At 39.5% G+C, this 72,089-nt stretch overlaps 1 protein-coding gene across 1 annotated transcript; it reads left to right on the top strand.

The window, feature by feature from the left end:
* The first annotated feature begins 18,871 nt into the window (after nt 1-18,871).
* Nucleotides 18,872-26,703, top strand: GINS3 (GINS complex subunit 3). Its single transcript, XM_031949941.1, has 3 exons — nt 18,872-19,149; nt 22,496-22,729; nt 25,959-26,703. Exons 1-3 carry the CDS (start codon nt 18,961-18,963, stop codon nt 26,187-26,189), a joined length of 654 nt encoding a protein of 217 aa, XP_031805801.1. The 5' UTR covers nt 18,872-18,960; the 3' UTR covers nt 26,190-26,703.
* The last annotated feature ends 45,386 nt before the right edge of the window (nt 26,704-72,089 follow it).

Below are 72,089 nucleotides of genomic sequence, written 5' to 3' on the forward strand. Positions count from 1 at the left end.
ACCAAAAAACATCTCTTTTCATCCACTGAGCAAGAAGAGCCAATAGCCCAGTGTGTTATTTTTTAAAAAAGGAGTAGCTCTATTCTGCCTTTCTGTTAGCAGCATTCCAGGTAGCATTATGTAGGTCTGAAGCTTCCTGGGAAGGATATGGTCCATCTCCACCTCAGCAGCTGTTCCCATATGTCACCTAGAATGGCAGAGGTGGGGAGGGCTCAGCTAGGTGAGCTACTTCTTTTGCTTTAGGTTATTTTGCCCCATTCGAGGTGATAAGCCTTGAGATGGATGTGTCAGAGTTTGGAGGTGACCTCATGAGTTTAAGGGGTACAGAGATCCTGGGTCCAGTGGGAGTGATGGCCGCCCTTTTGAAGGAATACGGGGCAGTTACTCCAGTACCCAGAGAAGATGTCCGTTGGCCAGAAGATGAGTCCCACCCTCTGAGCCGGCTTGCCAGAAGATGTCTACTTTGAGGAGAACATTACAGAACCGAAGGTTGCTCCAATATGCCTCGACAGCTGTCCTAGAAGATGCTTTGTTTGGATGGTTTAAAGTCTCAGCTTCTCAGCAGAATGCAGTAGTGTTATTAATACTACTTGTTTAGCTTGTTCAGGCTTTTTTTTCCATTTGTCAATGAGCGATTGGAAAGTCCTTTTGCATGAAGCATTTCTTTTGTGCGTAGAGGAAATAAATACCTGTTGTCCACTGAATACTTTTCCACCACTTTCTTTGATGACTACCCTAAATTGGACCAAGCCCCAGTTGGTTATTGTTTGGGCCCTGAATGGCTCAAAGTGAATGTAAAGAGGAATAGTTTCTGTTGGGTCAGAAAATCTGAGGGTCTTCCCCTCACAGATTGGATTTTTTTTTTTTTTTTGGACTAGGTAAAAAGGCACTTTTTGCCTCAATTCTTACCTAGCCTTAATCACTGAATGGGCATTTTCTCAGTCAAATGTAGACCTGTTAAAGACCTCAGCTTAAAACGGCCAAAGTCTCCTTGGCCATCTCTAATTATCCTGATCTATATCTGGCTACTGGACCCCGATGGCTCTGGAGGGGAAAATGAGGTAGGTGACCTCCCTTACTTATCTCCAATTCATATGTATGTTATTCTCTGATGTCAGAGAATTTAGGAGAATAAATTTTAGATAATTCTCCCCTCCAGGCACTGAGGTGGAAGTGGTAAAAAGGGGATTTAAGATTTCTTATTAGAACCCAGCTGGCCCCAGATTGATCACTCTCTGACCCCATGCATGGGTCCAGAGCAGAAAAGGGTAAGAGGAAAGAAAACGGCAAGTCTCTTGAACCTTCCCTCATCATGTTTTATTAATTGTCAGATTTTCCCTCCCCATACATTCAGTAGATTCTGACTCATTCAAAGAACAGGGTATTTCAGTATTAAGAATTGACACCTGTCCCCTGAGAATAGCAGAAATGAAATCAAACTGGTGATGAGTGGAAACACCGACATTAAGAATCTATATCCCTGGTGTATAATAATCAAATTACCTCAACATGTTTCAGTCAAAAAAAAAAAAAAAAAAAAAAAGTGCTTCTTAACATTCAACACCTGCCCTGCTATCTCTTGAGTGTTCACAGCAATTTAAAATGAGTCATGTGTCTAGTCCTCCCTGAGCTGTTTAAGCTCTCGCCCTGAATTTGAGCGTTCCACAGCTGCTTTCTATTCCAGAACACTTTTTAAAAAACTACATGTTCCTTCAATTTGCCCTGATGAAAAAGTAACTTTCAAGGGGCACCTTGGCACTGAAAGCTCCATCTGGAATCACCTGACCCAGATTCCCATCTCATCTCAGATACTTACCAGCCAGGTGACCTGAAGCCGGTCAACTTCTTGGACCTCCCTTTCTCCCTCTGTATAAGAGAGGATGGCTTGGACAGGCTCTTCCAGCCCTAAAAGTAGTGTCCAATGATTCTCCACAAGACACAGGAACTTATCATCATCAAAATGTAAAATACATCGTTTTTTCCTCTAACCTATCAAATTTTTATAAAAGGGTGACATAATTAATAGTCTGGAAGTCCTTGGATGGACTACCACCTCTGAACATGGGCAAATCACTTAACGGTTCTGGACCTCAGACAAACGCTCTATGATGAGAAATTATTGGTTGTAATAAATGGATGGAGTGGCTCCATCAAGACCTTGACACGGCAGAATTTTGACAGTCTTTAAATTTACCCCTCAACGAAATTAGATATTATTCCATTACAAACTGAAGAACTCTGGAAGGAGACCCAACTTACACAAAGATACTCTACTGGTGGCCCCATGGGTAGAGAACACTGGAGTTCTAATCTGGCCTCAAACACTTACCAGCTTCATAATGCCGAGCAAGTTTCTTAAATCTCTGTCTACCTCAGCTTTCTCATCTGCAAAATAGGAATGAGACAGCGCCCATTTTCCTGAGTTATTGTGAGGATAAAATGAGATCATATTTGTAAAGTGATTTGTAAACTCAAAAGTGCTATATAAATGTGATCAATTATTATGGGAGATGATGAGGTAAAGTGGAGAGAACACTGTACTAGAAAAGAGGAATTCTAGTGATGGTAGTCCCCTTAATCCCTAGACTATCAACTTTTTCTGTATTAGAAAATCTGTCATCTTCAAAGCTAAACCAGCCAAGAGGACCTAAGAATATAGTTATTCTTTTTTGGAAAAAGAGAAAAAAGTCATACACTTAGCCCCAACTTAGAAACAATTTTCCCCCTACAAGTTTTCTTATAAATTGATTGTTTGGTATGCACAACAGTTTCCCAGACAAAAAAAAAATTAATAAGCAGCAGTTGGATTCTCAGCTGGGCCACAGGAGCCTGTTTAAAACATTATACTGATGAAATTAAAGTCTTAACAGTTTCTAGTTGTTCCTATGAGAAGGCCAGGCCCCAGGATCACATCTTTCTCCTCAGAAGGTCCAGCCTCTAGAAAGGGATCATCTCTTTACCCAATCTCCCCTCCTACTTCTATTTGTAGTCTTGGTAATGAAAAGGAATTACTATTTTTAGATAGAGCAGGGGTCAATCTTAGGATTTTATAAAAGCACTGAAAGGGACTGAGGAAAAGATTCATCATTTAATATACATATGTATGTATCTATCTAAGATAATCGATAGCTAGATTAGCTAGATAGCTAGATGGATGGATGGATGGATGGATGGATGGATAAATTAACATATAGAAAAACAGAAGGATAGATAGATGGGCAGATGGATATTTAAGTAGATAGATATATAAACAGATAAATAGATGGATGCATGCATGTATAGATGAATGGATAGATAGATAAATGGATGCATAGATGGATGCATGGATGGATGGACAGATGGATATATAAGTAGATACACAAAGAGTAATAAATGAATGGATAGATGGATGGATGGATAGATGTACAATAAATAAATGTATGAATGAATGGATAGACTGACAGAAAGACAGAAGGATAGATGAATGAATGAATAGATGGATGGGCGGGCAGATATATAAATATATAGACATATGGACAGATAAATGGATGGATGGATGCATGCATGGATAGATGAATGGATGCACAGACAGATAAATGGATGAAAGTATGGATGAATGGATGGATGGATGGATGGATGGATAAGCAGATGGATGTATATGTAGATACAAAAACTGATAAATGAATGGATAGCTGGATTAGATGATTGGATAAACAGAAACAGATAGATTAAATAGATAAAATAGGTAAGATCTATACCAACTACTATGCTAAGAACTAGGAATACAAACATTAGTAAAAAGTTGTCCCCTTCCCAAAGTAAAAAGTAAGTCAAGAGAAAAACCTCATCTTGAAAATATATTGTGGGTCTCTAGTTTTGTTAGCTCTGTAGAAGACTGTGGGAAGCATCTAAAACTGGCACTACCCACACATGAGGTCTCATCATGCCCATCAATTTATTTTGATCCTGAGGAAGGCGTTTTGGAGCAGAGCAAGAAACAGCTTGACTTGGAATAATATAAAGATGTATTTGGGTGATTTTTTTTTCAATCCATCAATCCTTTCCAAAACAATATTTCAAAATAGAGTGACAGGCTCTTCGCAGCTTCACTGGGCTGGGGAGAGAGCAGTGGGTGGTACACAGTAAACCGCGCACTGGGTCTGAGAACAGACGACCTGAGCGGGCACAATTCCTAATTTAATTGGAAGAGGTTCCAAAACTCCTCACACATTCCTCAGTCCAGGTTCAACATCCTCCCCACAGTGCCACCTACTGCCTAGAAGTGGCTATTTGGAACTCAGAATTCCTTTTCCCCTAGAAATTCCCCTATAGGGGAACTAAAAACCTTTAAAATATCCATATTAGTGGAACAGGAAATATAGAATTGAAATAACCTGATCTCAGGGGAAAAAAGTGAAAAAAAAATCATAAATGAATTTCAAAGAAAAAAGCCCCAAACCAATGAATTTACAAATAGGTGCTATCAAACATTCAAAGGACAGCTAATTTCAATTTTATATAAACTGTTTACAGTGATAGGAAAAGAAGCAATATTACCAGATTCTTCCTAATATACAAATGTGATCTTGATACCAAAACCAGGGAGATTCAAAATAGGGAAATAAAACTATAGACCAATTTCCCTAATGAATATTAATCTTAACACTTTAAGTAAAAATTTAGCAAAGAAGCTACAGCAACAACCAAAAAATGTGCACTATGATCAGGTAGGATTTCTATCAGGAATGCAATATTGGTTCATTATTATGCAAGCTATGATCATAATGGGATAGCTAGGGAACATAGTGGTTAGAATACAAGGCCTGAAGTCAATAGGTCTCATCAATTCTGGCCTCAGATACCAAATAGCTGTGTGACCCTGGACAAGTCATTTAACCTAGTTTGCCTCAGTTTTTTCCATCTCTAAAATGAGCTAGAGAAGGAAATGACACCCATTCCTGTCCAGTTACTTTATTTAGAAAACCCTAAGTGAGATCATAAAGAATCAGACATGACTGAAACTACTGAAACGATTGAAGTGTTATGCCACAGTTCTCTTTAACTGTTCTGACTTGGTTTCCCTGAACTAGTTTCCTTTGTCTCAGTTTCCTTAACTGTTCTGTCAAAACCCCTTAGTCGTAAAAACTCACTCTGGTCCATTAAGATTGGGAACCGTTTACTCTAAGGTTATAAATTGCTAGCAAGATAAACAAGAGAGCAGAACTCCTGACCCTCCCCTGTCCTCAAGAATTTACAATATCCCTCTAAAACATTCCAAGATACTTCACTGACATCTTTATCTCTGGGTATTCAGACATCCTGTCTTTGGGCTTTTAGGAGTTATGGTCTCCCCCCAACCTGACAGAAGTCTTCCCGCCTTTTGGGGGCCATTGTTTCTAGGTTATTTAAAGAAGGGGGCAGCTCCTATTCTTTGCTGGATTCTTTGAGATGACAGCCCTGGGACCAACATGTTTCCTTGGTCCCAGTATATCTTTATCTTTATCTGACTGGATAATTTGAGATGAGAGTCCTGTTCAGTCAATTATACTCTCCAATTAATAAACTATTGAAAAGCTCGCTAATCTCTCTCCTGCCTCAGTTTCTCCCAGCAATACAATTTGGAGATCCCACCAAGATATAAAGAGAAACTGAGTCATGGATTGGAGATTAGAGACCTTTCGGTAGGGCTGGGCTGGTGAGCGGGGCTGGCGAGCTCGGCGGTGACAAACGGGCGGTGCGGGGGCCGGGGGGGGGGGGGGGGGGGGGGGGGGGGGGGGAAGCAGCCTCAGCCGGCCTGGAGTGGACAACAGAATCGATTCGGCATTTGGGAGAGTAAGTCTGTCTGGGTACCCTTTGGGGTACCATATACTCTCCAATTAATAAAATATTGAAAACTCTCTAATTTCTCTCCTGCCTCAGTTTCTCCAGCATTACAGAAGAGCAACAAATAAACATAATAGATCTTATTAATACCATATGATTATGTCAATAAATATTTCAAAAAGTTTTTGACAATACAATACCCATTTCTGTTTTGTAAAATGCTAAAAAAAAAAAAAACCTAAAGTAAGAATGTCTTTTATTTATTATTATTTATATTATATAATTATATATTACATTATTTATTATATATTATATTACATAACAATTATTTATTTCACATAGTACTAGAATGGTAGCTATGGCAATTAGAAAAGAAAAAGAAATCAAGAGAATATGCATAAACCAAAAAAAAAAAAAATCAAATTATCACTTTTTGAAGATGATATAATGGTCTATAGGGTGCACCCTAGAGAGTTAAGTTTTTTAACAATTCTCTTTACAGCATTGTTTATAGAATTTATTTCTACAGAGCACATGAGCATCTGATTAAATGTTCATTGTCTCAATACATCAATGGATTTGTGATCTCAGAGAAGTGGGTCCTCATTGTACAATGAAATGATCTGATGTCCTCAGATGAGGGATTTATACAGGTCTCCTCTTTTTCTTTACCTTTTATTGATCTTTAACTCCTCATGATAGGCTTTTGTCTTCACTACTGAACGAGATGAGGTGAGATTTTTCAAGACAGTTGTGAAAAGATTTCATCTATTTCAAAGTTTGAATAGGCCTGAAGGACTTTAAGCATCAAGTCCAGGGAGTATTTAAGTCCCCTCCCTGCTATCCCCTAAGGGCATACTTAAGTCCCCTTGTTATTCTCCTATGACATCAGTGTCTTTCTGTTTAGGTCAAATATGGGCAACTATGTACTTATTGGTCAAGTTCAATTTCTTGGGTAGTTCCCACATTTAGAATGTAAGATCCTGGACCCTGCCCCTAAAGGTGCCTCCTCCCTTCCACTGTCTGCTCGATGGGAGGGATGCCTGATTCTTGGGAGAACATTTAATAAACTTTGCTTTGCTTCTAGATATCTCTCCAGCTTTTTTTTTTTATTAAATGCTGTCTGAACCACACACATACTTAGAGCCATAGTGCCCCTTGGAATTCTAATGCTAACAATAATGTTAAAGATTACCCAGGCCAGTCTCTTCACTTTGTTAAAAAACTGGACTTAGAGAGATGATTTGTTCAAGGTTATATAGGTTGTAATTAGAAAGTCTAAAATTCACACCCAAATCCAAAATTAATCCACTGCTAAATTATATGGTGTCTAAGTCTCCTATTTCATTGACCTCTCAAGTCTTGTGATTCCCCAGAGTGTTTTCAATAGTCTTATAAAATTCAGAAAACAATATTATTTCTCTTAAAAGTAAACATATTTCATATGCCTTTGGGGGGGGGGGAGCAAAAGATAAGTAAAAACCAAGTAAATGAGTACAAAATTAAGAATCATTAGCTTTATTTCTCTCTTTTCACTGCAGAAATGTGGTCCTATGAGTATGGAATATTGTATAAACTATCAGACATTGTCAATGTGGTTGTTTTGGTGAAATTTCTCCCCCCTCCCTTTTTCAAATCTTAGCTAAAATGAGAGGTGTTTTTGGTAGGAGAAGAGAGAAAAAATATTCAGAAATAATGTGAAATAAAAACTAAAAGGCATCAGTAAAAAAAGGATTTTTAAAAAAAGGAAAAAAAACCCAAACCAGGACATTCCCTATTTTTAAAAATAGGACTAGCACCAGTTCTGCTAACTTTAGTCAAAATGTTTTTGAAAATCATCCATAAAATTAAAAAGGAAGTCTCTTAGAAAGATAAAAAAGATTCTCTCTTTGAAACCTAGTTCCCAGTTTTATCACTCAATAGAAACAACCCTTTACAATGTTATCAACAACCTAATTGTCAAATCTAATGACTTTTTCCCCCTTGGTCATGTGTGGAAAGGTGAAAAACTTACAGATTAAGCACATATTGATCAGAGACTGTTAACTAAAGTAGCTCAGGCCTATAGGCCCCAGTCACAGGATTTTAGATGAGACCTGGGGTCTCATTCCATTGTCCAAAGAAGGAATTAAGTGGCCAAAGCTGTATATCACCTTTTTCACTGCATTTCACTGACCAAATAGGGAGATAAAGGTTTATGTAATCAATCACAACCTGTAGAGGGTGGGATTTGGGGGGGTTCTTTGTCTGAAATGTATAAAAGTTGTAAGCATCTTCAAGTGAATGACTCTCCTCCTGTGGGTATCCTTGCTGTCCTTTTGGGCCCACAGGCCAGGACGGTCCGCTTCTCGAGATTCTAATAAATTCTTTCTGTACATCATTTGGACTGACTCCTGAGTAGTCAGTTTGGGTAGGTGCAATTGCCCCAAACAGTCATTATCTTTCTTGACATTTCTACAGCATTTGATGATTTCCTTCTTTTCCTAGATAATATCATTTCCTCTCTGTGTTTTCATGATAATATTTTCTCATGATTTGTCTCCTACTTCTCTGACCAAACCTTTTCAGTCTCCTTTGTTGAAGAATCATCCATATCAGTTCCCTCACCCCTCCACAACTCCCCAGCTCCCAAGAGTTTAATTATCACTTCTATGTACATGCTTTCAAGATCTGCTTATTTAGCCCTAGTCTTTCTCCCAAGTTCTGGTTCTACATTGCCAACTGCCTTGTTGGGCATTTCAAACTGGAAGACCTACAGATATTTCAAACTCAACATATCCAAAACAGTGAATCAGATAGTCAACAAGCATTACTAATGTGCCTGCTATGTGTCAGGCATTGTGCTAATTTCTGGGGATATTGTAATGCCAAAGAAACTGAACAGGACAGAGATTAGAGACCAATTCAATAATTTATTAAATGGAGAGAAATACTGGGACCAATGAATCCATGTTGATCCCAGGTCTAGACAAGACTATCATCTCAAAGAGTCTAGCCCCTAGTATCAGGGCAGCGAGCTTTTTGTGGAATAACAAGAACAATGGCATTACTGATATTCTAATGACATCTGAAATGGATAAACCTTTATCTTGTCAAACATTAAGGATTGTCTATAAAACCTTTATCTCAAACATTAAGAGGGGACCGTTATAACCTAAGGCAAAATACCGAAATAGGACAATTGTAGGAACTGGGTCACCCTATTAAAAGGGAACTTTAGTATAACAATACAAAGTGAAAAGACAGTCCTTGCTCTCAAAAAGTTTACAATCTTTTTTTTTTTCTGAGACAATTGGGGTTAAGTGACTTGCCCAGAGTCACACAGCTAGGAAGTGTTATATATCTGAGGTCAGATTTGAACACAGGTCGTCCTGACTTCAGGGCTCATGCTCTAGCCACTGTGCTACCTAGCTGTCCCAAAAAGCTTACAATCTTATGGAGGAAATAGCAATCAAAAAATTAAATACAAACAAGATAAAAGAGAAAAGGAAGGTAACCCAAAATAGAACTCATTATTTCTCCTTGCAAAATCCACCTGTCCTCTAAACTTCAATTCAGTCTAGTTCTATTCAGTCACCTGGTTTGCAACCTCAGTATCATTTTCCACTCCTTGTTCTCACTCAACCCCACATATTTAATTAATGTCAGATTGTGTCATTTCTATCTCCACACTATCTCTTGAATACATCTCTCTTTCTATTCACACAATGTCAGCACCTCAATTCAGATCCTTCCCATTCTTACCTAGACTATTGCAATAACCTCCCCCCTGGTCTCTCTGCCTCAATTCATCCTTTACATCATAGCTGACAAAGTGAGCGAGAGATTTTCTTGAAGCATAATTATGACCATGTCACACCCTTATGCAATAAATTCTTTTAGTGGTTTCCAATTATATCGCTATGAGAAGTTTGTTCTTATAGAGTATTTAACAGGCTTACATTAAAACAAAAAAGAACTTGGACTTAGAAGAGAGATGACTATGAATCCTGCCTCTGCCATTAGCTATGAGATTACTACAGTTGTTCTGTCATATAGGACTCTACCTGACCTCATGGACCATTATAGCACACTAAGCCTCTTCTCTCCTCCACTATCTCCCAGAGTCTGTCCAAGCGCATGTTCTTTGCTTTCCATAATGCTTTATTTCTTCTGGTTACATTAATTCCCACTTTTGATTTGTCCCATCTGGCATTTTGTATGATGTACTCTGCATATAAGTTAAATAAATAAGGTGACAATATGCATTTTTGTCATATTCCTTTTCTAATCTTAATCCAATCATATATTTTATATTGATTTCTAACTGTTGCTTCTTGACTCACACATAGGTTCCTTAGGAGACAAGATGGTCCGACATTCCCATCTCTTTGAGGACTTGCCACATTTTGTAGTGATTCATGTAGTCAAAGGCTTTAGGGTAGTCAATGAAGCAGAAGTAGATGGTTGTGTTTCTTTTTCTTGAACTCTCTTGCATTCTCCATAATCCATCAAATGTTGGCAATTTGGTCACTAGTTCTTCTGCCTCTTCAAAAACCAGCTCACTCTTCTTGTAATTCTTGATTTCCATATTGCTGAAGTCTAGCTTGCAAAAACTTAAGCATAATTTCACTGGCATGTGAAATGAATGTGATTGTTCATTCATTTGAACATTTTTTGTGATCATATGTAATTATAGACAAGTCATTTAACCTGAACCTCAGTTTCCCCATCTGCAAAATGGGAATAATAATAACTTTAGTACCTAAGTCAAAGAGTTTCTGTAAGACTCAAATGAGATAATATCAGTTGAAACTCTTTGTAAATAAAGAATATGCTTGGCCCCAAAGAACAGATATGAGAAGATGCTTCACCCTACTCCTTTGCAGAGGTGTATATCAGGAATGGGGAAGGAGAGAAACATTGTGTATATTGTCAAACCCTTTTCAATGTATGAATCAGTTTTACTGATTTTTTTCTCTTCTTCCTCTTTTTCATTATTAAAAAAATAACTTGGTTGATCAATCAACAAACGAATAAACATTTATTAAGTATTTACAATGTGGCCGGCACTGTTCTAAGCCAATTGTTGGGATACAAATATAAAAGGACTCTCTGGGGAAAGGATGCAGAGGGAAATTTAAGTAGTTTAAAAAGAAAAGCTATCAATAGTACATTTTTAAAATGACTACAACTTGGGTAGTACAGTGATAGAGAAACAGCTCTGGAGTCAGGAGGACCGGAATTCAAATTTGACTTCAGATACTTGACATTTACTAACTGTGTGACTCTGGGTAAGTCACTTAATGTCAAGTGTCTTGCAAAAAGAAAATGAAACTAACTACAACTGTTTGTGAATGAAGACAGTTGATGGGTATATCTTGGTCAGAATTACCAAGGACTTGACTCAGTATGTGTTTGCCTCAGTTATACAACATTATGCCTAAATAGTACAGTTTATTGACTTACAAAAGATAGAAAACTAGCTGTTTTTTCTATAGGAAGTGGGCGTTATTGACTTTGTCAGCAAGAAGCATACTTGAATTATTTTCTCAATAGAGGGAATAATTCATATCAGGCCATCCTCCTCAAACCCTACCACTATTGTCTATATACTCTTTTTAAAAATTTTATTTTTTATAATACCTTTTTATTTTAAAAAATACATGCAAAGATAGAGTTCAACATTCACCCTTAAAAAACTTTGTGTTCCAAATTTTTCTTCCTTTCTTGCCCTCTCTCCCTTCTCCCCTAGACAACAAGTAATCCAACATAGGTTAAACATGTACAATTTTTCTAAACACATTTCCACATTTATCAATCTGCACGAGAAAAATCAGATCAAAAATGAAAAAAAAATAAGAAAGGAAAAAAAAAAACACGTAAACAACAAAAAGGTGAAAATACTATGCCTTGATCCATATTCGGTCCCCATAGTCTTCTTCCTGGATGCAAATGGCTCTCTCCATCACAAGGCCATTGGAATTGGCCTGATTCGTTGTTGAAAAGAGTCAAGTCCATCAGAACTGATCATCACATAATCTTGTTACTGTGCACAATGTTTTCTTGGCTCTATTCAGCATCAGTTCATATAAGTCTCTCCAAAACCTTTCTGAAATCATCCTGCTGATTTTTTCTTACAGAACAATAATATTCCATAACATTCAAACTGATGAACATCCACTGTTTCTAGTTTCTTGCCACTGCAAAAATAGTTGCTACAAACATTTTTGCACACGTGGATCCCTTTCTCTCCTTTAAGATCTCTTTGCGATATAGGTCCAGTAGAGACACTATTGGATCAAAAAACATGCACAATTTTATAGCCCATAGTTGGACATAGTTCTCAATTGCTCTCAAGAATGAAATCGGTTCACACAATTCCACCACCAGTTTATTAGTGTCCCAGTTTTCCCATATCCCCTCCCACATTTGTCATTACATTTTCTTATCTTAGCCAATCTGAGAGGTGTATAGTACCGCTATTGCCCACATACCGTTGAAAAATGTGCCATTCTAATCTAACAAGAATTTGTTAAATGCCTGTGGCACAGAGATATGAAAAAAAAAAGGGGGGAAAGACTTCAAGTTTACTTAATATTGGGGAGAAATTCTATCTAAACAGATAAGTGTACACATGATTTAGGGTTTTATAAGATTTTCTAACAGCATGCTGTAGGGAGATCATTTTGGCAGGGGGTGGATTAAAAAAGGGAGAGATTTAAAACCAGAAGGTCAGTTAGGAGACTTTTGCACCTGTATGAGAGGACTGGCTTGAGGAACAGTAGTAGATATGTGTGTGGAGAGATAGGGATGGAAATAAGATAAATGGAAGTAGAATGAATAAAATTTCAGGAAAGGATTAGATAGGTGGGGTAAGAGAGAGGGAGATATCGAGGAAGTCATTAGTGAGTTTTAGGTGACTAGAAAAATTCCCCTTAACAGAAACAGAGAAATTCAGAGAAAGGGTTAGATGTAGAGAGGAAAGAGTTGTTTTTTAGCTGCGTTTGACATGTCTATGGGACATCTAGATGAAACTGTCCAATAGTAGTTGATAAATCAACAACAGGACTCAAGAGAGATTAGATCCACATATATAAATATGGGATCCATAAAATGTATAGGCCTACAGGGCAGCTAGGTGGATTGAGTACTGGCTCGGGAGTAAAGAGGACCCGACTCTGGGCAAGTCAGTTAACCCTCATTGGTTTCAGGGGGGAAAAAAAAGCCCAAACCCTATAAGCACAGAGATGATAACTGAATGAAAAAAGAAGCTCATTTCAGAGCCTGGGGGAACATTCATAGAGGTCAAAACACTGATGAAAATCCAATAAAGAAGGCTGAGAAGGATTAATGAAATTGGCAAGAGAAGAATTAGGCAATAACTCCATCACTAAAATTCAGGGAGGAAAGAATAGCTAAGAAAAAGGAGAAGCCAATAATATACATTCTTGCAAAGATGTCAAGACAGGTGTCAGTTTTAACCATGAAGAGATAGCTGGTAATATTGAGAGAGCAATTTCAATTGAGTGGTGAGGTTAGAAGCTAGTTAGCAAGGGGTTGAAAAGTTAGTAGGAGGAGAGGAAGGGGAGGCAATGAGTGTAGGTAGCTTTTTCTAAGAGTAGCTGACATTTATATAAAACTTTAAAGTTTGCAAAGCTCATTTTACACACATTATAACATGAACCTCAGAAAAGTTCACATAAGTATTCAGTATGAAGTAAGTATTCAGGTATTTTTAGCCCATTTTACAGATGAAGAAACTGAGGCAGGAGAAGCAGAATCTAGATCTTGGCTCCAAGTCTAGCATCTTTTCCATTATCCTATGCTGCCTCTCTTTAGTCTGGAACATTTTTGACCCTTACAAAGTGAACTTGGGCAAATCACTTAACCTGTCTCAAAATCCTTGTCCTCATGGAAATGAAAGAAATAATAGTGCCTATCTTCAAAAGGGTTTTGTAAAATGAATGAAATAGTATGTAAAATGCTTTGCAAATCAGATAAAACTTATTTATCATTATTAATATGTGGTGCTCTAAGAACTCACTATTAATTTAGCCATTTCTAAAATCCACCCATGGACTCTTTCATGTGCCTGTTTATCACTATTTTTCATACACTGCAACTCTGATAACCTGGTGGCATAAAAGACATATTAAAGAAAAAAATACTAACAATATAGCAGATGAGACAAGGGACAACCCTTCCAAACCTTTCCAACTCTCCCCTATACACTCAAAGAAGATGAGAGAACAATTCTCACTCCCACAGATATAGCTCACTGGGGCTTAACCTAATACAGGAGAATTAGTCTTTTTTTTCTTCTTGGTATTTAAAGGTGAATAGTATATGTGAAGTTAACTGCATATTACCATAGTATGACCAATCTAGAGTGATTTTCTAGAAGCCCAGTAGGGAGGAAGAGGAAGAGGGAAGGAGAGTTATTCTGCAGGAATCATAATGGTAGTAGTTTGGGATATAAGAAAATGTAACTTATTCTCAATTAGCTACCATTTGGATAGAGAATCAGTCCAACTTATCAGTTGGATATCCAGGCTGGACAGAGAAAACATAACTCATGAAAAGAAAAAAAATGAACATTCCACCTAACCTAGGGGTCAAAGGAGAAGAAGGTTGAAGTCAGAGTGCAAATCCCAGAAATGGAACCTGTGTGATCTTGACCAAACCTTTCTCAGTTCTTTTTTTCATCTAAAAATGAGGGAATTGGACACTGTCTTCTTTAAGGTCCCTTTCCAGCTCTAAATCCTCTCTTCCTGTGATCCTTTGATCAGTCTACATCAAAGCTTCTTAAACTGTGGTTCTTGACCCCATAAAAGGTTGAATAACTGAAAGTGAGGGTCACAAAATTATGATTAATTATCAGCAAATGTTTGATTTGTATACCCATTATATATACCTACATACTGGAGTCACCTAAAAATGTCTCAAATGAAAGGGGGTCATGAATAGAAAAAATTTAAGAAGTTATGGTCTAGATAATCATGGGCTAAACAAGTTCAAAGCAGAAAGTGGCCAGAGCATCTTTGATAGTGTCCTGTCTAGTGTGCTCCTTTTACAGATGAGGCCCATAAGGCTCAGGAGTTTTGAGCCTTAGTCCTCTGATTGCAAATTCATTATGCTTTCCACTGTGACAAATTCCCAAAGAAAGGATACCAGAGAAGGATTGCTGGGAAGTCTAGAGGAGTCTAGCTGCAAATAGGGCAGCCCTAAGAGAAGCACGTTAGTCACTAGGTGCACAGGATGGGCTAAAGGGAAGTTCTTGCTCTTCTTTTATAGCTCAAGGCCCTAGATGTTCACTAGTGTGAATTCATCCCCTATTGATGCATCTCAAAATCTCACCATATCTCAGGAGACTTCATGGGTATTGATTTAGAAAAGAAAGGGGACTTAAAGGTCATCTAGTCCAACCTCCTCACTGTGCAAATGAAATCCAGAGATCAGATAGGTGGTGAGCCATAGAGTTCACTGGGTTGAACCCAGGGTCTCTTATACCAAATTTAGTATTCTTTCCACTACACAGAGAATTTAATGAGTTGGGATTAGCCAAAAAACAGTCCAGCCAACTCTCTGGTGATGATGAATATTAAAGTTAGCATTAACCTTAAGAGTACATGAAGCTCCAGCTTTGATCACTTCTTTGATCAAAAGCACTGACATTCCTCTGTTATGATTATCATTCCTTCCATCTCCATTCTTCACCCTTCTTAAACCTAATCTTTGGCTTGATCAAGATTGCCAGTCTTGCTACCTCCACAGTACTTGCTCTGGCTATTACTCCAGCTATAAATTCACATACTTCCCCTCCCACTCTCTGCCCACTGGTTTTCTAGTTCAATTTTACACTGTTCTCTCTAGAAAGCTTCACTCCCTTCTTCCTTTAATGCTTAGTTCTTGCCAAACCTCAGCCCTGACTTATTCCCAGCACCCACCTCCTCCACTCCTGCTCATATGCTGCTGAACAGAACTGGAGGAAGTTTCCTGATGGTGCTCAAAGGATTCATTCCAAATTTATTCTCTTTAACTTCTACAGGGTCCTCACTGAGGCTTAAATTGAGCTGGTAATCCTTTTATTCCTCCCTAATCAATGCCCAGTCTCACTTCCTGGAGAAATGATTCCAAATCTGCTTTCCTCAAGTCTCACTCACCAACTATTCCTATTATCTCATCTCACACTTTTCACAAAATCTGGGTCATATTTTTTGAGCTCCCCTTTCTCCTTTTTCCTTCATTTATTTTTGTTAATTCAATTTATTTTATTTCCTGTTTTAAACTCTCTCCTTTCCAACCCTTCATTAATAAGAAACATAAAAAGGATTCTCATCTCAAAACATCTTGACATCATTACCACACTTTTCCTTTCTTCCATAATGAGGTGACCCTTCTTCATGTCAAGGACAACCTTTTTCTATACACTCTTGATTATATCTTCTATCATTTCATCCAGTAGATTTTCTACCATTCTTCTTCTCCTCTCCTCCCTTCTCTTCTTCTCCCTTCCCCTCATCTTTCTTATTCTCTCCTCTCTTCTCTTCTTTCTCTTTCTGTCTCTGTCTCCCTCTGTCTCTCCACCCTCTCTTCCTTTCTTCTCTATTTGTCTCTTTCTCTCTCCTAATCTACTGGTTCCTTCCCTATAGCCTTCAAACATACCCAAATCTCCCTTTAAAAAAAAAAAAAAATCCTTTCTAATGCAACTTCCTTGACCTGTCCAAGATCACACAGTTAGTGAGGAAGCCTGGATGAGGATTCAGATCTGCTGACTCATTGTTCTAACAGGCTGAGACTTTCCAGAATCAGAAAGACTAGTTTTCAATTTGTTTGACTGGAGTCTTCCTCTATCCTTTTCCTACAGGTGATGAGATTAGATTCAGGGAACTAACTGATGAGATTAAGGTTCCTGGTGGTCAGGAAGTTAAATGTGGAGGTTAGTGGCAGGTTCTGGGTTTGGGGAACCAAATGAAGAGGTTTGGATTTTCTAAACCCCCTTGGGATTCAGCACATGTTAGTAGAATTGTGAATTAACATGACCATTTTGGAAAGGAATTTGGAATTATGGAAACAAAGAAACAAAAATGTCTATATTCTTGACCCAAAGAGGTCATCAATAAGAAGAAAGTTCCTACCTACACAAAGAGATTGATAGCAGTACTTTGTATGGCAGCAAAGAAATGGAAACAAAGTAGATGTCTATCAGTTGAGGAAAACTAAACAAACTGGTGATGCATGAATGTAACTGGATATTACTGTGCCAAAGAAATGAAGAATATGATGAATATAGAGAACTAAGGAAAGATTTTTTTCCCTGAGGCAATTGGATTTACGTGATATGCCCAGGATCACATAGCTAGGAAGTGTTAAGTGAATGAGATCTAATTTGAACTCAGGACCAAACTAAGGAAAGATCGACAAGAATTGATGCAGAGAAGTAAAGAGAGCCAAAAACAATACACAAAATGATTTTAGCATTGTTAAAGGAAAGAACAAAACAATTAAGAGTAAATATAAAACTACCAAAAAAAAATTGACCCCATAGAAGAGATGAGAAAACATCCCCATTCGTTTCCTTTGCAGAAATAGGAGGTCTATGGGTGTGATAATCACATATAATATCAGATTACTTTATATAATAATTCCCCCCTACCTTTTTATTTTTTTAAAAAAAATATTGTTTATTAAATGGGATTGCTCTTTGGGAAGGAAGATACTGAAAAAAAATTCTGTATGTTCAATTTGCATTCAGACTATCAACTCTTTTGCTGCAGATGGATAGTATTTTTCCATCATAAATCCTTTGAAACTGTCCATTGCTAAGAAGAGCTAAGTCATTCACAGTTGATCTTCCTACAATATTGCTACAATGGTTCTGCTCACTTCACTTTGCATTAATTCATGTAAGTCTATCTAGCTTTTTCTGAAATCCATCCACTCATTTCCTATAGCACAACAGGATTTATCACAATCATATACTGCAACTTGTTCAGCCAACTGATGGGCATCTCAATTTTCAATTCTTTGCCACCACAAAAAGAACTTGTATGAATATTTTTGTGTATAAAAGAGGTTTTTTTTTTCCTTTTTTAATCTCTTTGGGACAGCTTTGTTTGTCTTCGTCTCTGTCATAATGTAACGCCAAAAGAAACTGAGCAAGACAGAAATTAGAGACCAATTCAATAGTTTATTAAATGGAGAGAAATACTGGGACCAATGGATCCCAGGGCTAGAGGAGACTATCATCTCAAAGAGTCTAGCCCCGAGTATCGGGACAGCAAGCCTCTTATGGAATAACAAGAACAATGACATAATGCAGAGACCTAGGTGGGGATAGCCTCATAGATGGAGGTTACTGATATTCTAATGACATTAAGGAATATCTATAACACCTTTATCTCAACCATTAAGAGGGGACGGTCATGACCTTAAGGCAGAATTAAGAAATAGGACAAATGGAGGAACTGGTCACCCCATTAAAAGTGACCTTTGGCATTATAATTAAAACTGCCATTTTCCATCCCACGAAGCTCCCTGTCCCTTGCTTGACATAGTTTTCACGGCAAGCTGTTGCACGCTTCCTAATGTGCCCCTATCACCTTCCACATGGAAATGGGCGCTCATCTTGCCCTTATCTTGGAGTGTATAAGGCGTTGTTCTCTATTTCTGCCAAAGGCTTGGAGTTTCCCAGTTTTATGTATGTATTTATTGTATTATTTCTCAGGGAGTCTGTCCCCAAGCTTGGGTCTGACTTTATTACACATTACATCACTGCGGTCATTCACCACTACGTGTAATGTACATAATCTATTTCACTGATGCACGCTCTGTTTCTTTGCCAGTACCACAAAGTCATTGACAGAACACACGGCGACCGCATTTTGTCACTTTTAAATCTGCTGTCTCTTTTTGTTTGTTTGTTTCTCTTTCCTAAACAATTCTGCACTTGGGAAAGTTAACGGAGACGAGGTCTGGGGACCACAGGCTCCGGAGACTCGAGATGCTCTGCAGACCGATTGCTTTGGCCTTGACGAATCGATGGATTCGGTTAGATTGCTCCCGCCTGACCCGTCACTGCCGCCGGGCTGGGACGAGAAGCGGGAGTTTTGACGGGCGGGAGGCTCGGCTCCTGTCCCGTCCGCCGTCGGGCTCGCTGGGTCGGAGAAGGCCGCCATGTCCGAGGCCTACTTCCCGGTGGAGTCGGGGGCTCTGGGGCCCGAGGAGAACTTCCTCTCTCTAGACGACATCCTGATGTCGCACGAGAAGTTGCCGGCCCGAACCGAGACGGTCCTGCCCCGCCTGGGAGCCTTCTTTTCGGAGCGCAGCGGCGGCGGCGGAGAAAGCGACCACGGCATCCCTGAGGTAACGCCCCCGACCCGGGTCCTGCAAAGACTACAACTCCCAGCAGGTCGGAAGGCGCCGCGGAGGGGGCAGCTTCCGGGCTTTATGCTGCGTGGAATGCTGGGAATTGTAGTCAGCGGAGGAGGGGCGTGCGAGAGGGAGCATCGCGCGTCCTCGGTGGGGGGAGCGCGCGACTTTTGTTGCTCATGCGTACAATCGCCTCCCATCCCCTTGTTTCCTGACCCTCCGATTCCGGGGGCTCCCGGCTCCAGCTGGGCCTCTGCGACCCCCGTGGCCCCAGTCTTTCTGGGCAAAGATACAGGAGTGACTTGCCCCTTTTTTGGTGCTGATTTGACAGATGAGGAAACTGAGGCAGGCGGAGTCCGGGGACTTTCCGTGCGCGGGCACCCTGTCTCCGAACGTGACGTGTGTGAGCGAGGGTGACCCCGTTGTGTATTTTGGGGTCCCCGTCCTTCTCTAGCAAAGTCTGGGGTTTGAATCCACATCTCAGTTCTCTTGTCTGTCAGGGTGCGTTTTCTTGGCCTCCCTGGCTGCATGATCGTTGGTATTTTTTCCATCCACCTGGCCACCACAATCTGTTCCGCCCTTCCCCAGTGATAGGAAAACCTACTTTTTCCTTGACTATTAAAAAGCGTGCTCCTATAAACCCATATTTAGATTTATTCTAAACATAATTTAGAATTCTAAATTATATTTTATTCTAAATATATATTTAGAAAAAATATGTATTCTAGAATAGCATTAGAAGAGAATAGATATTCTCTCCTGTTTCCCTCTGTCTTGGACTACCCCAGAGCGCGTATGCCTGGGAGCACTGTCACCCCTGAGGATGCTTCGGTGTGGCCTCCTTCACAGGGCACAGTCCTGCCCCGTCTGCGGCAGTTCCTTCTCCATCTTCAGCCAGGTGTGGTCCGGCTTCTTCTCCCCAGCGGGCAGGAGCTCTGCTTGGGTTGCCTTGGAAAGCAGGATTTGGGCCCTGGAGAGAGTCTCCCACTGGAAGGAAGCCCCACTAGTGAGCGTCAGACTGAGGGTCCCATCCCTCCTCCCCGCTGATAATTGTGCAGCCTGAAGGAAGGCAGTGAACCTCAGTTTGTAATGGGAGGAAGCCGAATTGGACCAGCTGTGAGCACTCAGCCAACTCTGTGTTACTGGCTAGGCGAAGGAGGCCCTTCCCAGCCCCGGGCTCTGCCAACCACTGGCTATATTTCCGCTCATTGCTCCTCTCTGTGCCTCAGTGCTCCTGCAGAACTTGTATTCTAACGGGAGGGACAATGTGCAAAAAGCCATCCTTGTAAGATGTCAACAGTGGGAGTGGAGGCCCAAGCAAGAAAAGCAAAGTGGATGCGTGATGTCTGTTATCCAGACTATGCTCTTCAGTGAGATGAATATTCCAGGGAATGGGTTATCAGTACATGTACCTTAGCCAGATACAGGAGTCTTCAGTGACAGTTTCATTTTAGTAAAGCTCAGAAGTATACTAAGTAGACTTTTGAGACTCTCTCCAGATGAACTAGATAAATCAGTGAGAAGGAAGAAGAAAATTGGATTGTGTTTGGGAAATTTTTCAGTGCTTTTAATAATCCCAAATTTATCTCTGAAACCCAAACCCATCTTTTAATGCTTTCGATGGTGTAGGGCTGTATCTCAGAGGAATGGAGATTGTGGTTCACCACGAGGCCAAGCAGAGCTGTGTGGTGGCTGTGGGTAGATTGAGGCATCATTTTTTAAAGAAGAATAAAGAACATCAAAGAGATATATACCAGAGGAGGACATGGGCTAATTATAGCAATCAAAATTAACAATGTCCATCTGTTGATTGACAAATACACCTCCTAGCCCTGGAGACATGAACACAGAAAGATACAATCTGCTTTTTTAAAGGGCTTATATCCCATTAGGGGAATATAAGCAAGTACCAACAGAATAATGCAAAATATAAAGTAGATAGAAGATGGATAATATTGGAAGGCCCAGGCAGTCGTGGAGATCCAAGCTGGCTGTGGGAGTCGTCTACATAGAGATGAAAACCATGAGATTACTATGGGAAAGAATGTAACAAGGGAAAAGAATGGGGCCCAAGACAGAACTGTAGATACACTCACTGTAAGGGGATACACAAGCAAAGGAGACAGAAGAGGCAGATGCCTAGCTGGGAGGAGGACTGAAAGAAAGCCACATCACATAGAAGATCAAGTGGTCACCTGGGTCAGATCAGGCCAACAGAGCAAGGAGAACTGGGAAGAAATCATTGGGAACTTGGGAAAGCCCATTGTGAGTTGAGTAATGAGTTGTAAATGGATGAGTGAATGAAAGCTGAAGGAGTAAAGGTATCTTTTTTTTCTTTCTTTTTTTTTTTTTTTTGTTTGAGAAATGGAGGTGAGATATAGAATCATGATAGCAAAGACTGTGTTTTAGTTTTTTATTTTTAAAAAAAGATTTGGATACATTTGGAGGCAGTAGGGAAGGACCCCAGCATCTACGGAGAGACTGAAGATTTCAAGAGGGGAGATAACTGAGGGAGCAGCTCCTGGAGAAGATGGAAGGGGATGTGGTCAAAAACGCATGTAAGATCACAAAAGATCTTAAGCCTCCTAGATGTGAATTGACCCTGATCTCATTTGAGGAAACCTGAAAGGAAGACCCCCTCTCCAGTGTTTTGGATAGAAGGAATCCTTATGGTTGATTTGTGAAAAACTGTGAACAAAGCTTGGCTGTCATTGTGTATTGCTGAAGGACATGTCTGTGAATTCAAATATCCTTTAAAGTTTAAGTACTAGCTGATATATAGTGTGCATTAATATAGTTATTTAATATAATATGAATAAATAAATTTAGTGTAAGAAATAAATACAAGCCAACTCTCTTTTGTAAATTTTTTTTTTGAGTGGGAAATTGTACAATCAAACGGATGGAAGAAAACTACCAATACATGGAACTTGTTGTCAGCTTTAGGAATAAATGGCAGACAGGACATAAATAGCATATCTGGTTTTTAACATTTACACTGTTTATTAAACACAAATAGAAAGATCTATAAGAACATTTCTATGAGCTCCAAAGATGGACTTATTTTGTAGATTTGATTTATGCTGAAACTTTCCTTTATCTTCAAGTTTTGTTTTTTGCCTTTTTTGATTTGTTCATCAATTTTCTTTCTCCACTTTGTTAACTACATTATTAAAGACCCCACAGTCCACTTTTCAGAAAATGACTGCAGAATTCTCAGCTGTTGACAATCATTCAATGATAAATCACCTCAACTGATGGTTTGTTTCTCTTTCATGTTGTGTACTTTTGGCATTTGATTTGTCTGTTTCCAAATCTTTGCCTTTGTTTTCTTATCTAGGGCTCAAAATTGGAAATCCCTCTGTGGCTGGCAAAAGGACTTTATGACAACAAAAGACGGATCCTTTCTGTGGAGCTCCCCAAGATCTATAAAGAGGGCTGGAGGACGGTGTTCAGTGCTGACGCCAATGTGGTTGATCTCCATAAAATGGGCCCCCATTACTATGCCTTTGGCTCTCAGCTCCTGCATTTTGACAGTCCAGAAAACACAGATGTGTCTCAGACTCTTTTACAGGCAAGTAACTGAGATGAAATCTTAAAGATTGGGCTTCTGTGGGGCCTTTGCTTCACAGGTATGAGAAAGATGCAAGAATAGTCAGGAAGCAACTTAGCATCTTTATACTAAAAATGGTGAAGTTCCAAATTAGTCTGTCCATTCTGGCTCTTCCAAAAAATCTAACTTCATGGCTGCTGTAGTATTTGCTTACCAAGAGCTGGCAGGGAAAGCAGGAACCCCCAGCAAGCCCCAGAACAGGGAAAGTTGGCAGCAGGTCACAGATGCTTGTGTTAGGCCAAGCCCAGCAATAGAAACGTGGCCTGTCCAAGGCCCTCGTTGGAAGGTATATGCTTCCTGTTTCCTTCTCCTTGCTGTACTGGGCAAACCAACATTCCCAGAGTCTCACCTTGTAGGAAAGTATGATGTTTTGATGATTTTGAATAATTGTTTTTAGTCCTTCATCAGTCATTTAACAAACCAACCTTTCTACTTGCTTCTTGCAACTGAAGCAACCCAAAGCTTTTATTCCCTCTTCTGACTTGGGATGAGCATTTGATCAGGCACACATTTGTTTCTGAGGACGGTGTTGACATCATCAGACAGACCGATGGATAAACAAGATGTTTTGTTTGACAAGATGTTACCACATATAAATCGATGACGCTATTTTTATTGCTAATAGTAAATAAAAATGACATTGTTAGATATTAATTCAGAAAACAGTGCATTGAAATTGGAATGAAAATAATATAGCAGTGGGGAAAATTTAAGCTTATGAAATTGCTTAGAAATCAAGAAAATTCTGGTTTCTAGGTCTTTAAGAATAGGCTTCTTAATTTGATTTTTGTCCCAGTGAGTTTTTTCTCTTCATTGATTTTTTAAGTTTCTTTAGCTAAACTCTGATAGCCACCTGTCAGCAGGGATATATGTCCATTACATAGGAGAAGAAAAAGAAACTCAGGGTTTTTATTTCTTTTTGAAAGTCCCCATCTATAAAGTCAGGGAATTGGACTGGGTGATAGTAAATCAATCACTTAACAAACATTTATTAGGAGGCTACTAGGAGCCAGATATTAGGGACACAAAGACAGAAACAAACCACCCCTGCTCTGTAGATGCTTCCCCTTTACCTTGAGAGACAGTGAGCACTTATGTAAGCTAATGCAGCTGGGGTGCTATGGAGGAAGCCCCTGCAGAGTTGGAATCTGCCTCAGTCATCTGGAGACGCCCGTGGGCCCCTCACTAAGTCTTAACCCTCAGCTTCCTTCTCTGCAAAACAGTGATGGTAAGAGTGGCTGCCCCATGGGGTTGCTCTGTGGATCAAATGAGATCAAATATCAGGTACTTTGTGCACTTTAAAATACTCTCAACACCAGTTATTGTTATTAACAGAATAAATCCAGGTGGTTTAGAGAGGACCACCTGGCAGTATGGGGGTGGGGGGTGGGGAGGGAGGTCAGAAATGACTTTGTAATACTTGAGTTGAGTCTTGAAGAAGAAAAGGCTGCAGTGAGGAGGAAATGCATTCTGGACTGGGGGAGTGGCCAGCGCAAGGCATGGAGATAGGGGTGGGTATAGGGGAGAGATGGAGGGGGATATAGAGACAGAGAGAGAAAGAGGGAGGAAGGGAGACAGAGAGAGAGGGAGAGACAGACAGGGGAAAGAGAGAGTGAGTGTATGTGTGCGCGCGCGCGCAGTAGAGAAGACCTGAGCTGAACCTGAGCTGGAAAGGGGAGGCAGGGAAGGTAGGTTGGGAGCAAGCTGTTAAGAGAAGCAAAAGAGTTTTCCTCTTAACTCTTGAGGTAATAGGAAGCCAGGGAAGTTTTTTGAGTATAAAGAACCATGTGGGACAAATCTGCATTTAAGGACCACTGACCACTTTGACAACTTTTCAAAGAGATGTTGTCTATAAATTTCAGGGGATTCAAGAAGGGATTTTAGGGTGTTACTTAACTTGATTAGGAGAAGAAAAATGACATCTTTATTTTCACTAACCTCTAACATTTCTTTCAGTTATTTGGAAATGAAACAATGTGTTGGATTTGTGAATAGTAACAGATATAAACATGCCAATATTTTGCAACTAATTATAGGAAGCAAGGGAGTACAGTGTGATCAGAGCACTGGGCTGGGTTCAGATTCCAGACACTTACCAGCTGTGTAATAGTTAACTAATTATTATTATTATTAACAAATAGTTAAATATTATTAACTAATTATTATTATTATTAACTAATAGTTGTTTTTCTTAGTTTCCTCAACAGTAAAATGGGGATAAACAATAGCACTCACATCATAAGTTTGTTATGGGAATTGAACGAAATACTTTTTGAACAGTACGTAGCATGGGACCTGGCACACAGTGGGTACTATGTCCATGCTACCAAGAATTACTAATTGGATATGTGAAGTGAGACAGAGGGAAGAGTCTAGGATAATGCTGAAATTGTAAACCTGGAAGACCAAAAAGCTGGGACAGAAATCAGGAAGTCCAGAAGCTAAGGAGGCTTAGAAGGAAGAGAGAGCGAGCTCTGGTTGTGTTGAGTCTGAGATGTCTGTGGATCATTGCATGGTGACATACCAATAGGCAGTTGATGGGGGAGGGAGGGATAAGAGACTGGGGCCGGATGTGTAGACCTGAAAGTCACCCAAGTAGAGATGGTAGCCATGTCCTTGGAGGCTGAGGACAGAGACAGAGAAGATAGGAAGCCCCAGGCCTGGGATTACATCCCACTGAGGGAGCTAGCAAAGCCGACTGAGAAGGGGGAGCCACATAGGGAGGAGGAGACCCAGGAAGAGAGGGTGTATCTGGGAGGAGTGAGGGTCAGCAGGGCCACATGCTATAGAGAGACCCAGAGAGAAGGAGACTGGGAAAGGAGCATCAGTTTAAACAACCTAAGAGAGAGCAGCTCCAGTTAAGAGTCAGGAGCCATCTTCAAAAGCTTCCTTCTGACTCAGTGGTTTCCCCAACAAGGCAGCAGCAAAGGCTGAATCCAGAGTTTAAGTCTTACTCTCAATCACAAAAATAAATTCCTCAACTAATTAAATCTCATACATTTTTAGTTGAAAATTTTCTGTTGGTGCCTCTTGGTCATCAGCTCAGAAATCTCTATGAAAGTAGATCTGAGATTGGGGTCATGTTCAGTTTTTTCCCTTTTATTTGGGTGGTTTAACATTCAGGGGGAAAATGGAAATGGCTCTTTTCACAATCTAGCTCAGCGATGACCGTGATTGTCTTCTCCCTTAGACATTTATCGGACGTTTTCGCCGCATCATGGACTCCTCTCAGAATGCCTACAACGAAGACACTTCCAGCTTGGTAGCCCGGCTGGATGAGCTGGAGCGGGGCTTGTTTCAGACAGGCCAGAAAGGGTTGAATGACTTTCAGTGCTGGGAGAAGGGTCAGGCTTCTCAGATCACAGCTTCCAGCCTGGTTCAGAATTACAAGAAGAGAAAATTCAACGACTTGGAAAGCTGAAAGCACAAAGGACACCGTGGCTATGGGGGACACTTAGATAATACTAAAGATGATTCCAGTGAGACTAACTGACCATTTACAGAGAAAAGTTTTTCCTCCATTTTATCAATTGTGTTTTGAAATGCAATTCTGGACGGGGATTATTCTGTTGGGGAAGGATGGGTTTTGAAAGAAGATGGCCCTTAGCCAGGCAGTCCGTCCACAGGGTGGAAATTATCTCTTGGCTGTTTTGCAGCCCAGACTTAGTTGTTCCAGGAGTTTACAGTAGCTTTCATGGGTGTCTGCACAAAAAGCCTTCCAAGTAAGACTCTCTACTATCCCAAATTGCTGCTTACCTTAGAATTCTAAGCACTTGGGCCTAAGGCCTTGGAACACTTTCAAGACTCCATATCTAGGAACTGCTGAGTGAGCATAGGAATGCATCGTACCCATATTCAAAAAATCTCACCACTGTTGCCTGAAGGTAATTTTCTTCTACTCCTTATTTTATTTAAAAAAAAAAAAAAGCCAATACCACAAACATGCAAGATCTCTTATTGCTTGATTATAATTTCTGTGAACATTCATTCTGAAAAGAGTAAGGGGAGAAACAGAGAAATGAGGTTTCCTTTTTCCAAATAATATTATTTTGAATGCTATAAGGAGGGATTTTTCAAACTTGAATTCAGCTAAATGTAGGCCTCCTTAAGGGGAGGTGTCCAGATCATCTTCTTTGTAATCCTCCTTAGAGCATCCTCCTATTTATTCCATTCTCTTTGTAGAAAGATGTCACAGATTCCTTTGAAATTGGCAAAATAGTTGTTAAAGGGCGTTTACAGTCTTTATCACATCTGTGAATCAAGACATGTAAACTGGAACAAAGTCTTGCTGAAGAAGCTTAACACAACAAATATTAAAGTGAGGAGTGTATTTTTCTTCCTTCTCACCCTCCCCCCCCCCCAATAAGCAGCTCTCCATGATTGCCTGTCACCCCAGATCATTTACTAGAAAACAGTCTGTTATCAGCATAGAGAAAAACTCCCCCTAAAGAGACTGTCAGAAACACCCCCCATATCTCCACACACACTAGAGTGGTACTAGCACTAGCTTTGTCTTTATTACCTAGATGAGGAATGATCTCAGGCTTTTCCAATTTGAAAAGAAAATTTGACCATCCAGATTTTGAAATTCTGTGCTAAGTTGCATTGTCAGAATCAAGTATGTGGAAATGCCTTTGTCTTTTAGAGCCAAGTTGATCTTTTTATCAGTTTGATTTTAGGGCTGAGTTACATTGCCCCCATTCTTCTCAATTAGTCCTGAAGACTGTTTCCTAGCCACAGGGCTATTATGTGTATTCAAGCTAAGAGGATCATGAGAGGATTTGGTCTTTTACTCTGTTGGACAATAACCCCAGTCCAGGCCCCTTTTCTGCATCTGCTTTTTGGTCTCCTGGTACTCAGATGTGGGCAGAACACAGAATTGTTTGTTATAATGAGAAAGGAACTCTGCTGATGGGGCTGAAGTTGGATGTTGTTGCCTTGAAAGCTAGGATGGGAGTTTCCATAGCATACCATCCCCAGAGCAAGCAATCCTCACAACCACTTGGTATTCAGCATTAATTTCTGCATTGCTACAATTTTTTTCACTCTTCAGTTTTGTTTTGTTTTTTTAATTGTATGAGGGTCTTATCCCTGGAAAGGGTATCTAAGAGACAAATTTTCCTTTTTTTTTTTTTTTTTTTTTTGCTGAGGCATTTGGGGTTAAGTGACTTGCCCAGGGTCACACAGCTAGGAAGTATTATATGTCTGAGATCAGATTTAAACTCGGGTCCTCCTGACTTCAAGGCTGGTGCTCTATCTAGCTGTACCGTCTGGCTGCCCTGAGACAAATTTTCAAAAGGAGTCATTCAGTTGACTTAAATTCCAAATTGCTACTGAAATGAAGAAGGGAAACTGAATGTTATTTTTAAGTTAAATACTGTGGTCACAGGAACTTAAACATAACTACTCCATAAAATCTGTGCGTGCAGGTCAGCATGCCCTGTCAGACCGTGGCACCCAGTTGGAGTGGGAGCCTGGGGGTGAGATTGTAGTGACAGTGTACAGTGAGATATTATCAATGGGTGAGATCGCACAGGAGAACATTGGTTTCTTCACTGTCTCTATGGTAAATTGGTACCTTCTGCCTATTGAAATCTAATAGACTTTGTAAACAAACTAATTTATGGAGGTAAATATGTACCTGAAGGTTTTCTAGTTTACCAGAAGGAGAAATGATGGAATTAGAGTGGGAATTGGGGTTTCTGTGATGCCATTAACTTGAGAGTTCCCTCTTTGCCCACCATTCAGTGTGACCCTCTAAAAAGATAGTTCTCGGCTGGACTCTTTGAGATGATTGGCTCGTCTAGCCCTGGGACCAAACATGGATCCATTGGGCCCAGTATCTCCATTTAATAAACTATTGAATTGATCTCTAAAAATAAAATAAAAAGACAGTTCTCCCAAAAGTTAGCTACAGGGTGACCATTCAACAGGCTGGATAACTTGGGCTCCTCTCAATACATCATGAGGGTACCATTAATCCCCCTGCTCCGGCTGCAAGATCAGCTCATCTGCTTTTCCTGTCAGGTGGGTGGATGTTGGGAAATTACTCAGTGCCTGGCACATGGTCAGCATTTTATCAGTTTTGGTTCCCTCCCTGCCTCATGATTCCTTGGTGATTGGATGTTATACTTGCTTACAGCCTTTCCATCACCTTCTGGTTGATGCTCATCTTTCTGTCTGCAGCCAGTCGTGAACATTTGTTGGCCATGATGACATTAACTATAACAACAACAATAACAAAAAAAAAACCCTGAAATTTTCTGATTTGGGGAATCACAATTATATTTCTGGAAATGGAATATTTTGACCTAAAATTTGAGGTCAGTGCAGTCACCACACAGAACATCATCATGATGGTTTAGTCTACAATAATCATTTGACTAATAGAGTTAAGCTCAGACCTTCCACATGGATTATAGTTCAATTTAAAGCAATCGATGAAATGATTAAGGTTGTAAACTAAGGGCTTCAAAAAATGGGCTATTTGTTGTTAGCTCCTGCTTTTTCTTCCTCATTAACACAAACAGCTTCTCTGTAGGGAATTAAAAAGGTGGAATATGCTGGTGAGAAAGTCAATAGAACTTTAGTCACCCTAAGGTATTGGTAGTGAATGATTAATCAAAGTGAGACACCTGTTCTTTTCTCCAATCTTATTTAAATCTTTTTGTTGGTTTTTCCACTGTTTTGCTTTTCTGCTCAGTAACTGTGGGAGGCTCCATATATTTAAAAAAAAATTCCACCAACAGTCTGTAAACAAAGCCAAAAAGAGTCTTCCTTTTATAAAATACATATGTTTCTGTTTGCAATTTCTCCTTAGTTTCTGTGTGTTATCCTGTTGCCTCAGTCTGTCCTCTGGGAAGAACACCTACGAGCAAAGTTATGGCTTTGGTACAATCTGGAAGGCAGGGGTATCTTTTCCTTTTCAGCCATTCTGAGATCAGCCCTAATGCAGGGAAAATAAATTTAAGCTTTAAGAAAATAAATAAAGCCTCCAATTTTACAACACTTTTCTTGTAAAACTTTACCCTCAGGAGATCTTAGTCCCACTGCATAAAATTACAATGGCCAAATTTAGATTACAAATCGATAGCATGAAAAGGTGATTTGGAAGGATGAAATTCGATGGGGTGGAGGAAATAGGGGTCATGACCATTAATGTCAGTTATAGTTATCCACGGGAGCAAAAGACCAGTGAGCTTATCAAGGAAGGGAAGATTGGTCATGTTTAATTTGGAGTTTTATCCACTTGTCCAGCTGATGGATACCAGAGCTGCGACTCAAAAGGGGGCACTTGAATTTCATTTAAAACCTTGAGCAGCATTTCATTTTGATAACAGTGATTTGTGGTTGCATTCTCCTCCTCCCTTCTGGCAAATGGTAGTGATTTTTCCTTGTATCTAAAAGAGTTTGAAAATGAACATGTCTTCCAGTCACCAGCATTATTAACAAGTGTTATTAGTACAGTCTGAAAATAGTGCCTGTCTCTGGCTGCTGTCTCAGATTCCATAGAGGGCACACTAAGAAACAAGGGAGGCTTTTTATACATGTGGCAGCCAGAACAGCTTAACCCGTGGCAACCTGGAAGCTGAAGGACCCGGATGACATTATTCCCTGTCCCCCGATGCCTCATTATTTCAGGAGTCTGAAGAGTGAGCTCTGAGCCCGAGGAGGTGAAGATGGGCATTTCCCCAGCTTCTCTATTGTGAGCCTGGATGCCAAGGGCTCTGAGATGAAGGAGGGAAGGGCTGGTTAGGCCAAATGAACAAAGGAATCGCAGCTAGAGAGTCAGCGTCACAAGTATTGCCAAATACATAAAAGAGGAGAGATGAAAACATTGGTTCCCAGCCAATGATGCTATCTTCATGTTACCCAGAGCCCCTGGCATGTGATTATCTCTGGAGTTCAGAAACTGAGCCTTTTGTTTTTTAACTCTTAAAGGAACACTGTCTTTTTCCACACTGACATTTTATTTTTGCCTTTTTATTTCTCTATCAAGGAAAACTTAACACATGAGAGCTCAAAGACTCTCAGAGGCTAGTGTGACTGGCAAGGGAGGAAAATATTTTCTTTGGCTTTTAGCCTACAGTCTCTTTTCTTGGCTTAATTTTTCTGTTGGTTTCACCTCCAAGGTGATCGGTCTCAAAGCTATCTCCCTGATTTAGCCACGAAGGAGAGGGAGAGTTGAGCCGGCTCTCAATCTGACATCCTGCATGTGTTTAGTGACATGAAAATATGTTCTTGATGGAGCTCTTTCCATTTTAACAGTACATAATGAGAGAATCAGTAAAAGCGAAAAGTATTTGGAGAATTATTTGGGATATGTTAGTGGTATCCCTTATAAAAAGTCATGGCCATGGAGATTACTGCTTTTCTCCTTCCCTGGATTTCACTGAACTAATTTCTTTGAAGGAAAATCCTGTGTATCATTTTTTTTTTCTTTCAATGAATGAACTTTTAAATATTGCCAGGGGGCTATAGAGCTCTGCTACTACTTCTGACACAGCTAAAGGGAAGAAGCTCAGCCAAAATGCTGTACTTTGTCATCACAAATGTAGCTGAGAGAAAAACAGGCAGTTGAGCTTCAAGAGTTAATGATTAATATATGGTTTAATTGTCACTTCAAACCCATTTCCTTCCTCAAGGGAAGTTCTGTGCGTAGACCATTATTACCTGTGTCCTAAAACCTTGTGTACAAGGAAGAAAACACAGACACACAGACACGCACTTTGCTATTACAAGATATCCTAGAAGATGAGGGAAAGGGAAAGATGTATTTTTGGGCTTCCATCATCACTGATGCTTAACACCACAAGGTTATCCGGCAGCAGGCTTTCAGGGATTTCTTTTTTTAGTGATTTTGTGCTTTCTTCTCAAACTTCAAATGGATCGGTGCATGAGTGGGGAACTAACGCCCTTTCCCAATATCCTGCAGCCCTTCTGGTTGATTAGAATGAGCTGCCACCATGGCTGCTGAGACAAGGCCTTAGTGGGTCACACAAAATCTCTATCACACAAGATCCAGGCCCTTTTGTTGTCATTTCCAAGCCACATTTCTGTTGTGTTAGGGAACAAAAGGAATTAAACCTTAAAGATTTCATCACATCATTTTTGTTCCTATCTTATGCAGATGATTACAGGTAATTACCTGTAATTACCAGGCCAGAATGATATGAATGCACAATATAAATATTTTAAAAATCTCAATATGTACATGTCCACATATAAATATATATACAAGGGGGCAACTAGGTGGTGCAGTGGATAGAGCACCAGCCCTGACATCAGGAGAACTGGGTTCAAATCTGACCTCAGACACTTAACACTTCCTAGCTGTGTGACCCTAGGGAAGTCACAACCCCAATTGCCTCAGCAAAAAAGCTAAATAAGTATATAAATATACATTACATATACACACATACACAAGCCTCTTCTTTTTCTAAAACACTTCACTTGCATTATTAGTAATTCAGGCAGATTCCTGGAATTCATAAATGGCTTTTTTTAAAAAGAAGGATGAGACTTTTTTGGCCTTGACACCCTGCCCATAGTGACACTGGCACCCATAATCTCTGTACCTAAATTGGCAGGACCCATTGTAGTCATTTAGCTTTGAGAACAATAGGTTTAATCTGTAGTTTCAACTCTCCTTCAAGCTCCCCTCCTCTTCCTCCTAATTCCACCATGTGCCTGGTCTGGAAAGCAAAATGACGTCATGCATTGTGCTGTTTTGTAGATAACCTTTTCCATGCGGCCCTCTGGAATAGGTAGGGGCTGCCATGGCTGTGAGGGAGGCCAAAAGCTTCATTTCTTACACAGTACTACATGCTAGCTCTCCAGCTGGGCTGGATGATTTTTATCTCATTGTTGATGTGGATTTTAAAAGATCCCTTTCCCTGATTTCAGAGTTTCCAGGTGCAGATGACCTAACCTTGAGAGTTTCCACCCTTAGCACATTCTCAATCAGTATGAAGATGGAGAATAATTATCCTCCCTGGGTATAGCATCCTAAATCAAATCCAGGTCTGATTTCCATGCATAGAACTCGAGAAAAGAACGTTACTCTGAAATTCTGCTAGGTGAAAAATCACACCCTCACTGTAATACATGATCTTAAAACCTCAGTTCTTTACACAGGCGATAAATGTTTTCTTTAAAATTGATTCTGCAGCAGAAGCAGAGTTGTTAAACTGGTTTTGATTGTTAGATTGCATAACAGAAATTATGGGGAAAATAGATCTGACTTCTAATAACTGAAGTATGACCTTAGGCAAACTACTTCCCTTTTCCCCTCAGTTTTATTAGCTGTAAAACGAGGGCATTGGACAAAATGACTCAAAAAAAAAAAAATCCTTCCTCTTGATGTCCTATGATTTCAAATTTTAAAGAACCTTTCAGCACTTTTTTCAGCACTAGAGATTTTATGATCTCTAGCAAGGAGAATATTGCTATATTTGGGCAGAAATATGCCTTAGTCTTCAACTTTTGAGAGATCCTTTTTTAAAAGCCTTTTTAATATATTTTCTTTTTTTAAAATAAAATTTTATTGATACCATTTTGTTTTAACATTGCCTTTACTTTCCAAGGTTACCCTCATATCTCTCCCAGAAACCCAAACCTTAGCAGGGTTTACCTGGGTTCCATAGACTTGTTTTGTAAAATATTTTGACAATCTAATTCAGCATAACTGGTTTTATTTGTAATCCTATATCTTTAACTTCAGGAATTTCATTTGTTTAGTTATTCATGCATTTACTTGTTTATTGATTGAGGGGTCGGGGACTATCTCAGTCAGTCTGATTCCACTGCTGATCAAGATGGAAGCTCTAAGCTTCTCCATGTTTTCTGAACTGCAAGGGCTTGGCCCAGCTTGTCCCTTCCAGAGACTCACCATATTGGTGCCAGACTTAGTGTACTCGATTGGTTTTAAATTTACTGCATCTCAGGACTCTTGAACTGAAGAGAACCACCAGCCTCAGATGGTGAAATGGAGATTGGAGGAGCGAGCCACTATTTGATGAATTATAAAACATTCTTCTGAGAAGGAGTCCATGGCCCAAGAAAGATTTAGGACCTTTGTCTTATAGCAATAATTTTAAAGGGGCAGGGAGAAGTTACGGGGACGGATTGTTCAGAAAAGCAACTGATAGATCCCCAAAGTGTGACAGGCTGTGCAGTGTTCCTGAAGCAGTCACCCATTTCTGCAAAGAGCCAGAAGTTCGCTTTCCCCTCTCCCTTGGCCCCAGGCTTGGTTATTAGGATTTCACAGCACTCAGGAATGATGGCTTCATTCTTCACATTTCTGCAGTTGCTGGAGATGATGTTTTATTTTTCCTGCCTACTTCACTCCACATTATGATGGTCATTTGCCTTCCTGTCTTTGTCTGAATTCATCGCATTCATCATTTCTTGTAACACAGCAGTTTATTTTAAAGAGCTCTCTAAGGAAACTGTTCTCTTGAAAGAGCCCTGGCATTGGAATCAGCAGAGCTCCCACTTGGGAACTGTGGGGCCTTCAGCCTCCCCTGAGTGCGTTTCCTCACGGGTAAAACCTAGGTTATAGTAGGTGATCCCCATGGCAGGTATGTGATGCCTTCCTGTGGGGCGACCCTGCTCTTGCGCCATGGGCATCCCCAGGAAGCTGGGCTGCAGGTGCAGATGGTATGGCAGGCAACACCCCCGCCCCCCACTCCAGGACTCTTTGGAAGCAGTCAAGAAATGTGATGTAAAAAGCAGGAGTTCTCAGTGAAAGCACCTCCTACTCCACCACAGTCCTCACTCCACTCTCAGCTACCGTGACAATTTAATTGCGCTGAGAGAAACAAGTTAATAGAGATTTTAATAAAAATAGAACCCAAACTCCACATTTCTTTGCAGTAGTCACAATTCTCAAGGTGTTCACCATGTCCTCTCCATGTTGATAACTGCCTTCGGATTCCAAGCAGAAAAATTGATTCAAATCCCAGCTCTGTCCCTTACCAATTTGGTGACCTTGAACAAGCCATCACCTCTCAGGTCTCAGTTTCCCAATCTGCAAAATGAAGGCAGTGGGTCAGGTGACTCTAAAGTCCCTTTCAGTCCAAAGTCTGTAACCCCAAGGGCATCAAACCACAACAGGAGCAGCCTATTAAAGGACATAAGTGTGCGTGTTTGTATGCATATGTGTGGATATGTATGTATAGATATATGTGTATATGTATATAGATATATATGTATGTGAGTATTTATATATGTGTATATTATATATATATTAGAATGTTTTAACATTGCAGGCATATATGTATTTATGTGTATATACAGGTATATATGTATGTATTGTATATATGTATATATGTGTGTGTATGTATATTTATATATATGTGAGTATTTATATATGTGCATATATATATTAGAATGCTTTAGCGTTTGCAGATATATATGTTTATATATGTGTATGCAGGTGTATATGTATGTGTGTATATTTATGTATAGAGATATATGTGTGTGTTTGTGTATATACATGTATGTGTATATATATATATATGTATAGGTATTATATGTGTGTGCATATATTTTACATGTTTGTATGTGGATATTAGAATGCTAGATACAAATCAGGATGACTGGAGATGGTCCTGGATGCAGCAGGAGACCTTGGCCTTTTTAAGGTAAGGTCTTTAATAGTTTTCAGTTTGACCTAAAGCTAGGAAGGAAGGAAGGGGGGGAAAGGAGGCAGGGGAACTTGGAAGTGACCTACATTTTACAACTGAAAAAATTCGGTCCTGAGATAGTCAGTGTTGCACCTAAAGTCACCCTTGGATAAGCAGCACCCAAGATCCAAACCCTGGCTCTCTGTTTATGCTGCACCTCTCCAGTACATTTACTTTAAAAATAATAACAATACCTTTTTATTTTTCAAAATGCATGTATAGATAGTTTTCAACCTTCACCCTTGCAAAACCTTGTGTTCCAAATTTTTCTCCCTCATTTCCCCCTCTCCCCACTCCTCTAGACAACAAGTAATCCAATGTAGGTTAAACATATGCAATTCTTCAAAACATATTTCCACATTTGTCACGCTGCACAAGAAAAATCAAATCAAAAGGAGAAAAATGAGAAAGAAAAAACAAGCAAATCAACAACAACAAAAAGGTGAGAATACTCTGTTGTGATCTACCTTCAGTTCCCACTGTCCTCTCTCTGGATTCAGATGGCTCTTTCCATCTCAAAGCTATTGGCCTGTATTGCCTCATTGTTGAAAAGAGTCGTGTCCATCAGAGTTGATCATCACATAATCTCGTTGCTGCAGCACCTTTCTTTACATAGGAGGAAACAATGAAAGAGTAGATGGCCTTACCCACGAGCACACAGCAGTGTCAGAGCCACGGCTACAACCCGGGAGTCTCGATTCCCACTCTCGCCTTTCCCAAAGCTGTATCCCAAATTTGGAGTTGGGAAGTAATTTGATTTTAATTCAAAATTGAGGACTCAGAAAGATTCAGTAGGAGTTCAAGGAGGCAATTATAACTAATTGAAATTACATTTTCACTAGTTCAATCTGTGCTTAAAAGCATTGATTTGAAATGATAACTCTCATTAGCCCTAGAGACACCCAGACATTCCTTCTTTCAAGCTCAGTGTATAAATAATATCCCAACACTCAAACCCAGATTTTCCCCCCTTTTAGGATAGTGAGGCTCTGGGGAGAGAATTAAGGAAGCAAATAGCCTTGTTTTTTTGCCATCTGTATATATTTTCAACCAGGCCAGCTCTGGAGACTCATAGTTCTCAGATATTTGCCTTATGAGCAACAGGTCTGGTGAAGTCACTCAGTCAAAAAACATTTATTCAGTAACTCAATATGTACCAGACACTGTGTCAAACACCAGGGATGCAAAAAATGGTAAAAGGCAATACCTGCTCTCAAAGATCTCACAACCTAATGCGGCAAATGGAAGGGGGAGTCCATGTGCATATTAAACAAGCTACATATAAATTGGGGATAATTTACCAGAGAGTAGACACTAGAAGTAAAGGAGATTGGGAAAAGTTTCATATAGAAGGTAGTGTTTTAGCTGCCACTTGAAGGCAACCAGGGAAGATGGGAGGTAGAGATGAAGAAGAGAATTCCAGACTTGGGAGACACATCATTGAAAGTGCTCAGACTTGATAAAGGCTTCATTTCTCAAATATATAGAGAACTGAGTCAAATTTATAAGAATGCAAGTCATTCCCCAATTGATAAATGGTCAAAAGATATGAACAGGCAGTTATCAGATGAAGAAATTAAAATTATAGTCATATAAAAATGCTTTAAATTAGGTTAGAGAAATGCAAATTAAAACAACTCTAAGTTACAACCTTATACATATCAGATTGTCTAATGTGACAGAAAAGAATAATGATAAATATTGGAGGGGTTTTGGGGAAATTGGAACAGGAATGCATTGCTGGTGGAGTTGTAAATGGATTCAACCATTCTGGAGAAAAATTTGGAAGTATGTCCAAAGAGCTATGAAACCTTTGATTTAGCAGTGTCCCAAAGGGATCATAAAAAAGAGAAAGGGATCACATGTACAAAAATATTTATAGCAGCTTTTTTGTGGTAGCAAAGAAATGGAAATCAAAGGGATACCATCAATTGGAGAATGACTAAATAAACTGGGATAAATGCATGTAATGAAATGCTATTGTTCTATAGGAAATGATGATCAAGCAGATTTCAGAAAAACCTGGAAAGACTTAACATCAACTGATAGTGAAGTTAGTAGAATGAGAACATCATACACAGTAAGAGCAACATTACATGGATGATCAAATTCGGTAGCCTTTGTTCTTCTCAGCAATGCAATGACCTAAAACAATTCTAAAAGACTCATGCACATCCAGAGAAAGAACTATGGGGACCAAATGCAGATTGAAGCAGACTATTCTCACTTTTTTACTTATTTTTTTGTTCTTTTTATTTTCTTTCTCGTGGTTTTTCCCTTTTGTTTCTTCTTTCACAATATGACTAATATAGAAATATGTTTCATATGATTGTACATATATAACCTATATCAAATTGATTGCCATCTTGGAGAGAGAGGGGGGGGGAAATAGAAATCAAGATCTCATAATAAATGTTGAAAACAATAAATTATATATTTTTTAAAATGTCCAGACTTTTAAAAAAAGACAGTTGTTTTTTTTTTGGGGGGGAGGTATTATCTGTTCTTCCAGCCTCAGAGTAGAGTCTCATTTCTAGCATCTAGCCCAGCCTGCAGAGGAATTAACCAGAGCAAGAATCCCAAAGGAAAGGGAAGTCCTTCCACTCTTACCCAACAGAGCTTTCCAGTTGACTGAGTGGGGGGAGATCAGGAGCAGTCCCACTCTTGCTCAGACCCAAACCCAGATCAAAAACTTGTGGAACTCAGAGCAGTGAAGTAGCAAATAGACTTTGTCCTGGATGACATCAACTCTGAAAGCACCGAAAATTCAGATACTCAGTATCCCCCCCAAAGCTGTAATGGGAACAGACTTTCCCTCCAGGAGTGCTATAGAGCCCAAGCCCTAAAATCAGGCCCAGAGTCAGGAAGTGGGCTAAAAGAATGAATAAACCAAAAAATCCCATCAATTAGAAGTGCTTTCCTTTGTAGTCCCATGTTTAGTTTTGCAGATATAAAAATCATCATTTAGTTATTGTTCTCTAAGAAATGATGAGCAGGCTAGAAAGACTTGCATGAACTAAATGAAGTGAGTAGAACCTAGAGAATATCGTACATAGCAACAACAAGATTATGTGATGATCAACTGTGATGGACTTCACTCTACCCTTTTTGTAGTGGCTAAAAACTGGAAACTGAATGGATGTCCATCAGTTGGAGAATGGCTGAATAAATTGTGGTATATGAAAATTATGGAATATTACTGTTCTGTAAGAAATGACCAACAGGATAATTTCAGAAAGGCCTGGAGAGACTTACATGAACTGATGCTGAGTGAAATGAGCAGGACCAGGAGATCATTATATACTTCAACAACAATACTATATGATGACCAGTTCTGATGGACTGGCCATCCTCAGCAACGAGAGATCAACCAAATCATTTCCAATGGAGCAGTAATGAACTGAACTAGCTATGCCCAGAAAAAGGACTCTGGGAGATGACTAAAAACCATTACATTGAATTCCCAATCCCTATATTTATGCCCACCTGCATTTTTGATTTCCTTCACAAGCTAATTGTACAATATTTCAGAGTCTGATTCTTTTTCTACAGCAAAATAACGTTTTGGTCGGGTATACTTATTGTGTATCTAATTTATATTTTAATATATTTAACATCTACTGGTCATCCTGCCATCTAGGGAGGGGGGGGGTAAGAGGTGAAAAATTGGAACAAGAGGTTTGGCAATTGTTAATGCTGTAAAATTACCCATGTATATATCATGTAAATAAAAGGCTATTAAAAAAAAAAAAAACAAAGCAATTCTAATAGACTTGTAATGGAAAGAGCCATCTGCATCTAGAGGGAGAGAAACTATGGAGTCTGATATGGATCAAAGCATAGTATTTTCATCTTTTTTTGTTGCTACTGTTATTTGCTTGCTTGCCTGCTTTTTTTCTTCCTCATGTTTTTTTCCCTTTTTGATCTGATTTTTCTTGCCTAGTATGACAAATGTAGAAGTATGTTTATCAGAATTATACATGTTTAACCTATATCAGATTGCTTGCTGTCTTGGGGAGGGAGAAAGATAAGGAGAAAAATTTGGAACACAAATTTGGAATGCAAAGGTGAATGTTGAAAACTATCTTTGCATGTATTTGAAAAATAAAAAGCTATCAAAATGAAAAATAAAATAAAATTATTAGTTAAGAGAATTGGTTCACAGGTTTCACTTACTGTCCAAGGAGTCCACTTCCTCAAGAAAGTTAAGAACCCTATAGTCTAGTTTTTTCTCAGCCAGTGGTTTCCCCTTTTCTTCCCAAAGCAAATAAAACAATAAAGTTGATATTTACATAATGCTACAATGTGTACAAAATACTTTATTTCATCAGATCCAAACAACAATCCTGTATATTAAATGTGGCGGTACTCTTGACTTCATTTTATAAAAGAGACAGCTTAGATATACCAAGAATACATTAAGCATCTAATGTGATATTTGAAGCTGGGTCCTTCTGAATCCAGGGCCAACATTTTATCCAGTATGATATATTACTTTCCCACCAACATTTATTCGGTAAATCAGTGAGAGAGTCAGTGCAAGCATGGAAGTAAATTATGCTCCTGAAGGAAATGAGATTCTTTTATCTACAGATGCGAGGAAGCTGCAATACCATTTTTTAAAAAGGCATTAAATTGACTATTCCCTGGAAGAAGCGAAAATAACTAACATAAGATGCTATTCAATTTAAACCCTGATCAAGAAGACAGTTGAAGTATTAGTTGCCTGTTCAAGGGACTATCATGGCTCAAATGAACTACTGAAATTTCCTCATTGTCCCTATGTTTCCTTTTTCAATTAATACTTTAGATAAAAGAGAAGGTTCCAGGGACCTTCAAAAGAGCAAAGTTTAATTGGGCAGAGATGATTATGAGATACTCAAGGGAAGCAGGCTTAAACTTGACAGCTAGCTGGCACCAGTGACTTAGCAGTTTCCATAATGGCTCCACTATAAGGTCCAGTCTCCTCTGAGGAGATCAGTTCCTCCAGTTGTTTAATTCACATTTATGATTGTATGAATCATATAGCAATTAACCAATTAATTCAATAATTTTGATCAAGTGCTACTGTGTGTCAGTCAAGATAATATGGCATAATGCTTAGCTTGGAACCAGAAAATTTTGTCTCTGACATTTTCAGAATTTCTTCGGTTGTAAGCAGGATTCTGCCTGTGTTGCTAAAGAGAGTTCCTGTGTTAGGAGGTTCCTGTGTTAACAAAACTATAGATCCTTCCAATATTTCTATACTATGTGCCTAGCATTAAGGGATGAGGTGGGGGGCAGAGTAGGGAGAGATACAGAGAAATATAATATAGTGGGAAGGGAAGCATCACTACTGTGACATGAAAACAAAAGACATCAGTAACATTTATGTATTTAATATTTAAAAAATAAAATGAAGACTAAAAAAATTTATAATACAGATCAGAACATTTTTGGCTTTTGACCTAAGACAAAGCTTCCATAACAAAGAACAGATTCTGCATGCTATTAAAAATAAATTGAAAAATGGAGTTATGATTTTACCTTTCTTCATTCATTTTTACAATTTTACAGAAAAACAGGGATCATTTTTTCTTTCTTTCTTTTTTTTTTTTAATAAAGGAGATTTTGTAAGAGAATGGAAAAGATTGCAGAGGCCATCATTCTTCCTAAAAAGCAACTGAGAAGATGCTAAGAAGTTGCCAGCAATTACAGACCTATATGCCTCCGTTCAATCTCTATAAAATCATTATAAGAATGGTCTACTTGCATAACAAGAGAAAGGAAGTGGCAAATTTTCATAAACCCAGTCTTCACAGTATTCAGAAATAAAGTTCTGTTGTAAACTGACTACCAACAAACAAACAAAAAACCCTAACAATAATCACCCAAATCCGAAACCATTTGTTTGACCAAGGACTTTCATCCAGCAAGGTGTCCTCCATGCAACTTAAAATGTATAAAGTTCCTTGAAAGAGATTTCATTGTCCAATAATGCTCTGATTATCAGTATTTATAGAGGTAGAAGACAGTGAGATGTACATTCACTGAAGGTTTTCACTTTTGGTCACCGAGAATATCCTGTACAGAATCCAAATGAACAAAGACTTCTATAGATATTGAGATTCTCTAGATGATTCTGATTGCAAATGATATTATCCTGATTGCTTCAAACCTCAGAATACAAGGTCTCTACCTCAGCTACCCAAAAGGGATTAACCTAGCAACCACACAGGGGAAGAAGAAAATATATTCCCTGGATTATGACATACAGTTAGATGGAAAGTCTATTGAATTAGTCCTTCAATATTGGAGACAGATATTACAGATGGACAAAAAGGAGGGCAGGTCGGATTGTATTTGGGAAAATTCCCAGATTTTTCATTGATTCCCAAACTGCTCTCTGGGAAAACAAATAAATGAATAGATATCTTCTTTACATTCATATTTTCCTGATAATGCTGTATGGTTGATAATCATGGTATGCACCCATGCTATCCAAAAGACCAAATCTGTGGGTAACCCAAAGGACAATGGAGAGATGCATGATGTTTTAAATTGGCTAAAGAAGTTTATGAGATATCATAAAGTATACATACGAGCAGAAAATGTGGACCAATTACTTAGCAAGAATGAGAGCAAATGGGCAGTTTGCGAGTTGTCCTATTATCCATAAATGACTGATCCTCCATTTCTCAAATGCACAAGCCTCTTTTTAGCAACAACATATTTTGCAAACCCTCAAATAGTAGTTATCTTCTTATTATCCATTGATTGAAAAAATACATAATTGCAGGAAGCTGCTACTAATTCAGTAACACTTTTAAGTGAATTTCTTTTTATTAGTCACAACAGCATCTGCATTCATTTGAAAAAACCCATTATTCATGTTGCATATTTTGCTGGAGCCAAATATAGATTAAAATGGCCATATTTTGTGGGCATTTAATTCAGTTCCATTCAATAAATATATATTAAATGTCCAACACGAGAAATACTGCAGTGTGTTGTAGATACAAAGACAGAAATCACAAAACAGGCCCCGTCTTTGAGTAGTTAACATTCTATTAGTATATGGATTTGCAGACTCTCAATAATCTCATGATCCCTTAGGATTTGACAGACAATAAGTTAGAAGCCATTGTACTAAATATTAAAGAATATTGAAAGTCTAGAGAAAAGGTCTCTAATATATTGGTATTATTATGTTATAGGTCTTTCTAATACATTGGGTAAACCTTCTTTGGAGTATTGGTAAAAAGATATGGAAAAGACTCACAGAAAAAAGCAACTTCTGTTCTGCGCTAGTGAAGAAGGCATTCTGGTTAGTGAGATCATGAATCTAAAAGAGTATTGAAGAAAGTACCAGAATCTAGCACCTCCCCTGAGATCTTTAGAGTATTTTGATTCAAGGCTCACATGATCTGTTGCTGAATCTGAAATGCAGTCATCTCTTCCCCTTATCTAAGCCTGGAAGGAAGAGATGAAATGTCAATGACAGGAGGAAGCAAGCAAGTCTTGCTGAGGGAAGACCCTGAGGTTCTCCAAGGTGCAGTAGAGAACTTGCCGTAAAAATCCACCCCTCTCTGGTTTCCTTCTACTTGGCTCATCTTTAGATTTATTAATGTCCCCAAAAGATTCATTGAGATGTTGTATCCAATAACCCAGTTTCAAGAAGGTATTGGACTTATGTTAAGGATCTATTTTGTCATTAAAACCTAAGCAATCTATCTACAGAAATGATAGTGAGAATGAAGTTTTTTCAGCAAAAAAGGAAATGGGGTTGACCTTCTGAATGATATACAACTGATGAAAGAAAATCCTTTAAGTCATCCCCTAGGAGCACTATCTAGTAAATGAGCAAAGTAAAGATCTAATTTGCTCAGTAATTGCAGATTAGAAACCAATTAACTGAGCCATTCTACTTTCAAGGCCAAGATTTTAACCTGATTTTGGTAGTTGGAAGTCAGTCTTGGAAACTGCACTGTGGACTAGCGGAAGAAACTCTGAACTACAAATCCTGGAAGAAAGGTTCAAACTTCCCGTCAACCATGTCCTTCCTCTCGGACTTTGGGCAAACCACTTCTCTTTCTGCACTTTGTTTTCCTCCACTGTGCAAAGAAAGAATTGGACTAGACAGAGAGTCTTACCTTAGTATCTGTTTATTTCAAAAAAGACTTGTTTGATACCTGTATTTCTAAATGATTGATTCCCTTTGTTCTCATATGTATTTTATTCTATGCATTTAAAAAAACCTAACAGTGAGGAGTCCACAGGCTTTACCAGACTGTCAAATGGGGTTCATAATGTGAAAAAAACAAAGAATCCCTGACATAGTTGCATCTAATGGTGTTTCTGCTTTGACTTCTGTGACCACATGGTTCTCTGGAACCAAGTTTTTTTCCATTTTTAATAAACTATTGCTCTCGTCCTCAGAATTTGGTTCTTTTATCACATTTTTGTTTGTTTTAAACACACTGATACTTTATTTTTCCTAATTGCAGATAAAAAATTTTTATATTTAAAAAAAATTGAGTTCCATATTTTCTCCTCCCTTCCCTCTCCACCCCCCTCGTTGATAAAGCAAGCATTTTGATATAGATTATACATGTGCACTCATGTAAAACATATTTCTGCAGTAATCATGTTGTGAAAGAAAATGGGCCAAAAAATAAAAAAAAAAAAAAGTTTGTTTTTTAAGTGTGCTTTGATCTGCATTCAGAGTCTATCAATTCTATCTCTGGAGGTGGGTAGCATTTTTATTTTTATCAAAAGTCTTTTGGAATTGTCTTGGATGTCTGTATTGCTGAGAAGAGCCAAGTCATTCAGAGTTGATCATCATACTACACTGTGGTAACTGTGTACAGTGTCCTCATTTCATGTTGAGTGAGTTTGACAGGGGGAACCCTGAAACTGTCCTCTCTGACTTTGGGGGAAAGCCATGGGGTGAACTCTTGAGCAACTCTACTCTGGGAGAGACCCTACCTCAGGGAATCAAGATAAGGGGCTTCCTTCTGTTATCTTGGTGGGACTAGCTGCACTCTATTGAGTTGAAAATCCTAGTTAGCTCAATCTTAAGTGGTCTCATTCAACAGGAAATCTAGGCCTGAGGGCAGTGACAACATTGAAGGATAAAAAGACAATTTTAAACTCATTTCTTGGCAGAATGTCCAAAGCAAGATTATGCCTCGTCAAGGAACCTCTCTCCTTGGCATAGCTGCCTGCCAGGACTCCTGCCCGCTGTGAAGACATTCTCTTTTCAGTGAAAACCCCTTTTTATTTCTCTGCCAGGATTTCACTGCTAGGACCACTATTTCCCTATCAGGACCTTGCCACGGAAGAAGTCAGTCTTCCTAGCAAAGCTGACTTCTCAGTCCCAACAGAATAAAACTTCCTTTTTTGCCACTAATATTTCGGATTTGTGAATTCTTTCACATTGAACCTGTGCTGACCAGAAGATTCTCACACCTCAGCTCTCTGCACTGCCACTAAGTGCATCAAGTTCATGTAAGACTTCTCAGATTTTTCTGAAAAGAACTTGCTCATCATTTCTTATAGCACAGTAGTGTTCCATCACAATCAAATGTCACAACTTAGTCATTCCCCAATTGATGAGCATCCAATCAATTTCCAATTCTTTGCTACCACAAAAAGATTGGCTATAAATATTTTTGTATATATATACCTACTAGTGGTATTGCTGGGTCAAATTGTATATGAATAATTTTATAGCCTTTTTGGCATAGTCCCAAATTGCTCTCCAGAATGGGTAGATCAGTTTACAATTCCACAAATAGAGTATTAGTATCCCAATTTTCCCACATCTCCTACAACATTTTCCTTTTTTGTCATATTAGTCCATGTGATACATGTGAGATGGTGCTTCAGAATTCTTTTAATTTGCATTTCTCTAATGATTAGTGATTTAGTGTTATCTTTTTTTCTTATGACATTATATAGCTTTGATTTCTTCATCTGAAAATTGCCTCTTCATATCCTTTGACCATTTATCAATTGGGAGATGATTTGTATTCTCAGAAATTTGACTTTCTTCTCAATATGAGAAACTTGCTGAAAAATTTCTCCTCTTCCCTTGTTTTCCTTCTAATCTTAATTGCATTGGCTTTGTTTATACAAAACCTTTTTCATTTCATGTAATTTAAATTATCTATTTTATATTCTATAATGCTCTCTGACTCTTGTTTGGTCATAAATTCTTTCCTTATCCATAGATCTGACAGGTAAACTATTTATTCCATGCCCCACTAATTTGCTTATGTCTAAATCATGTAATCCACTCTGCTATCAACTTCCTTTCTATGAGTGAGTCTATCCCATTCACATTCACAATTAGGATTGCTGTGATTTCCGTCCTACTTCCCCCCATTTCTCCTTTTCTCTCTCTCCTTTCACCTTGTCCTTCCTCACAAGCATTTTGCTTCAGGATCACTGCCTCCCCCAAACCACTCTCCCTTCCATTAGCTCCCCTCTCTCTTATTTTCCCTCCCTCCTACATCCCTGTAGGGTAAGATAGATTTGTATACTTAAGTGAATGTGTGAATTATTCCCTCTTTGAGCCAATTCAATGAAAGTAAGGATCAAGTACTCTGCTACCACTACCCTCATCTTCCCTGCCACTCATTTGTTCCTCTTTTATGTAAGATAACTTACCTTCTTCTGTCTTTCTTCCCCCTTTCCCCAGGGCATTCCTCTTTCTCACTCCTTAATTTATTTTTTGTATCATTCTATTATAGTAAAGTCACATTTATGCCTCTAACTATGAATATACTCCTTCTAACTGCCTTAATAGCGATAAAGTTTTTAGAAGTTATAAGTATCATCATCCCAAGTAGGAATTTAAACAGTTTAGCTTTATTGAATCCCTTATGGTTTCCCTTTCCTGTTACCTTTTTATGCTTCCTTTCAATCTTATATTTGAAAGTCAAATTTTTTGTTCCACTCTGGTATTTTCATTAGGAATGCTTGAATGTCCTCTATTCCATTAAATATTCTCTCTTCCCTCCCCACCACGGATTATACTCAGTTTTGCTGATTTCTGGTTGTAATTTTAGCTCCTCTGTCCTCCAGAATATCATATTCCACGTCTTCCAGTCTTTTAATGCAAAAGTGGATAAATCTTACGTTACCTTGATTGTGGCTCCATGATATTTAAATTGTTTCTTTATGGCTGCTTGCAATATTTTCTCCTTGACCTGGAAGCTCTGGAATTTGGCTTATATCCTGGGAATTTTCATTTCGGGATCTCTTTCAGGAGCTGATCAATAGGCTCTTTTATTTTTTATTTTACCCTCTAGTTCTAAGATTGAAGGACATTTTCCTTGATAATTTTATGAAAGGCAGTGTTTAGTTTCTCTTTTTTTTTTTTTTTTTTTTTTTTGATTGTGACTTTCACATAGTCTAGTAATTCTTAAATGATCTTTCTTTGATCTATTATCCAGGTCAAACGTTTTTTCAGTTTTCCTCTTTTGATTTTTCTTATTGTTTTTTGATCTCTCATAGAGTCATTAGTTTTTTTCTACCTGCCCAATTCTAATTTTAAGGAATTATTTTCTTCAGTTAATAGTTGTCCCTCTTTTATCAAGCTATTGACTGTTTTTTCATGATTTTCTTGTATCACTCCCATTTCTTTTCTCAGTTTTTCCCCCTCTATCTTATTTAATTTTTAAAGTCTTCGGCACTGTTCCAAGCTTCAAGTTTTCATGCTGCTGTTTTCAGAGCTTGTTCTGGGAGTCTGTAAGTTTTTGGTTCTTCCAAGGTGGTAACAAGCAAGGAGAGGTATGGTCACTGCTCTCCTGACCTCTGGTCTGGTCTGTGAGTGACCATAAGTACTCTTTTCTACCCTGAAACTATGACTAGATCTCCATTCCTGCTAAGGCTTCTCCTCGCTCTGTGTCTGTGACCCAGAATGCATAAGAACAATGCAATAGAGTCTTGCTCCCAGTGTCAGCAAAGGGTTGCCTATACTCTCCTTCTGACGAGGTATCTGACTCCCTTACATTTGTGGGCTGAGAGCTCCAGAAGCTCCTACTGCCATTAACCCAAAGCCTGTGCTCGCTTGATTCCACTCCCACCCCCGTGAGACCACTTCCATTTTACAGATGTGGAAGCTGAGGCCAGAGAGAGAAATGACATGCTTACAGGCACATGACTAGTTAGTGACACAAATCCAGCTCTTTAATATGGTTTGGAGTTCAAGACACAGCCATTCATATATGAAATGTGATTCAGCAGAAAATGCAGAGCATACAAACAAGGTAATAATAATAGCAAGAGCTAAAACTTTGGGGACCCTCTGTATTTTTAGAAGTTAATGTTCACTGAGCTGTTTGTTTGGGGAAGTTATTTAAGTCCATATTTTTTTTCTTAAAGTGCAAAAATATTTGCCCATTGTCACACGGTTTCAGCCAGCTCACATTTCTCCATGGACATTAAATGTGAATAAATAAATGGAGTCAGCATTCTTTCCCATTGACCTCACATAAATTCTTGTTCTTCTCCAGCAAGCAGGCAAGTGGTTGTTTCAACAGTCACCTGAGTGTTAAAAATGGCAGTGGAGGAGAGGATTATTAATAATTAATAAGAATTAATAAAGAGCAGGTTTTTCATAGCACCCCTGAAGAGTCAATGCTGCCAGAATGGCTTTTATTCTAAGAGAGACCTGGAAAATCTGGTATCATAGCCTTCATTCGTCTGTGTGGGGCTGAGAAGAGCAGACTGGGCGTTCCTTCCCTGGGCCAGCCGGTAAATGCTTCTGGCCCTCAGATCTCATCAGTCTCCCAGGAGTCTCACCAGGGCTCTCAGCTTCCCTGGAAACAAGAAGTTCCCTTGTAGAGGTGATGGCAAGGAAGAGATTTGCCCCCTTTTCCTTGTTGCCACTTACACTCAGCCCAGCCCATTGGAAAGATTGATTGTCAGATTTGGGTGGCAAGGATTCCAGGCCAGCATGCCCAGGTTACGGGTTCCAACTTCCTACTCCAAGCCTTTCTGGGGTTGCCCTAGGTCTGGAACGCCCTGCCATTCTCCTTGGTCTCTTCCAAGACTCAGCTCCACTCCTCCAATCTACAGGCTGCTCTTCCCAGTCTCCAACCCTTCCGGCCTCCCCTCTGAACTCTGTGACATATTGTGAATGTCCTGGGTTATTGATGTTTTCTCCCCGATAGAATGAGAGTTCCTTAAGGCAGGGACCCCACTTTGTCTTTCACTGTATCCCCATCACTTCCTGAGGTGTTTGGCGCATAGTGCAGAATAAGTGCTCATTTATTCACTGACTGACTGAGTGACCCATAGAAGGCTCATGGGATGGGACCCAATGTCCCAGAGACCTCCAGGAAGGAGTAACACTGGAGTCATTCTTGCAGGCAGGCAGACCTGACCTCCCAAAGGCGTCGGGAGCCAGCAGATCCCAGAGCAGAGCATCGGCCTCGAAAGTGGGTCATTGATGAATTGTTTGACCTTTACACATGTCTCCAGCCTCAGTTTCCTCACCTGCAAAATGTAAGTGGTCATAGGTTACTTCATAACTGCCCCATGTAGTTGTTGTGAAGAGTATTTTTGCAAACTCAGAGTCAGGTTTTGTTAGTGTTCTTGTGGTCAGAGTTGGCAATGTTTTCCAGTTATCAATCACTTCCTTCTTCCTCATCACTTCAGTAGCAGGAGCCATCATATTTCTGAGCACTGGGATTCGAGCCAACTCTCCCCCTCGTGGGCTCTCCGATCTCCCCCCTTTCTCCTTCCCCATGTCCATTTCTGTTTCTGATAAGAATAATAGTAATAATAGATCACATATCGGTGGCACTTTAAGGTCAGCAGGTAAGGGCGTTCTTCACAACAACTCCAGACACTTGGGAGTACATGGATCAACTGCAGAATTCCCTGTTGGGTTTCACACCCATTTGCCAGCAACCTCACATCTTCCTTTCCAGGTTATTACACGTGCACTCTCCTTCCCTCACACGATGATCCAGCCAAACTGGCCTTGGTCTTCCTCATGGATGAACCCCCCCCATCACTCCTGTCTCTCCCCTCTCTTCCTCTGAGTTGTCTGTACCCCATCGCTTGAAAGTTTGCTTCTTAATGCAGAATAACGACTGTATAAAGTGACTTCCTTGCCTGCATAAGTTGCTCCTTGGAACTGTGTGGATCACCCAGCTTCAGTTGTCAGGAAGCAGGAATATCTGCACATTCTCTAAAACTGAAAATCTGGTCCTTCCCTTCCATGTTATCGCAAACTTCTAGAGGCAGACTTACTAATATGGTTTCTATTTATGTATTTCTAAGACTGGGCACTCGTTGACCAGCCTCTCATTATATTTTTATTTGTTCCTGTTGTTTCTCCCATTAGAATGGAAGCTCTGGGAGGACAAGTACTGTTTGCTTCCCCTTTTTATATCCCTAAACCCAAGCACGATGCCTGGCATCTATAGGTACTCAATAAATGCTTTCTTGCTTGTTTGATCCCCATTTTACAGATGCAGACACAGTGAAGTTAAGGGCTTACTCAGGCTAGCCAGTATCAGAATCAGGAAGCATATAAGAGTTTTTTGATTCAAAGACTAATTTTGTAAGCAGAGGGACATGTGGTTAAAAATCATGGATGCCTTCTACCAAAATATTTATTAATACTTTTTTCTAAAGGAAAGAGTTAGAAAAGAAGCAAATGCCCATCAACTGGGGATTGGCTGGGAGAGAAGAAACACTATTTAAATATAATGAAATATTATTGTATAATAAGAAATGAAAAATATGAGGAATTCATTTGATAAGCATTGATTAACTACCTATTGTGTACCGAGCACCAGGATAGAAACTGGCAAAGACAAAAAGCAAAACAGCCTCTGACCTCGAGGAGCATGTGGAGGTTTTCTTCCTGACTGACCATCTTCCCAAAGGCCTCTTTTCTCTACAGGAAGTCCTCATGAGCCAAAATGGGCCAAGGATAATGCTGGCATGAACTGGACCCAGTGAAAGGATCATTTGGGGACCAATTAGCACAAGAAGTTGTTTCTCACATTTAAAAGACTGATGAATTCACAGCTCCAGGCTGGAGAAAGGCTTGTGAACCGGGCTGGAGCTGCCGCCTCATAAAGGTACTTGACCTAAAGAAAAAAAGAACAGTGACGAGTAATCACAATAAAAACACTTCTTCCTAGATGAGCTCAGAAAGCCCATTTCCCAGAAGTTCAATCTCTCTTCACCCCCCGGATGTCATCAGAGGCAGACAAGCTGAGAATGTTCTGTACCAAATAGAAAAGATAACTGTGGGAGGAGGCGGACAACAGAAACAACTGCCCACATTCCCCCCCTCAGCAACGTCTTCAGAAAAGAGTAATGTTGGTCCCAGTATTTGCTCTTCATCTGTTACCCTGATGTGGAACTAACAAAAGACAGATTGTTTGTGCCAGCATCCTATCAGGTGCTGACGTTCAAGGGAAAAAAACTTCCGAGCTCAGGGAGGACACTGGTTCTTTCAGATTCTGGTGGCCACTAAAACCCCACTTTGGCTCCTCCAGCACATACATCTACAAACATTTTTACCCAAATGGCGATGAGCCCATGAGCCCCTTCTCAGAACAATGTGTTTATTAAGCAAGCCAAAGAAAGGCTAAATTTCAATTAAAGATGAAGGAAATAAAGATGTGATTTTTTTCCCATCTGAGTTTATAGACATCCTGAAATCTATCCATGAACTCCTCAGGGGGGAATCCATGGACCTCAGATTAACAATCTCTAAAGTTAATTTTATATCTATTTTCTATAAATTTTATATTCCTAATGGTTGGTACACTATTTGGTTCTAATAAGGGCTTTATAAATGTTTTTTGGTATTCATTCATGCCAATTTATGGACACACGTATAAATGGCTTTGCTGCTATTGTTAATTAATTTTTTTTGAAGAGGCAATAGGGGTTAGGTGACTTGCACAGGGTCACGTTGTCTGAAGTCACATTTGAACTCAGAACCTCCTGACTTCAGGTCTGGTGCGCGCTCTCTCTCTCTCGCTCTCTCTCTCTCTCTCTCTCTCTCTCTCTCTCTCTTTCTCTGTCTCTCTCTGCTTGCTGTCTCTGTCTCTCTCTGTTTCTCTGTCTCTCTCTCTGTGTCTCTCTCATTATTATACCATTATCTGAAATTCTCAGAATTGGAAGCCTCTCAAGAATGAAATTCTAAGAATACCAATGCAGCTGATTCCTACAGGAAGGAAAGTGAGTTATCTAAAGAAACATATGTTGTTACACAGGGAATTAATTCATCGATCAACCTAAATTTTTAAAAAGAAACATGAAAGTAGCTGCAGCACTTCTGGAACCATTCTCCCAATTTTCATTTACATTCGCAGCTTGAGATCTCCAGAAAGTGGCAACTAATACTAAGAGACTAAGATAATCTTGAGGGACTGGGTTTTCTAGCACTATCACCACAAGCCCCTACTGATGTGCTTTCTATTAACAGTACGTCAATAGACTTATTTAGCTTTTTAATAAAGGCATTTACTAAAATGATATAGTAAGAATAGTTGATATGAACCATTCCCCCCAAACCTCCCCAGCAGCTACCGAATCTATGGGAGAGTGGTTTATAATTTAGGGTTCAATGGTAGAAGGGGATACATAGAGGGGGTGTGTGTGGCAAAGAGGTAACTCCTAACTCCTGCACTGAAAGTCCTTTGTTCTCTTTGTGGAGCGCTCATGAAGTTCTCTGCTGAGTTCTGAGGGCTGAGGCCTTCCTTACTAGTGTCTACAGCATTTTTGTCCACTTTTGTGCACCATCTTGGGTCGTGCTCCCTAAATCTGTCCGTATCCTAAGAAGCTGAGTACATTATCTGTTACCTTTTGCATTCCTCTCAGAGAAGCAGGAGATATTATAATGAATGAAAAAATTTTTAGTTAAGCTCCTACTATATATAAGTCATTGAGACAAGCATACAAATAAGACAGTTTCTACTTTCAAAGAGCTTATATTCTAACGGGGAGGGCATGAGGAAAGAAATCATCAGAGGAGCTAGAAATGAATATGGGGAATGGTCCAGGGCAGAGAATGAATTAGGGTTAGGGGATCAAGAGAATTTCCCAATATCTTATATTTCAACAGGTCTAGAAGATCCCATAGCTCCAAGCTATAAGACCAGGGCTGTATCCGCTGACATTTTAGCTCCTTGTAGTATAGAATTGCTTTTGTTTGTTGTATTTCTTTTTATTGAGATAGACCATTTACATTGTGATAGACCAGTTTCTGATACTATGTCTCTCAGAGGCTTCCATTTAAGTTCCATATCTTGCAAAAGGGAAATTTCTTAAGACGGGGTTAGGTTACACACACATGATTTCTAAAGAAAGGGATTCAGCAAATGATATGTCAGTGTGTATGCTCAATGTTTAAAGTCAGAAAGGCAAAAGTTAAAATTCCTCCTCTGGACTCTGTCTTTCCTAGCTGTAAGAACATGGAGTCTTGACATCTTTGAACTTCAATTTCCTTGTATTTAAAATTTTGATAAAGATGGTAAGGTACAGATGAGATCAATATGTAAAATGCTTTGAAAGCATTAAAATCCTGCCATTTACTAACTGCCATTTATTGTTGTTGTAAATTATGTAAAACAATTAGGTAAAACTGTTTAAAGAACATGTCTTTAGAAAACTCTAATTCAAGCAACTGGTCCAGCCACAAAGTCAGTGTGGGGCTTCTGGACTTAAATCCAGTTATGTCTAATTCTGCTCAGAACACTGTCATACACCATACCCAGACAAAGCTTACCTTGTTTCCATAGATCTGTTAGGTGCCTCAAGTGCTTTCCCCCATTTAATTTAGTTATGCTTGAGGAAAGAGGGAAAGTAGAACAGATTGTGATATTAAATCCATCTTAACTCAGATTTACTGTACCCACCACCAGGTGCCAAGGTCATGGATGTGGACATTATCCCGTGTTTCAATAGTAGAATTCACTGAAGAACTCAGACCATTTTATACAGGATTTACCTTGTTTTTCCTCCCAAAATTCCATATAGATGAGAGAAGGCAAGGATGACTCACTGAAGGGTCTAACATTTTAATTTGGGGTATGCCCTCCCTCTTGATCAATAGCTATCTGTCAAGTGTGTTGTTTTTTAAAAAAAAAATTAGGAGAAGCAGCATGGTATAGAGAAAGAACATTAAATTTGGAATCCGGAAGGTCAGAAAGATAGCTCTGCCATTAATGCCTCTAAACCTCAATTTCCTCTTCTGTAAAATGAAGTGGTTGGACCAAATGGGCTCTTCAACTTTTTTGTTTGCATGCTTTCCCCCCCCCCTTTTAGTATCTGGATCTCTTCTCAAAATAATATTTTAAAAATAAAATACATAGGATTTACAAAGAAAATTAACTCTAACTCATATAGCTATAGATAGCTATGGGATAGATAGACAGGTAGATGAGTAGATAGATAGGTAGATAGATACATACATAGATGGGAAGGAAGGAAGGAAGGAAGGAAGGAAGGAAGGAAGGAAGGAAGGAAGGAAGGAAGGAAGAAAGAAAGAAAGAAAGAAAGAAAGAAAGAAAGAAAGAAAGAAAGAAAGAAAGAAAGAAAGAAAGAAAGAAAGAAAGAAAGAAAGAAAGAAAGAAGAAAGAAAAAGAAAGAAAGAAAGAAAGAAAAAAGGAAGGAAGGAAGGAAGGAAGGAAGGAAGGAAGCAAGGAAGAAAGAAAAAGAAAGAAAGATAGATGGATGGCTGAAAAATGGGCTAGATAGCTGTATATGTGTGTGTATTTCATTACTCATCTGCAGGATAGAAACTTCAAATTCAGAATGATAAAGTGCCTTCAGGGTCATTTAGTCCAGGTTTCATACAAAACAAGTTCACAAACCCCAGTCTAAAAACCACTGGTCTAAATGACCAGAATTTCTTCACCAGCTCTCCAGCTTTCCAAAATCTCCCTCAGAACTCACTTCATCCTCTTGGACAGTAGCTAGCTCCTTTCTCTAGAGGTGGTTTGTGTGTGAAAAATGATCTTGAATGAGAAACAGAAAGTGACTTGTCATGGAAGAGGTTTTGTCTTTGGAGTCTGAGGTCTTGCAACCAATCTCTTAACTCTGATACCTCACTCCCTTGAGGCAATCACTCAATGACCCCACCTCAGTTTCCTCTGTTGTAAAGTAAGGGGGTTAAACTAGATGACTTTTTAGGGTCCCTTCCAGCTCAAAACCCCTCGAGACTATGTCAAACTTCTCTCTGTAACGTGAGGATGCTTCTTCCTACCTGCTGGGATGGCCATGGAGAAAACAAGTGAACTCTTCAGGGTTTTGATCTGCTCTAGGCACTGAGCTGCGTGATAATTTATTGGCTTTGTTTCATTTCTCTTCATCTCATCTTTCCTTAGAAAGTCATTCACGCCACTGTCCCGGTTGCCCTTGGGAGCAGTTCTCCAAAGTGGATTAGCATCGACAGCTTCAGAGACTTGCTCTCATTTTGGGCCAACAGCCAGCACTGCTTCCTACTTAAACCCTGGGTCGTAGCTTTCAGACCTGGCAGCTGAGTTGCATTTCTCACATTTCCATCGCCTTCCACTCCAGTTCAAGCGAGCAGACCCAGTGACTCTTAAATTGCCTCTAAACCTCAGTTCCCTCTTCTGTAAAATGAAGCGGTTGGACCAAATGGGCTCTTCAACTTTTTTGTTTGCCTGCCCCCCCTTAGTAGTCTGGATCGCTTCTCAAAATAATATTTTAAAAATAAAATATATAGGATTTACCAAAAAAAATCAACTCTAACCCATATAGAGTTACACTCTCTCACGCTCCTCACACTCTTGAGAGCAAGTCCTTTAGTCTGAAAATACAAATTGATAGCGAGTGTACTGGTAAGAGTCGGATGATGTTTTCTTTTTGTGCAAGCTGTCTCTTGAAAGATGGCTTAGTGGTGTGATGTTACAGGGAGTTATTTTTCCTTTGGGAGGAGGATCGATTATCGTGAGCTATGAATTCAATTCAATTCAATAATTACCTGCTCTGTGCCAGACATTGTACTAGACACTGAGAATACAAAGAAGACAGGCCCTGCTTTTTTTTTTTTTTTTTTCTGGGAGGAAACAACAGATATACAGATGAATAAATACAAAACATAGGAAAAAATCTGAATGCAGATGATTGCAAAAAAAAAAAAAAATTGTGCAAAATGATTGGCTGGTAACTCACCAATACAAAGCAGAGATTTTCCCATGGAAGTGTATTTAGAGACAACAGGTCATCTGTTGCCATCCAGATTAACCTTTCAAAGTACCTTGTCCGGTAGTTCTTTTAAACAATGAGATGATTCAGTCCAGTTCCAATGATCTTGTGATGAAGAGAGCCATCTGCACCCAGAGAGAGGACTGTGGCCACTGAGGGTGGACCACAACATAGCATTTTCACTCTTTCGTTGTGGTTTGTTTACATTTTGTTTTCCTTTTCATTTTTTTTCCTTTTTGATCTGATTTTTCTTGTGCAGCATGATAATTGTGGAAGTACCAATAAAAGAATTGTATATGTTTAACATTTATCTTGCCATCCAGGGGAAGGGAGGGGGTGGGAAAAGGGAGGGAGAAAAAAATTGGAATGCAAGATTTTGCAAGGGTGAATGTTGAAAACTATCTATTCATGTGTTTTGAAAATAAAAAGCTATTATTTTTTTTAAGTACCTTGTCTGCCAGGTCCCTTCAGATCCTGAGATTATACTATTTTGCATCATGGACAATAGGAAAATAAAAAAATCTCCCATGGGCTGGCCTGAAAGGGCTCCCCTAACAGCAGGTGCCAGATTTTCATTGTAGCTTCTAACTCTCAATTATGTTGACAGATCGGGTCACTAGAGGAGACATTAACATATGTTTTGCCACAGCACCCTAAGGACCATAGGACTTTTCCATATGGCTTGCAATGGAAACTTCCCACATGTATTGTTTCTCCTATTAGAATGTGAAGTCCTTTAAAGGAAACGCTGTATTATTTTTCTATGCATATACAGTTTTGCACTTAGTAAGTTGCTTAATAGATGCTTTATTTATTCATTCAGGGCCCCAGAAATTGACGGACTGACACCTATTTTTCTCACAGTTCTGGCAGGGGCAGCCCTGAGAGGCTGTGGACTCTTATACTGTAGCTCCAAGTCCCCCATCTTCTCAGCCAATGGCACACTCATTGACTTCTAGCAACGCCATATATTAAGGGAACATAGTAAGAACAATTGGTATGAAACATTATCTTCAAAGTAGGGACACATGATCCCCTTGTACATTCAAGGTTCCTAGGGAGAATAGGCTCAAATTTATAGTAAAATGGTGATCCTCGCAAATGTGGTAAAGAGGTGCCTCACAGCTCCTGGCTACTGGATTTTTTTTTTCTTCTTTATAGAGTTTACATGATCTGCTTCTAGAGTCCAGTACAATGTAGGCTCATAATAATTGACTGACTGATTCCCTTTAAGTAAAGCTCTCTGCTGAGCCTTTTGTAAGGTCCACTTCTCTCCATCACAAGGAGTCTCAATCCCTTCCCACTTCTCTCCATTGTAAGGAGTCTCAATGCCTTCCCACTTCTCTCCATCATAAGGAGTCTCAGTGCCTTCCACTTCTCTCCATCATAAGGAGTCTCAATGCCCTCCCACTTCTCTCCATCATAAGGAGTCTCAATGCCTTCCCACTTCTCTCCATCATAAGGAGTCTCAATCCCTTCCCCCTTCTTTCTATCACAAGGAGTCTCAGTGCCTTCCACTTCTCTCCATCACAAGGAGTTTCAATCCCTTCCCACTTCTCTCTATCACAAGTAGTCTCAATTCCTTCCCACTTCTCTCCATCATAAGGAGTCTCGATCCCTTCCCTCTTCTCTCTATCACAAGGAGTCTCGATCCCTTCCCACTTCTCTCCATCATGAGGAGTCTCAACGCCTTCCATTTCTCTCCATCACAAGGTGTCTAGATCCCTTAAGCTATCACCATGTTTTGGTAGCATTCTCCAAATGGTGACATAGCTGCCGGTTCTCTCAGGGGTTAGCCACTAATACCAACTTTGGTGGACTTTGCTGCCAATTCTAGTTGCCAGTGGGAGAGGGAAGGAGGAGGAAGAGAAGGATTTATTCTCAGAGGCTTGCGTGGAATTCCTCCATCTCTAGATGGGTTTGCCAATTACAAACGAACCTTATAATTCTGTGAACTAATTTTCTTTGTTACACAAAGACTCAAAGGAATCTCCAAATCTTTCAATCAATCATGAACTATTTTCTGCAAGGTGTCATCTAACTTTATCCAATGATCAAAGCACCTTATTCCTCTCAAATCAATTAAGGACTTGTTCAAACTAAAATTATAGTTTTGGTTGATGGATTACTTAATTGATGGAGCTGTCAGGGCTTTCTGGATTACATTAATTGTGGTGGGTGTTTCCCCCTTATGTCATTTTAGAAAGAATTCTATTCTTAATGTTGGAGCTCAGAAATGAGGATCACACCTGCCTTTTAGACTTCTTCCATCATGTAGCAAGAGGCTGCACTGGACAGCAAATGGATCCCTCTTCCATGTGGCAGCCCTCTGGGGCAGCTAGGGGCCCACCATAGTACAGAGAGTCAGAAGATTCATCTTCATGAGTTCAAATCCAGTCTCAGACACTTCCTGGTGGTGTGACTCTGTTTGTCTCAGTTCCCTCATCTGGAAAATGAGCTGGAGAAGGAAGTGGCAAACCACTCCAGTATCTTTGCCAAGAAAACCCCAAATGGGGTCATGAAGAGTCAGATACAAAACAATAGCATCTTTCTTTCCCTCCCCAATCTTCCCTTTTCCCAACTAAATATCCCCAGCTCCTTCCCTTACCCTTCACAGGACATGCTCTCAGAGCCCTTTGCCATTTTGATGTCCCCTTTTGAAACTCTCCATTTTATCAATGTCCTTGCCTAAAATGTGATCTCCAGAGCTTAACACGGTAGATATTACCCTCTTTTTTTAACCAGAGGGAAAAGTTGATTATTTAACCCATAAAGAACTAAAGCTACTGCATAGTAAGCTGTATTTTGGTAACAAAGGAGCTGGTGTAATTCCCCACCCCCATTCCCACTGAGAGACCGGAGAGCCTGCCTCTTAAAAGCCATGATGACACATAATGGAGGTTCAGCAGAGAGAGTACTCAGTGCAACAAAAATGCCTTACTCAAGATCTTGGAGCTAATGCCACGGTCAGCTAAGAAGGGCACCAGTTTTTTTCAGTTACTTTCATCGTTCCTAGCCTCAGTTTCCTTATCTGTAAAAGAGGGATAACATTGCTTATACTTCTTCCCAAAGCGGGACAAAGAAAGCATTTTGAATGAGTTGAATAGCACTGGAAAGAAAGAAAGACAGAGACACAGAAAGAGACAGAGACAGAGGCAAAACTATAAAGACAGAGAATGCTTAGATAGGACGCTTTTTGGTCAATCAATTAATGAGCAAGGTTATATCCGGTATCTGCTACATCTCAGGCAACTTTGTTAAAAGTGAAAGATACAAAAACAAAAAGTAAGTGGTCCCATCCTCAGAGAGATTATGCTATACTTGACCAAGAAGACTGATGGTAACATGCAAACAGAAAAATGCATACTAGGTAGTTTTAGGGGGAAAACACTAACAAGAAAGGTCTAGGAAGATTTTAAGGAAAAGGTGATATATGAACTGAGGTTTGAAGGAAGATTGGGACAGTGAGAGGCAGGGAGGAGAAAGAAGTTTATTTAGGGAGGGAAGGGGGAAGAGAAGGAGGGACAGAGACAGACAGAGCAGACACAGAAACAGAGACTCAGAGAAAAACACAAAAACAAAAAGTTGCCACATTGCCTTGGAGTAATGATAAGCAGATGAATTTAGTTGGAACTTAAAAACTCTAAAGGGGGATGAAATAAAGCTGGAGTATATTGGAGCCTTCTAGATAATGGGGGCCCTCTGGAAACTGGCCATTATCTATTTGTGATGTATTTAACAACTAGACTGTTTGGTTAATCCTAATCCTCTGACCTCCCTGGATGATTGAAAACTTCCACTCTCTCCTAGCCAACATCTCTCTTTTCTGGAGAGTTCAATGCAAACTAGGATTCTATCTTATCATAGGATCTTATCAATGCAACATTGTAGCCTGATGGGAGGATAATAGGTTTGCAGGGAATATTTCTTGCCTTTCTCTCTAACCTTAGCATTTAGCACAGGGTTTGGTACATAGTGATTGCTTAATAAATGCTTGTTAACTGTCTGATGTGAATGGACAGAAGGAGAGAGAGAAACCAGGGAAGGTGAGGGGAATTGCCCCGTCATTAAGAGAGTCTAGGGACCCAGGGAGGGTATTATCTGAGCCACCCGAGACCACCAAGAAGGGCACTGCTTCCATTATCATACTCTGAAGGAGCTGGAGGGGAGGTCCAGAGGAAGTGGGGGGACAGAGAATGATGAGGAGCACATTGGGGACAGCACAGTTTCTGGAGTAAAGGGCTCTTGGTAGGAGACGGAACCCATGGCCTAGCCCCATTCTCCTCTCCTTCCCACCCCCATCCTCCAGCCTAGTTTCTAAAGTGGTGGATCTCAAAGGAGTCAAATTCTAGGGCAACAGCAATCATCTCATTAACAAATCAAGAAAGCCAGCATCCTGGAGTGTGATATTATTGTTCGATAAGAAATGATGAGCAGACTGATTTCAGAAAAGCCTGGAAAGACTTACATGAACTAATGCTGAGTGAAGTGAGCAGATCCAGGAGAACACTGTACATGGTAACAACAAGATTATATGATGATCAACTATGATGGACTTTTGGTTCTTCTCAGCAATGCAATGATTCAAGGCAATTCCAATAGATTTGTGATGGAAAATGTCATCCACATCCAGAGAGACAACTATGGAGATTGAATATGGACTAAATCATAGTATGTTCAGTGTTTGTTTGTTTCTCATGTTTTTTTCCTCTTTTGGTCTGATGTTTCTTGCACAACATAACAAATATGAAAATGTGTTTAAAAGAATTGCACATATTTAGCAGATTACTTGCTGTCTTGAAGAGGGGGGTGGTAAGAGTGGGAGAAAAAAAAATTTGGAACAGAAAGTTTTACAAAAAACAAATGCTAAAAACTATCTTTACATGTATTTGGAAAATACTATTGAAAATCTAAGGGAAAAAAAAGAAAGAAAACATTCTGTACTCACTGAAAGGATTAAGGTAGCTGGCTGCCACATTCAAAAGGTAAACTGATGACTCCTGTCTCTAAGAGACAAGCAAGCTCAAAGAGCATGTCACTTCTCTGGTCTCTGGCTCTCATAAATCCATTTCCTTCTGGATGAAGAAAATCACTTTTTTAGTTGCCTCATTGCATTCCATCCACAGAAACACATTGGTTTGGGAACATGGACAACCTGAACTCATCTCTCCATAATAAGGAACCTAAAATGATCCCAATTTTTTCTCATCTGAAAAAAGTTTTGACTTTTCATATGATGTTAAAAATCACCAAATGTTGAAATTGGAAAGGATTTCAAAGATCCTCTAGTCCCATTTTTTATCATTTTACAGAGGAGGAAACTGAAGACTATAGTATTTCCCTCATGATTACGTGAGGTCTAAGGAACAGAGACAAGATTTGAACCCACATTTTCTGATACAAAAAAACCAGTCCTTTATGTCCTACTAAGCCTTTTGGAGAAATGTCTCACGGAGGAATGCTTCACCTACGCAAGCTCAAGCCCTACTTGTGACCAAGGATGGGACTCCTGTTCAGGTCTGGATTAGACCAGCTGTTCTCTTGGTTGTTGTCTGTGGTGCTGGAGAACGACCAAAATGGCATCATGATGTCCAGGTCAAGTTCAGCATCTCTGACTGTGGCTGAGCAGAAAAATACTAGCTCAGAGGGCCAAGCACGTTGGTCTCTAAATTTTGTACATCTCATGTATCTTTTGAGCAGCAGCAATTCTGCTTAGAACCCAGCACCTTCGTTGACGCCTTTGGGCCATGCTGGGCAGTCCTCCACCAGTATTTCTAAGACCCCTTCCAATTCTGAAATGGCGTATACAGTAGGTGCTCACAAAGCTTCCCCTCCTTGCTGTGCTCATTAATGCTCACAGTAGTTGCTTAGAGCATCTCCATATGTATTCTGGCTAATGTGCCTTGTTATTATATCATTAAAGCAATATATTGCTATTATTGTTTGTCCTCCATTTTACTCCATCAGGGATGGACATGCAAGTAAGTTGGATTTAAGTGAGGGAGGCCGTGCAAGGTCACCTGCCTCACTTTCCCCTCCAGAACTATCTGGGTCCAGTGGCCAGGTCTAGAGCAGGAAAGCTGGAGATGGCCCTCACCACTCATTGTAGCAGAAAGAACACAGATCAGAGACTCAGATCAAAAGATCGGCCTTAATCCCAATTCCCCTACTGAATAGCTTCAGGGACCTGGATTGGGCAACCCACCCGAGACTGAATTTCCTCATCTATAAAACGAGAATAAGAATATCAGCTCTGCTCACTTTCCAGATGTATTCTGGATTACAAGTAAGATAATGGATCTGAAAGTACTTTATAAATTGTACCGTGCTATTCAAACATGTTGTATTATTAATAATAATAGCTATTAGCATTTATATGGCATTGTAAGGTTTGCAAAGCACTTAACGTACATTATCTTATTGGATCCTCACAACAACCTTGTAAGGGACGTACTTTTATTTTCCCCCTTTACAGATGAGGAAACAGTATGAGAGAAGTAGGATTTGAATTCAAGTCTCCTGGCTCCAAGTTCAACATTCTATTGATCTGCTTTGCCTCCAAGCTACCTCAATGGAATTTAATTTTTTTAGGGAATTGGGGTTAAATGATCTGTCCAGGGTCACACAAGTAGGAATGCTGAGTAAGGATTTGAACTCAGGTTATCCTGACTCCAGAGTTGGTGCTCTATGCACCACATCCTCTAACTGCCCCATGTGCTTTATTTTTTATGTAAAATAGAATCGTATTTATTCCTGAACTTAAACACCAAATAAAAGGAGCAATTTCACATTCACTCTAGTAATAGAAGATTATTGAAACTATCAATCTCTGTTTAAAAAGATTTGCTTTTCTTCATAAGTACTTAATAAATTCAAATGTAACTTTCAGAATTGTTCTGTTTGTCTGTGGTCTTCCTTCTTTCCTCTTCTTTTTTAGGGGAGAGGGGGAGGTTACTAATCCCTTCCTCTTTCCATCTCCTTTCACTAAAAGAAACAGAGATAGAATCAAATACTTATCACAAATCCACAAAGTTCAATGAATAAAAGAGTTATATCCATATTCTTTCACGGTAACCCCAATCTTACTTTAAATGTACATGACATATCATGTCTATGATGGTGGGCCACATGTGACACCTCAGAACCCACTCAGGACTAGCCAGAGACTCTCCTCAAACTTGCGAGTCAGTGGCAGCCATGACTGAGCAGGGATTGCTTCTGTCCCTGTCACAGCAGGGCACCCACTCCTAAAATCCCGAAGAATATGTTGGGCAGAGAATTGGACTGATTTGAGTCTTCAAGGCCCTTCCAGCTCTGAGAGTCTGGGGCTTTTGTGAGTGTAAGCAGTGACAGCTGATGGGACTGGGGCTACAGACGCTCATTGCCCTTCATCCCCATGAAAGGGAAGCTCAGCCAAAGCTGTGTTAGCTCTAATGTGGGAATTAAACTTCAGAGAGGAGAGTGCCTTTGTTGGGGCGTCCATGGATTTCTGTCAAGCCGGGGATGGTGAGCCGCCTAAAACAAAGCCGAGCGAGGGGTCAGGTTATTAGGAGAACACAGGGTGCATACTAAATAGTGAGACCCAGATGGGATTTTTTGGGCCCTTTTTCTTCTACAAGATCAAGCAACGAGACCCTTTTGAACTGTGACTTTAATGACTGGAAGCAAGAGAAACATGAAAAGTGGAATAAATGAATTAAAAGCTTTAACAAAAAAAGGTTCTTGAATAAAAACCAAATCTATTAAAGAGAAGAATCCCTAATTTGTGGGTGTGCTTTGGGGAAAGTTTCTGCTGCCAGGATGGAAAATTACAGGCAGCTCTTTCTGGGAGAGGTGTAGGAATGACACAGGACAATTGGCTGCCTTCCTGCTGAGGCACATGAGAGGCTGCTGGGGAGGGGGCGGGGAGCAAGAGGAGCAATGGCTCCTTGGGGAGCCCTGGTCCAGGAGACTTAGCGGGGTGGGCACATGTTCAGGACGTGAGGCTACAGGTCCAGGTCGGTCCTTCGGTCACTAAATATAAGCCCCAGTGCCCTCTGCAGGAGTCTGACCAGATGGAAAAGGCCCTGGATTTTTGGAATCAAAAAACTTGAGTTTGAGTTGTGTCTTGCACTGACCTCAGGCCAGTCTTCCTGAATGGTTTCTTTATCTAAAATTTTATAAAGATATAACCATCTTTATTTACCTGGGATTTGGATACTTGTAGCATAATATCATATAGACAGGTAGCACCAGAGCTAAGTTCAAATGTGGTCTCAGAAACTTACTAGTCATGAGTCGCTTCAGCCCATTTGCCTCAGTTTACTCAACTGTAATATGAAGTTAATATTATTTCCCACCTCCCAAAGTTTTGTGATACTCAAATGAGATAATATTTACAAAGCGTCTGGTACAGTCCCTCTCACATACGAGGCACTTAGTAAATGCTAGATATTCTTACTAATTATCATTTGAAGAACAGTTGTTGACCTGACTGGTAGAGGGACCCCCTCATTGGGCGATCGCAGCTCCCAGCCCAAAATAACATAAAATCCTCGTATTAGATATGTCCCCAACGCTCTCTTTCCAGAATGCTTTGCAGTCCTAGATGGCTATATAACGGTTGCTCCTTAAATTATCCAACTTCCAAATATGGCCCGGGGAGCCTGGGCTTGGCCCGGTGCCTGTAAATCTCAGGTACAGAAGACGTTTGCTCTTCCCAAGTTTGAATAAAGTCACTTTTGTTTTAGAAAGCGGTCTCCACGAAAGTCGCAATCCTGGAACTTCAAGGACCCAAACTCCAGCGTCCTAATCATACCCACAAAATAACCCTAAAAATGAGGTGCAATGAAGAACTAGGATTCAGCAGTGATTCTGCTATGTGACCAGTTAGTATTCCCATCCGCCAAATGGGGGTAATAGACAATAATGATAGCTAGCACTTATACAGCAATGACACTTATATAATAAGATTTACAATGAGTTTTATAGATGTTATTTCATTTGGTCCTCACAATAACCCCATGAGACAGGTTCTATTATTATTCCCATTTTACAAATGAGGAAACTGAGGAGATCAGGTGTCTGAGGGCATTAAAAACATATCCTACTGATCTATCAGGGTTGTTATGAAAAGTAACTAAGGTAATGGATGTGAGGAGCTCTGAGAAATGATATAATACTTTGCAACCATAAAATATTATTCTATAAAAAGCAAAGGGAAAAAAAAAACTCCCCTAAGGAATGATTTTGAAAGCTCATTAATCACTAGGCACTTTAAATGTTATTATCACCATTTTGAAATGATGTGAAAACCAAGACTCAGAGAGGTTAATTGAGTCTGCTTTGGGATGCTGGTCATAGCTAGTGTCGGGTGGTCAGCGTCAAATCCAGATCAGCCTGACCCCAGATCTGACACTCTACCCTCTATACTCCCTACCCCTGCTTTCAAAGGAAATCTTGGGTGAGAATAAGCCAAGAACCCCAGAGGAGAAGCTCCATGAGGGCAGAGACTTTGATGAACTTTGACGCCCAGTGTTCTATACCACAATTGGCTTTTACTGTCCTTTGCCCCTTTTTTGTATCCTCAGCCCGTAACACAATGCCAGCACATAGTATATGCTTAAGAAGTATTTATTGATTATTTTTCCTGATTTCTTTTATTTTTATAGTACATTTCATTTCCAAATTTATCTCTCTTCTACCTCTTAAACTATCCTTTGTAACAAAGATGAAGATGAACTGACACTGAGTGAAGTGAGCAGAACCAGGAGGACACTGCACACAGGGATCAACTGTGATGAACTTGGCTCTTCCCACAATGCAATGATTCAAAGCAGTTCCAATAGACTTGTGATGGAGAGAGCCATCCACATCCAGAGAGAGAGCTATGGAGACTGAATGTGGATCATAACATAGTATTTTCACCTGTTTTTTTGTTTGTTTGCTTGCTTTTTCTTTCTCATGTTTTTCCCCTTTTGCCTTATTTTTCTTTCACAATTTAAAAGAATTGCATATATTAAATCTATATGAGAGTACTTGCTGTTTTGGGGAAGGCAAAGGTAAGAGGAATGGAGAAAAATTTAGAATACAAAGTCTTATAAAAATGAATGTTGAAAATGATGTAATACTATTGAGGAAAAAAATAAACTATATAGACTTGTAAAAAAAAAAAAACAAAACAAAAATGAAGTAAGAAAGGAAAAAGCTCAATAAAACTCATCAACATATGGCCTGTATCTGATGGATGGAATGTAAAATAGTCCATCCCCATCACTCTCCTATCTCTCCAATGAAGAAAATAAGGTGCATTTTCTCAACTCATCCAGGACCAAAATTTATCATTATAAATAGGCAGCATTTAGTTTCTTTTTGTTTGTTCTATTTGCATTCTTTCAGTCATTTGTACATCGTTTCTCTGTTTCTGCTTACTTCATTGCACTAAAATTCATATAGCCACTGACTTTGTCTCAGAAACAAGGCAGATCTGTGGTCGGTTGAAGACTTAATTATTTGATCTGGGATATGCTCCGATTTAACTTTTCCATAATATCTCATAGGAAGAGATTTCAGTTTAATAAGAGAGAGAGTAGTTGAAAGTCTACGAAGTGTATGGCCCTGTACTATGGGCTATCAGGGAGATGGGGCTGGTCTAGTCCTGACATTTCAAGAAAATAGCAACAAATACTCTCTTATGTCAAGAGAAGTAGGACCCAATGACAGGAAGGACACTTACTAGCTGTGTGACCCTGGACAAATCACTTAGTTCTGACTCAGTTCCCTCATCTGTAAAATGGACTGAAGAAGGAAATGGCAGACCACTGCAGTATCTCTGCAAAAAAGAAATCCAAATGGGTCACTAAGAGTTATATTTGACTAATTGACTAAACAAGAAAAGCCGGAGAGCCAATCTCTTCTACTTGATTGATGAAAACTCCTTTCATATGATCAAAAGAAAATCCCTTCAATATGCAGAATTCAGAAAGGAAAGTCAGAAAGCATCCGGAGGGCCAAGATCCCAGGGGAGAAGAGATTCCTGGAGAAGAAAGGCCTCACAGAGAGTGGGAGAGGGCGAGGGACCCCCAACTCTCACTGCTTTTGGTTAGCAAAGATTTAATAAATATACATCTTCTGACTTCAAATCCTGTATTCTTCATCGATAAATCTGGAATGAGAGGTCCCTTCTAGCTCTAAATCTCTGTTCCTACTAATCCACCATGGTCAGTTTTGAAAAAGTTTTCTTCCCTTTTTTCATCTGCTTTGGCCCTTTGGTTCTCAGTTAGAATAATTCTGTGGGATGACAAATGACATTGAGAAAATAGGCTTTTTCGTTTTGCACTTCAGGCTTCCATCAGAAAGGGCTCTTAAAGGAATCACAAACCAACCCATATAAATGTGTATTTTGTGACTGTCACCCTGAGACCCTGCAGGCTGATGCTGTAGCTCATACATTAATAAGATAGATGCACAAGGCTTTGTGACTTACAAAATGTTTTCCTTATAACAACCAGAGGAATGAGAAGTATAAGTATTACTGTCCCCATTTTAAAGATGAAAAAACTGAGGGTCAGAAAGGGGGAGGGCAAGCAAGGAGAAGGAGGAGGAGAAAAGAAAAAAAAGGAAGACAGAGAGACAGACAGAAAGAGACAGAGAAAGAAGAAAAAAGAGGAGGAGGAAGAAAAGGGAGAGAGGAAGGAAGGAGAATTAGATGACTGATTCAAAAATGTTAGAGTTGCAACTCAAATCCACTTCCAGTAATATTGCCATTTCCTCAAACTGCTTCTCCTCAGATTTTTTTTAGTTGTGGACCTAGTAACTTCAGTCAAGTGGGGAATCGCAGGTGTGGAAACTCCTTATGCATATCAGCCACTGGTCTGTAATTTATCGTTTTAGAGAGGTTGCCTGGAGACTTGAGGTTAAGTGACTTACCTAGGATCACGTTGCTATGAGGTCAGGGAATAGAGCACTGGACTTGGAATCAGTGAGGAAGATCTGAGTTCAAAGCCTACCTCAATCACTTATTCACTCTATGATCCTGAACAAGTCACTTAAACCCTCTTAACCTCCATTTTCTGATCTGTAAAATGAGGGGACTGGATCTTATAACCTCTAAGGTGCTTTCCAACTTTAAATCCCATCCTCAGATCCTGGGTTGGAGAAAGGGCTTGAACTTAAGGCTTCTTGATTCCAAAGTTAGCCACATTATCTCTCCATATTTAACCTGCTATTTAATATTATTTATTTATTTAATTAATTTATTTAATTATATACTATTTTATTATATATAATTTAATTAATTATTTAATATTATTATCCCTTACAGTGCAGCAGGAGGAGAGGCCATCCCCATTCCCTGACCAGGAGACTGAGGAACAGAGGCACAAAGATTCTTGTTCATTAAGTGGTAAAGCTATCAGTCATTCAGATTTTGACCCTTAGTATCTATCCATGCTCCTCTACTAACCCCGACCAATATATAAGCAGGCTTGGATTACTTCCTAGGCTTCCAAATGAAGGAAGTGACCAGATTTTTTAAATGGGCAGCTGTCCTGAAGGATGCTAGGAAAGTTCTATTGTTGGTACTGTGGATGCAAGTGAAAAAGGTCTTCACTCAGTAAGTGAATTAATCAAACAACCTTTGCAGGTTGTATTTTCTTTTTAATGCAGTGAAAGTACATTTAACATTCTAAAGGTACATCTTGTGACATTACTTATTTGTGTTTGTAGCAAACATTAGATTCTTTTTTAACCTGCTTCCTCCTTTCTGCTCTAACAGACATATTTCTAGGATCTCTTCTGTATGCTAGTTGCATCTATTCCTCTTTATTCTCATTATTGAGGGATATTGAAAAGTATCACAGTAAATTAGCCTTTTAGTAATCATCACAGATTTCATTCCAATGTTCATTTATTAATATTCTTCTATCATCCTTTTAGGAAAGCAATGAAGAGCCAGATGTCAGACCATTAGCAACAAATCAAATTACTAAATAGATAAATAAATGTTAATGCATCTCCGCCCTCCATTTTAATGCACTCCACTTGGAAGAAACAATTCTCATTCCCATTGGTCCCTCTCCTTGATCCTGCCTAAAAAAAACAAAACCAGATAGCTGAAGCTCTCCAGATTTCCAACTTATTCCTTCTTCATCTTTACCTCTCAGAATCTTTAGCATCCTTCAAAACACATCTTTCTGATTCCTTTTACTTATTTGCATTTTTTCCCCCTTGACCCATGTGGAAGAACTCCCCCCATAGAAACTCCCTCCACTGATAAAGACTAGCCACTGGTCTATAAATTTAAAGAGTCACCTGTGACAATGAGAGGGAAAGTGGCTTACTGGTGGTCACACAGCTAAGTATGTATGGGAGGCAAGATTTGAACCATGTCTTATAGCTTTCTTGCCATTACATAACATTTCCTTTCCTCTTTCTCTCCAACTTATTCTTGCTCTCCAGAGTTGGGTTTCCAGAAAGTAGCTGCTCCTTCTAGGGATAATTCAATAGGACCATATTACTAACACTCACAAGCCCCCATCAGCATGTTTCTAATCAACAATCAGCCAGCCACTGACACATTAGCTCTTTTTGTTGTTGTTCAGTCATTTTCAGTCGTGTCATGGTCCCATTTGTGGGGGGCTAAAGACACTCCAGCCCATTTTACAGATGAGGGAAGTGAGGCAAACAGAATGAAAGCTAGTTAGTGTCGGAGGCCAGATTTGAACTCAGGAAGTTGAACTTTCCTGACTCCAGTCTGGCACTCTGTCCATGTACCACTTTAGCTGCCCTAATTAGGCATTTGTAGAATCCTCACATACTATCCTTGTTTGCCATGTCTCTCCTGGTAGATTATCCCTACTCCCCCAGCTTCTCAGGGCTGACTATTTTACACAGTCTTGACTGCTGCTTGAAGGTGCGAACTCTCTTAAGTGATTGTCTCTTAAATCCTTATCTGTTTGGAGTGTATCTTTGTTCCCTGCTGGATGCAGCATCCCCTATTAGTCCAACACTTTCCTTTCAGGTATAGTTTGATGGAGAGGAGAATGAGAGAAGGAAAAAAAAAAGAAATTCCCTTTTCCCTTCTGGTAGGCAGCTCCCTCCATAAGTGGCTCCCATTTTACAATATTTCCCATTCTTGAACTCTGAAAATTATATAATACATACATATGTGCTGGACCTAGAATCAGGAAGACTCATCTTCATGAGTTCAAATCCAGCCTCAAAAGCTTACTACTGTGTGATCTAGGCAAGTCACTCAACTCTGTTTGCCTCAGTTTCCTCATTTGTCAAACAAGCCAGACAAGGAAATGACAGAGAACTCCAGTACTTTTGCCAAGAAAACCCCAAACGAGGTCACAGAGAGTTAGGCACAATTGAAATTACTCAACAGCAACAACAAACATCCATCACAGATAGTATTAAGCTATGATTGTTAGCCCCATTTGCCCCCTGTCCCCGTCCCATGTGTCCCCTCTACTGCCATTGCTGCAGAAATGGAAGGGAGCCTACATGGGACTGAGAATCATTTTGTATTTGACTTTTTTTTATGGATCGCCCTGGCCAAAAAATTGCATGTATCTAGAGGTGAATTTAACATTTGAATGTACTCAAAGCCTTTCCCTCATCTCAAGTGAGATGATGAATTCAAAATTCCTTGCAAATGTCTGACCTCTATACACATCTGTCAATATTGTTGCTCCCGTGATTATGGCAGTCGTTCTAGCAGAGTTTATTCTCTGTCAGCGTAGCTTCCAGAACTGGGGGGTTGCCTCCAGGCACAAAGGGGCGTCAGAGTAGGACCCGGGATGTGCATGCAGGTTCACAGGAGGAAATGATACTGAGAAAACATCAACAAAGAAACCAGGAGCTGCAGGCAGAACAAGCTTGGAAGACCATCCTCCATTTTTTACAAACAGAGTTTGTCGGTTATTCGGGGAGAACAATGATACTTATAGCAGAGTCACATTTCAAAAAAGCTTTTGCTTTTGAAGGCCTCATAAAATTTCATTTTAAAAAATAATTCCGTGTTATTGTTCTATAAGAAATAATCAGCAGGCTGATTTCAGAAAGATCTGGAGAGACTTAAATGAACCCATGCTAAGTGAAGTGAGTAGAACCAAGAGAATATTGTCCACAGCAACAAGATTATGGGATGATCAAGTCTACTGGACGTGGCTCTTTTCACCAATGAGAGGATTCAGGTCAGTTCCAATGGTCTTGTGATGGAGAGAACCATCTGTGTGTGGATCACAATGTAGTATATTCACCTTCTGGTTGTTTGCTTGTTTTTTCTTTCTCATTTTTTCCTTTTTGATCTGGTTTTTCTTGTGCAGCATGATATTTGTAGAAATATGTATGAAAAGAAGGATTGCACATGTTTAACCTATGGTGGATTACTTGCTGTCTAGAAGAAGGGGGAGATGGGGAAAGAGGGAGAAAAGTTTGGAACACAAGATTTTGCAAGAGTGAAAACTATTTTTGCATGTATTTTGAAAATAAAAACCAATTAGTATTTTAAAAAAACTAATTCCAGATGTCTAATATCTGAACTCCAATCACTACGACAGGAAACAGATTCATGAAATGTAAAAAAGAGATCAAGAGATCAGAACTGAAATTGGGAGAGGTGTCTTGTGTAGAGAAGAAAAGGGTTTATTAAGTCTGTATTGTTGAGTATATCCTTCGCTGATGAACTGGAAGAAAGAATAAGAAAAAGTGCGTTAATGAAATTCACAGGTGACCCTGGATCACAAAAGTTGTGACCATCAAGCCTCTGGAAGGCACGCTGGGGACCTTGGAGTGGACAGTCACTTTCTGTGATTCTTTTGTCTGGAAATAACAAAATAGCATTTAATCAGATAGAAGTAGCTAAAAAGAGTGTGAATAATAGATCTCTTTTCTGAGGCTGAGATTAGAAAAGGAGTAATTCCATCTGACATAATTCAACAAATTTTCATAAATTACCTGACTGTGAACATGGTGCAAGAAGAATACAATCTAACAGTCATGTCCAGGGAGGTGCTAGATCCTGCTCAAACCAGTTCACAAGAGCTGATTGTTTCATGTTCAAGGGGAGTATTTGTAGCTCAATTCTGGTTCAGTCGTTTTTCAGTCACTGATGTCCAGTTCAGTCATTTGTTTGGGACTTTACATGACCGCTTTTGGCAGTTTTATTGGCAGAGATATGGAGTGGTTAGCCACTTTTTTCTCCAGCCCATTTTACAGAGGAGGAAACTGAGGCAAGCAGGGTTAAGTGACTTGTACAGGGTCACACAGCAGTGTCTGAGTATGAATTTGAACTCAAGTTTTCCTGACTGGAGGCCAGGTGTTTATCCATTGCATTAATTAGCAGCTAATACTACATTAGTTGAGTTGATTTATTGTTTTATTGATTGCTTAGATTCAAAAAAGTGATGAAAAAAATTAATTATGTTGATTAAGCATAAAAGTGTGTTGTA

The sequence above is a fragment of the Sarcophilus harrisii genome, chromosome 2, assembly GCF_902635505.1.
Source record: "Sarcophilus harrisii chromosome 2, mSarHar1.11, whole genome shotgun sequence".
NCBI classification, from domain to species: domain Eukaryota; kingdom Metazoa; phylum Chordata; class Mammalia; order Dasyuromorphia; family Dasyuridae; genus Sarcophilus; species Sarcophilus harrisii.

What these genes read in the sequence shown, in the direction of transcription:
- GINS3 (XM_031949941.1), top strand. Translation starts at nt 18,961, where the DNA reads ATGTCCGAGGCCTACTTCCCGGTGGAGTCGGGGGCTCTGGGGCCCGAG. An exon ending in GCGACCACGGCATCCCTGAG is followed by an intron (nt 19,150 to 22,495) that starts GTAACGCCCCCG and finishes TTTCTTATCTAG; the next exon opens with GGCTCAAAATTGGAAATCCC. An exon ending in TGTCTCAGACTCTTTTACAG is followed by an intron (nt 22,730 to 25,958) that starts GCAAGTAACTGA and finishes CTTCTCCCTTAG; the next exon opens with ACATTTATCGGACGTTTTCG.